We start from the raw sequence: 50,810 nt of genomic DNA on the forward strand, positions 1-50,810 counted from the left end.
GAACTGAGACACACAACACCTGGAAATCGGGTAACTCCCACCCCAATACTGCACTTTAAGCAAACGGGCACACCAGGAGATTATACCCACACCTGGCCGGAGGGTCCCACGCCCACGGAGCCTCCCTCATTGCTAACACAGCAGTCTGCCATCTAACCGCAAGGCAGCAGCGAGGCTGGGGAGGGGCGCCCGCCATTGCTGAGGCTTAAGTAGGTAAACAAAGCCGCTGGGAAGCTCGAACTGGGTGGAGCTCACAGCAGCTCAAGGAACCTGCTTGTCTCTGTAGACTCCACCTCTGGGGACAGGGCACAGCTAAACAACAACAACAAAAGCAGCAGAAACCTGTGCAGACGCAAACGACTCTGCTGACAGCTTTGAGAGAGCAGTGGATCTCCCAACATGGAGGTGAGATCTGAGAAGGGACAGACTGCCTGCTCAAGTGGGTCCCTGACCCCTGAGTAGCCTAACTGGGAGACATCCCCCACTAGGGCAGTCTGACACCCCACCCTCACAGGGTGGAGTACACCCCTGAGAGAAGCTTCCAAAGTAAGAATCAGACAGGTACACTCGCTGTTCAGCAATATTCTATCTTCTGCAACTCTGCTGCTGATACCCAGCAAACAGGGTCTGGAGTGGACCTCAAGCAATCTCCAACAGACCTACAGCTGAGGGTCCTGACTCTTAGAAGAAAACTATCAAACAGGAAGAACACCTATACCAAAACCCCATCAGTATGTCACCATCATCAAAGACCAGAGGCAGATAAAACCACAAGATGGGGAAAAGCAGGGCAGAAAAGCTGGAAATTCAAAAAATAAGAGCGCATCTCCCCCTGCAAAGGAGCGCAGCCCATCGCCATCAACGGATCAAAGCTGGTCAGAGAATGACTTTGACGAGATGAGAGAAGAAGGCTTCAGTCCATCAAACTTCTCAGAGCTAAAGGAGGAATTACGCACCCAGCGCAAAGAAACTAAAATCTTGAAAAAAGAGTGGAAGAATTGACAGCTAGACTAATAATAATGCAGAAGGTCATAAACGAAATGACAGAGATGAAAACCATGACACGAGAAATACGTGACAAATGCACAAGCTTCAGTAACCGACTCGATCAACTGGAAGAAAGAGTATCAGCGATTGAGGATCAAATGAATGAAATGAAGCGAGAAGAGACCAAAAGAAAAAGAAGAAAAAGAAATGAACAAAGCCTGCAAGAAGTATGGGATTATGTAAAAAGACCAAATCTACGTCTGATTGGGTGCCTGAAAGTGAGGGGAAAATGGAACCAAGTTGGAAAACACTCTTCAGGATATCATCCAGGAGAACTTCCCCAACCTAGTAGGGCAGGCCAACATTCAAATTCAGGAAATACAGAGAACACCACAAAGATACTCCTCGAAAAGAGCAACTCCAAGACACATAATTGCCAGATTCACCAAAGTTGAAATGAAGGAAAAAATCTTAAGGGCAGCCAGAGAGAAAGGTCGGTTACCCACAAGGGAAGCCCATCAGACTAACAGCAGACTCTCGGCAGAAACTCTACAAGCCAGAAGAGAGTGGGGGCCAATATTCAACGTTCTTAAAGAAAAGAATTTTAAACCCAGAATTTCATATCCAGCCAACTAAGTTTCATAAGTGAAGGAGAAATAAAATCCTTTACAGATAAGCAAATGCTTAGAGATTTTGTCACCACCAGGCCTGCCTTACAAGAGACCCTGAAGGAAGCCCTAAACATGGAAAGGAACAACCGGTACCAGCCATTGCAAAAACATGCCAAAATGTAAAGACCATCGAGGCTAGGAAGAAACTGCATCAACTAATGAGCAAAATAACCAGTTAATATCATAATGACAGGATCAAGGTCACACATACAATATTAACCTTAAATGTAAATGACTAAATGCTCCAATTAAAACACAGACTGGCAAACTGGATAAAGAGTCAAGACCCATCAGTCTGCTGTATTCAGGAGACCCATCTCACATGCAGAGACATACATAGGCTCAAAATAAAGGGATGGAGGAAGATCTACCAAGCAAATGGAGAACAAAAAAAGCAGGGTTGCAATCCTAGTCTCTGATAAAACAGACTTTAAACCATCAAAGATCAAAAGAGACAAAGAAGGCCTTACATAATGGTAAAGGGATCAATTCAACAGGAAGAGCTAACTATCCTAAATATATATGCACCCAATACAGGAGCACCCAGATTCATAAAGCAAGTCCTTAGAGACTTACAAAGAGACTTAGACTCCCATACAATAATAATGGGAGACTTCAACACACTCCACTGTCAACATTAGACAGATCAACGAGACAGAAAGTTAACAAGGATATCCAGGAATTGAACTCATCTCTGCACCAAGCGGACCTAATAGACATCTATAGAACTCTCCACCCCAAATCAACAGAATATACATTCTTCTCAGCACCACATCACACTTTTTCCAAAATTGACCCATAATTGGAAGTAAAGCACTCCTCAGCAAATGTAAAAGAACAGAAATTATAACAAACTGTCTCTCAGACCACAGTGCAATCAAACTAGAACTCAGGACTAAGAAACTCAATCAAACCGCTCAACTACATGGAAACTGAACAACCTGCTCCTGAATGACTACTGGGTACATAACGAAATGAAGGCAGAAATAAAGATGTTCTTTGAAACCAATGAGAACAAAGATACAACATACCAGAATCTCTGGGACACATTTAAAGCAGTGTGTAGAGGGAAATTGATAGCACTAAATGCCCACAAGAGAAAGCAGGAAAGATCTAAAATTGACACTCTAACATCACAATTAAAAGAACTAGAGAGGCAAGAGCAAACACATTCAAAAGCTAGCAGAAGGCAAGAAATACTAAGATCAGAGCAGAACTGAAGGAGATAGAGACACAAAAAACCCTCCAAAAAATCAATGAATCCAGGAGTTGGTTTTTTGAAAGATCAACAAAATTGACAGACCGCTAGCAAGACTAATAAAGAAGAAAAGAGAGAGAATCAAATAGACGCAATAAAAAATGATAAAGGGGATATCACCACCGACCCCACAGAAATACAAACTACCATCAGAGAATACTATAAACACCTCTAAGCAAATCAACTAGAAAATCTAGAAGAAATGGATAATTTCCTGGACACTTACACTCTTCCAAGACTAAACCAGAAGAAGTTGAATCCCTGAATAGACCAATAGCAGGCTCTGAAATTGAGGCAATAATTAATAGCCTACCAACCAAAAAAAGTCCAGGACCAGATGGATTCACAGCTGAATTCTACCAGAGGTACAAGGAGGAGCTGCACCATTCCTTCTGAAACTATTCCAATCAATAGAAAAAGAGGGATCCTCCCTAACTCATTTTATGAGGCCAACATCATCCTGATACCAAAGCCTGGCAGAGACACAACAAAAAAAGAGAATTTTAGACCAATATCCCTGATGAACATCGATGCAAAATCCTCAATAAAATACTGGCAAACCGGATTCAGCAGCACATCAAAAAGCTTATCCACCATGATCAAGTGGGCTTCATCCCTGGGATGCAAGGCTGGTTCAACATTCGCAAATCAATAAATGTAATCCAGCATATAAACAGAACCAAGACAAGAACCACATGATTATCTCAATAGATGCAGAAAAGCTTTTGACAAAATTCAACAGCCCTTCATGCTAAAACGCTCAATAAATTCGGTATTGATGGAACGTACCTCAAAATAATAAGAGCTATTTATGACAAACCCAGAGCTAATATCATACTGAATGGGCAAAAACTGGAAAAATTCCCTTTGAAAACTGGCACGAGACAGGGATGCCCTCTCTCACCACTCCTATTCAACATAGTGTTGGAAGTTCTGGCTAGGGCAATCAGGCAAGAGAAAGAAATCAAGGTATTCAGTTTGGAAAAGGAGAAGTCAAATTGTCCCTGTTTGCAGATGACATGATTGTATATTTAGAAAACCCCATTGTCTCGGCCCAAAATCTCCTTAAGCTGATAAGCAACTTCAGCAAAGTCTCAGGATACAAAATCAATGTGCAAAAATCACAAGCATTCTTATACACCAGTAACAGACAAGCAGAGAGCCAAATCATGAATGAACTTCCATTCACAATTGCTTCAAAGAGAATAAAATACCTAGGAATCCAACTTACAAGGGATGTCAAGGACCTCTTCAGGAGAACTACAAACCACTGCTCAGTGAAATCAAAGAGGACACAAACAATGGAAGAACATACCATGCTCATGATAGGAAGAATCAATATCGTGAAAATGGCCATACTGCCCAAGGTTATTTATAGATTCAATGCCATCCCCATCAAGCTACCAATGAGTTTCTTCACAGAATTGGAAAAAACTGCTTTAAAGTTCATATGGAACCAAAAAAGAGCCCGCATTGCCAAGACAATCCTAAGTCAAAAGGACAAAGCTGGAGGCATCACGCTACCTGACTTCAAACTATACTACAAGGCTACAGTAACCAAAACAGCATGGTACTGGTACCAAAACAGAGATATAGACCAATGGAACAGAACAGAGTCCTCAGAAATAATACCACACATCTACAGCCATCTGATCTTGGACAAACCTGAGAGAAACAAGAAATGGGGAAAGGATTCCCTATTTAATAAATGTGCTGGGAAAATTGGCTAGCCATAAGTAGAAAGCTGAAACTGGATCCTTTCCTTACTCCTTATACGAAAATTAATTCAAGATGGATTAGAGACTTAAATGTTAGACCTAATACCATAAAACCCTAGAAGAAAACTAGGTAGTACCATTCAGGACGGCATGGGCAAGGACTTCATGTCTAAAACACCAAAAGCAACGGCAGCAAAAGCCTAAATTGACAATGGGATCTCATTAAACTAAAGAGCTTCTGCACAGCAAAAGAAACTACCATCAGAGTGAACAGGCAACCTACAGAATGGAGAAAATTTTTGCAATCTACTCATCTGACAAAGGCTAATATCCAGAATCTACAAAGAACTCAAACAAATATACAAGAAAAAACAAACAACCCCATCAAAAAGTGGGGAAAGGATATGAACAGACATTTCTCAAAAGAAGACATTCATACAGCCAACAGACACATGAAAAATGCTCATCATCACTCGCCATCAGAGAAATGCAAATCAAAACCTCAATGAGATACCATGTCACACCAGTTAGAATGGCAATCATTAAGAAGTCTGGAAACAACAGGTGTTGGAGAGGATGTGGAGAAATAGGAACACTTTTACACTGTTGGTGGGATTGTAAACTAGTTCAACCATTATGGAAAACAGTATGGCAATTCCTCAAGGATCTAGAACTAAATGTACCATATGACCCAGCCATCCACTACTGGTATATACCCAAAGGATTATAAATCATTCTACTACAAGACACATGCACACGTATGTTTATTGCAGCACTATTCACAATAGCAAAGACTTGGAATCAACCCAAATGTCCATCTGTGACAGACTGGATTAAGAAAATGGGGCACATATACACCATGGAATACTATGCAGCCATAAGAAAGGATGAGTTTGCGTCCTTTGTAGGGACATGGATGCAGCTGGAAACCATCATTCTTAGCAAACTATCACAAGAAGAGAAAACCAAACACCGCATGTTCTCACTCATAGGTGGGAACTGAACAATGAGATCACTTGGACTCGGAAGGGGAACATCACACACTGGGGCCTATCATGGGGAGGGGGGAGGAGGGAGGGATTGCACTGGGGAGTTATACTGTTATAAATGATGAATTGATGGTGCTGACGAGTTGATGGGTGCAGCACACCAACATGGCAAAGTTAACATATGTAACAACCTGCACGTTATGCACATGTACCCTAGAACTTAAAGTATAATAATAAAAAAAAAAGAGATACCATCTCACACCAGTTGAATGCAATCATTCAAAGTCAGGAAACACAGCTGTTGGAGATGATGTGGAGAAATAGGAACACTTTTACACTTTGTGGGATTGTAAACATTTCAACCATTTGGAAAACGTATGGAGCTTCCTCAGGTCTAGAACTAGATGTACCATATGACCCAGCCATCCCACTACTGGGTATATACCAAAGTTATAATCATCCTGCTATAAAGACCATGCACACGTATGTTTATTGTGCCTATTCCAATAGGAAAGACTTGGAATCACCAAAATGTCCATCTGTGACAGACTGGATTAAGAAAATGTGGCACATATACACCATGGAATACTATGCAGCCATAAAAAAGATGAGTTTGCCTCCTTTGTAGGGCATGGATGCAGCTGGAACCATCATTCTTACAAAACTATCACAAGAAGAGAAAACCAAACACTGCATGTTCTCACTATAAGAGGGAACTGAACAATGAGATCACTTGGACTCGGAAGGGGAACATCACACACCGGGCCTATCATGGGGAGGGGGGAGGGGGGAGGGATTGCATTGGGAGTATACTGATATTAAATGATGATTGATGGGTGCTGACGAGTTGATGGGTGCAGCACACCAACATGGCACATCTAATATGTAACAACCTGCACGTTATGCACATGCCCCCTACCCTAGAACTTAAAGTATAGTAAAATAAAAAAAAAAAAACAGTACTAATTGTTAAAGTATAGACAACAATCTGAATGTCTGAAAGTTTCAGTGCTTTTTTTCCGCATCATGAGAGTCATCCAATCTATTTGGAACTATTGGATCCTTATAAATAGACCACATTGGGATAATCATTAATTTGATTTCAAAGTAATTCATAAATTATATAGTCCTTATTTATTATACAACTACATGAGTAGACTAATAACACAAATGAGTTTCTTTTCATGTCCTATCGTTTAACCATCAAAGAGCTACAGAGATTTTTTTCCCAGATTTAGAGGGTCTGTTTGACACAGTCTTTGAATACAGATCCATGAGATAGTGAAAATTATTAGTGTTTGCTTTTAGGACTTGTTATTGAATTATAGTTGTATATTTTTGATTGAATTTAAAATATTGCAAAGTAATGCACAAGTAAACTATAATTGGACAACTGCAGAGTATTTTATGTAAACAGAAGATCAAGAATTATATCTCCAAACATAGCAGAAGCCCAGCTCCTCAGTTATTAAGGCTTCAGAGCTAGTTAATAAACGGATTTGTTACCACACATTAGTTTTGGCTACATTTAACATGATGTAAGCTGAATTAGAACAATTTGAGTGTGCTTTTGTGTTTCATTCAACATTATTATTTGCATGATTCATCCAATTGTTATGTATGGCATCAGTATATTAATTCTCATTTCTTTCTACATTCATTGCAAGAATACCCACAACAGGCCAGGCGCGGTGACTCACGCCTGTAATCTGAGTACTTTGGGAGGCTGAGGTGGGCAGATCACCTGGGATCAGGAGTACAAGACCAAGCACCTGGCCAACACAGTGAAACCTCGTCTCTACTTAAAATACAAAAATTAGCCAGGTGTGGTGGCGGGCGCCTGTAATCCCAGCTAATGGGAGGCTGAGGCAGGAGAATTGCTTGAACATGGTAGGTGGAGGTTGCAGTGAGTTGAAATTGTGCCTTTGTATTCCAGCCTGGTGACAAGTGTGAAACTCTGTCTCAGAAAAAAAAAAAAAAAAAAATACACCACAACATATTAATGCAGCCTTAACGGCCATTGGTCTTTATTTCTCCTAATGGTTATGAGAAGCATATAGTAAGGTGGTTTATGAACAATTTCTATATATCTTTATTTTCTTAATATCTTTTTCTGTTTAATTTAACTTTTGTAGCATCTTACGTTACATATTATAGTAATGATTTTCAGCCTTTCTTCTCTTCTGTTATAGGCATTCAAGGCAAAATTGTCCTCTAATGATGAATTAACGAATTTTAAAACACTGTATTTTTTTTTTATTCAATTCAAATATTCTCTCTCCCATTGTGGTTTCTTTGCCACTTAGATTATTTTGAGGTATGCTGCTTTACTCTACTCAATGATGTGATTTTTATGTTGTTTGCCTGTTATTGATGAATAGGTTGATTCCACTGTGGATGGATATTTTCTAATTGATTACCATATTTTGTAATTTGTGAGATTTACTTTCTATGCCCTCATGCTCACACTTTTTTAAAAAGCAATAGTGGGTACACAATAGATGTATACATTTATGGCATGCATGAGATATTTTGATACAGAAATACAACATGCATAATAGCATTAGTGTAAATGGGGAATCCATTCCTTCAAGCATTTATCCTTTCCTTGTGTTAAAACAATCAATTATACTCTTTTAGTTTTAAAATGTACAGTAAGTTATTGTTGACTACAATTGCCCTGTTGTGTTCTGAAATACTAGATCTTAATCATTGTATCTAACTACCCTTTTGTGCCCATAAACCATACCCATCCTCCCAGTCCGACCAACTACCCTTCCCAGCATCTGGTATCATCCTTCTACTCTATATCCATGAGTTTCAATTGTTTTGATTTTTATATCCCACCAATAAATGAGAACATTGAAAAAAAAAAGAAAAGAGTGATGACTTAGGATATCTGGCAGAAGAAATTTCTTTTCTTTTCTTTTCTTTTTTCTTTTTTTAGACGGAGTCTTGCTCTGTCGCCAGGCTGGAGTGCAGTGATGTGATCTTGGCTCACTGCAACCTCCACCTCCTGGGTTCCGGTGATTCTCCTGCCTCTCAAGTAGCTGGGACTACAGGTGCTGGCAGAAGAAATTTCTAAGCAGTAAGGCATTCAAAAATCAGCCTGGCTGCTTCTAACAACATATGATCAGATATGGGGGCAAAGGAATGGGTTTAAAGTTGGAACTTATATTAAAACGGAAGCAGAGTGTAAAAGTTTGAAAATTTGCAGCCTAGTCATGTGGCAGACAAAGAAAAAGTTTTCTCAGTAGAGACTATAAGAGGGCTTTGGAGTAACCATTTGTTAGAGAGATTTAGCATAAAAAAAGGGGAGCCAAGTATTAATATCTAAGGCCGTGGGAAAAAGACCTTGAAGGCATTTCAGAGATCTTTGTGGCAGCCAATCCCATCACAGACCCAGAGGCCTTGAAGGAAAGGGTTTGGGGGGCCAGGCCCAGGGCCCTGCTGCCCTGTGCAGGCTTGGGATACTATTCGCTGCATACCCGCTGCTCCAGCTCCAGATCCAGCTGTGTCTCAAAGGGCCCCAAGTGCAGCTTGTGTTGCTGCTTCAAAGGGTGCAAGCCATAAGCCTTGGTGGGTTCTATATAATGTTAAGTCTGTAGGTGCGTGGAATGTGAGAGTAAGGAGGCTTGGCAGCTTCTATCTAGATTTTAAAGGATATATAAGAAAGCTTGAGGCAGAGCCCTCACAGAGAACCTCTACTAGGTCAGTGCAGAGGGGAATGTGGGTTTAGAGCCCCCTACATAAAGGCCCCCCACATAGAGTCTCCACTGGGGCACTGCCTAGTGGAGCTGTGAGAATGGGTAACTGTCATCCAGATCCCAGAATGGCAGAGCCATGGGCAGCTTGTACCCTGAGCCTGGAAAAGTTGCAGGCACTCAACTTCAACCTGTGCGAGCGGCCACAGGGACTGTATCCTGCAAAGCTATAGGGGCAGGGCTGCCCATAGCCTTGGGAGCCCACCCCTCACACCAGTGTGCCTGGATGCAGGACATAGAGTCAAAGATTATGTTGGAGATTTAAGGATTAATGACTGCCCTGCTGGGTTTTAGACTTGCTTGGGGCCTACTACCCTTTAATTTAATTTCATTTAATTTAATTTTTTAAGGCAGGATCTTACTCTGTTGTCCAGGCTGAAGTATAGTGGCACAGTCATGGCTCACTGCAGCCTCAAACTCCTGGACTCAAGCGATTCTCCTGCCTCAGCCTCCTGAGTAGCTGGGACTACAGGCATCACTACCGTGCCCAGCCCTGTTGCCCTTTTCTTTTGGCTGATTTCTCCCTTTTGGAATGGGAATGTTTACCCAATGCCCGTACCACCATTGTATCTTGGAGGTAAATAACTTGATTTTACAGTTTATAGGTGGAAGGAGTTGAGTCTCAGATGGGACTTGAGACTTGATTTAATGCTGAAACAAGTTAAGAGTTTAGGGAATTATTGCAAAGGCATAATTGTATTTTTAAGTGTGAGAAAGACATGAGATTTGGGTGGCCAGGGGCAGAATAGTATGGTTTGGATGTTTGTGCCCTCCAAATCTCATGTCAACATGTGATTCACAATGTTGGAAGTGGAGCCTGATGGGAGGTGGTTAGATAATGGGGGTGGATCCCTCATGAATGGCTTAGCAACACTCCCTTGGTGATAAGTGAGTTCTTGTTCAGCTAGTTCCCAAGATATCTGGTCATTTAAAAGTGTGTGGCACCTCGTCCCTCTCTTTCTTGCTCCCACTCTCACCATATGACATGCTGGCTCCCCGTTGCCTTCTGCCATGATTGAAAGCCTTCCTGGCTGGGCGCGGTGGCTCAAGCCTGTAATCCCAGCACTTGGGAGGCCGAGACGGGCGGATCACGAGGTCAGGAGATCGAGACCATCCTGGCTAACACGGTGAAACCCCGTCTCTACTAAAAATACAAAAACTAGCCGGGCGAGATGGCGGGCGCCTGTAGTCCCAGCTACTCGGGAGGCTGAGGCAGGAGAATGGCGTAAACCCGGGAGGCGGAGCTTGCAGTGAGCTGAGATCTGGCCACTGCACTCCAGTCCCGGCGACAGAGCGAGACTCCGCCTCAAAAAAAAAAAAGAAAGCCTTCCTGAGGCCTCACCAGAAACAGATGCCATCACAATGCTTCCTGTAACGCCTGCAGAACTGTAAGCCAATTAAACCTCTTTTCCCCAGTTTCAAGTATTTCTTTATAGCAACACAAGAATGGCTTAACACATGAGGTAGTATCTTTTTGAGTACTCTACCCAGAAGCCTGCATGTTATGAAGTTTTTCCCACTCTGGCAGGTGAGGAGATAAACTATTTCCATCCCTTTGTGAGTTCTGGGGTTGTTCCACCCACTCCTTTTCGGTGACTGTTTTTCCAGGCTTGGGTGGTTTCTTCACACACTTATGCTAATCAAAATTCAGCTGAAGACTCAACAGGACCCTTGACAGATTTCCAGAACTCTCTCTCTCTGCAGCTCTCTCCTCTCCATGTAGCTCTCTTTCTCAGGACCTCTGCTCTATGAATTCTAGCTGTCTTGGCCTCCAAGAGTAATCAGCCCTGTTTCCTCAGCTCTGAGACACTGCTGGCCTCTGTTTGGGTTCCCTTTCCCTGCACTGATGTCTGGAAACTCTCTCCAGGCGGTAAATTGGAACAATTTTAGTACTTACCTCATTTCTCCCCTTCTCTCGTGTATCAGTGCCTGCACCGCCTGTTGTACCATATCCTAAAACTGCTTCTTCCACTTTTTTAGTTATTTAGAGTGGGAAGATAAATTTAGACCCCATTACTTTATCATGGAGTAGCAAGCCACAAGTGATTCCTAGGTAAGTCTTGAATTAGGCTTGGAATGCTGTGTTCAGAGGGTTGGCAATCTTTCTCATATGATATGTATGTGTGTGACCTGTGATGAAGAGGTTGAAGGAAACTCCCCATGTTCTGTCAGTGTAAAATTTTACCAACTGTTGCTATCATGACAGTTACCATTTATGATGATGAGGATGTATCGTGTGTAAAGTACACGACATGAAGGCATCATTTAAAAAGCACCTGCTACTAGAGGCAGAATACAATGTTTTTTAGGACAGGACACCTAGCATCAGAAAGCGCAGTGTGTACATTCAGGCTTTGGTGGGATCCTGGGCAAGCTGTCTACCCCTTTGTATCTAGGTCTCCTTATTCACTGGTCTGTTAATAGAAGCAGGGGTGAATGTGGGCTGTTGCAGCCACTCGAAGGGGAGAGTGCCAGGAAGGATGTCATGAAGGGTCAGCTGGGCCCAGGGGTAGAAAGTCCCTAGAACAGATGCCGTCAGCACGCCCTGCCCAGCGGTGCAGAAAGAGATGGGTGTTGCTCAGGTCAGCTTTGGACATGATCCTGTAGGTAGCTGGGATGTCCCTTGAAGACAGAACCCATAGGATGGATTCTCCCAGCTCCCAGGACATGCACAGGGAGGAGTGACTCATTGAGACTGAGAGTACTTCAGATGTCTAGTCTTTCTTCAGCATGTTGTGAGGATAGAATTTCTTTCAGGGGTCTTTGCTCAGCTTTGGCTACCTTTATGGCCTTTATGACAGTGGCTACCACTGTCACTGATATTGCTATGGAATAAGGCACAGCCAGGCATATGGCAGGAGCTCTGGGGCCAGATAGACCTGGGCATAAGTACTAGCTTTTCTCCTCTGGCCCTGGTAAGCTTGAGTAAGTCAGCTGATGAACAGTGCCTCAGTTTACTCACCTATAAAACAGTGATTAATAATAATAACCACCACCAAGGATGTTATCAGTATTAAAGGAGTTAACTGACCATTAAAATAGAACATCTCTGGAAAAAATAATGACAAAACAGCTGGGTGCGGTGGCTTATGTCTGTAATCTCGGCATTTTGGGAGCTGAGGCTGGCAAATCACTTGAGGTCAGGAGTTCAAGGCCAGCCTGCCAACATGGTGAAACCCTGTCTCTACTAAAAAACAAAATTAGCCGGGTGTGGTGGCAGACGCCTGTGTCCAATTACTCAGGGTGGGGGTGGGGGGTGCTGAAGAAGGAGAATCTCTTGAACCCAGGAGGCAGAGGTTGCAGTGAGCCGAGATCACACCACTGCAGTCCAGCTTCAGCAATAGAGGGAGACTCCGTCTTGGAAAAAAAAAAAAAAAAAAGACAAAAACAATAATACTAGCTAATGTTTATCTCACGTTTATTCTGTGCCAGGTCTTGTGAGAACTCATGTGTGTGTGTGTGTGTGTGTGTGTGTGTGTGTGTGTGGATTTTAACCAAGGACTCACTTCACAGTCAAGATAACTCTTACTGGGATCATCTTATTTACTCTTCACTACAATCTATGAGGATTGACTCTGTTTCCACGGTGGAGAAGACTGAGACCCATAGAGGGCAAGGGAATGCCCCTAGTCACACAGCTAATAAGAGGAGGAGAAGCTGGGATCTGCACCAGCTCCAACTTCTCTGTTAGTATTCACTCCAGAAGCTGATTGGCAGGGAACATTAAAATACTCATTGCGCTGATCTTCCTTATGTTGAGATGAGCTGGGTTCTCTTATGCACATTGTCTGATCCCCGGGGCATGTAACTTTGATAGCCCTATTCCTGGACACCCTCCAGATATCCTCACACAAAACTCCTCTGTGGTATAGGATTGCTTTCATCACATGACTTTGCTTTTTTTTTTTTTTTTTTTTTTTTTTGAGACGGAGTCTTGCTTCTGTTGCCCGGCTGGAGTGCAGTGGCCAGATCTCAGCTCACTGCAAGCTCCGCCTCCCGGGTTCACGCCATTCCCTGCCTCAGCCTCCGGAGTAGCTGGGACTACAGGCGCCCGCCACCTCGCCCGGCTAGTTTTTTGTATTTTTAGTAGAGACGGGGTTTCACCGTGTTAGCCAGGATGGTCTCGATCTCCTGACCTCGTGATCCGCCCATCTCGGCCTCCCAAAGTGCTGGGATTACAGGCTTGAGCCACCACGCCCGGCCGACTTTGCTTTATAGTTACTCAAATAATACTCGAATATGGGCCTGGTGAAAAAGACTCCATTAGGCTGGGCACAGTGGCTCATACCTGTAATCCCAGAACTTTGGGAGGCCAAGGTGGGAGGATCATTTGAGCTCAGGAGTTCAAGACCAGCTTGGGCAGCATAGTGAGACCCTATCTCTACAAAAACACTAAAAAATGGCTAGGTGTGGTGGCACATGCCTGTAGCTACTTGGGAGGTTGTGGTGGGAGGATCTCTAGAACCTAGGAGATCGAGGCTGCAGTGAGCTGTGATCACATCACTGCACTCAGCCTGGGTGACACAGAGTGAGACCCTGTCTCAAAAAAAGAAGAAAAAAAGACTCCATTAGTATAGCAGTACACGGACTACATAGGCCATCCCCTTCCTCCACATTTTCTCCCTTCCCAACTTACCACTGGGCTGAGATCTGGGTGTTTCCTTGTTTTCTTGAAATAAATTTCTCTGTGTTTACACACACACACACACACACACACACACACACACACACACACACATACCCCCAGGTCCCACTATGAACTTCCCCACATTTCCCCATTAAGAGCATGCCCTGAAGAAGATTCCTTTGACCAGTATGGTCTGGTCCCCTCATTCTGTTCCATGGCCAGTGAGTACTCCCTGATATAATACAATCTCTCATTGTTCATTTACCATCCAATGATCATTGACTATTAATGGACATTTAGAGGTTTTCCCCGATTGCTTGCTACTGTCTTCCTTGTATACTAAGCTCTGTGCTATGTGTATGTTTCTTCATTATACATTCTTTTAAGTGTAATTGCTATGAAAAAGGAGTTCAGTCATTCAACAATCATGCTGTGAGTGCCTGCTGTGTGGTGGGCACTGGGGAGACTGAGGAAACTGGACAGAAAAATGCCCCTGCCCTCATGGATGTAATATTCCAAGGGCTTATATCTAAGGATTTTTCATTTTCATAGGTGCTGTTCTGATGCTATTCATCAGTGGTGCAGGAGAAGAAAAGTTTGTTGACTGGCATAGTCACACCACTCATGGGGCAGGAGCTCTGTGGCAGTGGACTGGATGCTTAGACCTTTGCTCCCTTTAGGATCTTCAGGGTCTGGTGATAAGACTTTATCTGGGTGTGTTGTTGGGGAGAGAGGGAGAAAAAGATGGGGAAGGGCTGGTCTACTAGTAATACAGTGGAGGAAGGTGGGAATAAAAGTCAGCTTAGCTGTGTGGAAGGGTGGCTGGGTACAGTTAGAATGCAGTCTTGGCTGAGTGCAGTGGCTCACACCTGTAATCCCAGCACTTTGGGAGGCTGAGGCGAGTGGATCACCTGAGGTCAGGAGTTCTAGACCAGCCTGGCCAACATGGTAAAACCCCGTCCCTACTAAAAATACTAAATATACAGAAATTAGCCAGGTGTGGTGGTGTACGCCTGTAGTCTCAGCTACTCGGGAGGCTGGGGCATGAGAATCGCTTGAACCTGGGAGGTGGAGGTTGCAGTGAGCTGAGTTCGGCCGCTGCACTGCAGCCTGGGTAACAGAGCAAGACTCTGTCTCAAAAACAAAAACACAACAAAAAGAAATGCAAAGTCTTGGGCCCCTCCTCAGACCCACTGAATCAGAAACTCTGAAAGGTGAGGCCCAGCAATCTGTTTTAACAAGCTCTCTAGGTGATTCTTGATGCACACTAAGGTTTGAGAACCATCAGAGTAATCCACAGGGCCTAAGTGTGAAAGAGCTGGCTGTTCTTGGATCTCATCTCCTGTGAGTGTGCAGAGGGGGATGAAGTGTGGAGGATGTAACATACCATTGCAGGTGCCGGAAATGAACACACCATTATGCGAGATACCACAGGGGAAGGGAGGTTCTATTTTGTAAGAATACAAACGCTGTGTGTGGAGGCACAATAAAGCCCACCCCCGCCCACCAACGAAATCAGCCCCAGCTTTTGACAGTAGGGAGGGCGCAGTGGCGAGAGCCCCAGGCGGCAATCCGTCCTCCTGGTTTCCACCCAGCCCCAAGCTGACACCCATTCTCCGACTTCTCGGAGACCCCTCTAGTCCTATTTTTGGCCATGCCCGTCTCCGTTCTACAGATCTGAATAAACTAGGAACCTGCAAAGGGGCAGTTGTTCGGTTGTGGGACGAGGAAGGCATCAAAGACCGCTCTGGGAAGCTCACCTGGAGACAGCCCGGTCTGGCTCTTAACAGGGTATAGCTGGATGCACTCGCAAAGCCGGGTCCCTGGGTGTCTGCGCTGGCATAACGGTCAGGCACAGTGGCTGATGGGCGGAAGTTCGTAAAGCGGAACCTGGGCTTTAAGGACTGGATGACCAGTGGGATCCAGTCTTTAAGACTTGGACTGCTGTTCAATATGAGGCTAAAGATGCTTCCCGAGTCAAGGCAGGGCTTAAGTGAAGCCACTGGCAAGGGGTCATCTGGCGCTCAGTGCGCGGGGCTCTAAGTTTTAGGTCATCACAGATCTGACTTGCAGTGTCCTAAGTACTTCTTCTTATATGCCATCTCATTTAATCCCCACTAGCACCCTTGGAAGAAAGCCCTGTCACCTCTGTCGCTGATGAGGACACTGAAGCGCCAAGAAGGCAGATCCCTGGCTGGGGCCCTCCAGCCAGGGTGGGGCAGAGCTGGGGCCAGATGCCAACTCCCTGAGGACCGCAGTCGGGACACTCCCAGCACTCATGCTGCCCCTGTCCCTCCCAGGGTCCCTTCTCTGTTCTCACAGACCCAGCTCTGCAGTGTCCTCCCATCTCCTGATGTGACACTCACCCCAGCGCCTCCTTCAGGAATCCCACTCCACCTCCTCCAGACCTAGGCGAATTGCTCTGGACTCTCAGTCTGGGTCTGGAGTTTCATCTGGATCTGGGAGACATTTCCAGTTCTGCCCTAACAGGGATGTTGTGACAGAACACTGTGTGGGGGCAGGAGAGATATGTGTCCTGCAAAATGGTCTGCACTTTCAGGCGGTGCAGGGAGGGTCTTGAGGGGGTCCTCTGAGGTAGGCCTAGGTGCCAGGTGAGAGGACCAAAGCGGGCGTGAGAGGGTGTAACTGAGGCCCTATGACTAGCGCTGGGGTAGGGAGGTAAGCAGGTCCGTGGTGGAAGGGGAGCCCTGGTGGCCCACAAGGTGGGGAGCTGGGGAGAGAGAGGAGGTGTGGAAGCTGTCAATTGGAGAGGAAGTTTGGGAGAAAGGACTAGGATGTTCAGAAGGGCCACAAAGGGGGTTGCCATCGACAGTGTGAAGGGAAGACCTCTACCTCTCTACAAGATCCAGTTCCCCACATGGGGTGCTGAGAGATGGCAAAGATCATGGGGTCTAGGGGTCTCCTACTGTGTTCTGGATTTACCCTGAAGCCCCCATGGGGCAAGATACAAATTCACCAGGACCAAAGTTGATGAGGGTTGGTCAGGCGATGGCCATTCCTGGGACCTAGAATATGAGGGCTTACTCTCTGAACCCCTCAGTCCCAGAGGGTTCCTTCCCTATCCCTGGTGTGAACCTGCCTTCCTCATGACAACAACGGTGGTGACTGCAGACTGTGGGGAACTATAAGATCCAAGGCCTCTCCATAACAGGGTTGGATGGTACAGAGATTCAGCATCACACAGCAGCCCTGAGCTGATTCTTTGTGGGTATGTGTACCAGGGTGTAGCCGGTAAGCTCTTTGTGGGTTGGTGTGTGAGGTCCTTGAGTTGTTGTGAGCTGTTACCTCGAGGTAGGAATTCTCTGAGCTGGTTGGGGGTCTGTGTCCTGAGGTGTGCCATCTTTGAGCTGTTTGGTGGTTGTTGTCTAGGGTGAGAGGTCTCCGAACTGCTTGTGGGCACTGTCCTAAGGCACGAGGTCTTTGAACATTTGTGGGAGGCTTTGTCCAGAGAGTTAGGTCTCCGAGCTGCTCATATATCAGGATATTTTTGTGAGGAAGGCAGGACGGTCCTTTCTCTCACAGGGGTAGAACAAGGTGCCCTGGTATCAGAGAGATGAAAACTAGGATCCTTATCCTTAGGGCGGGCAAGTCCTCAGTGTAGCATGTAGGAGCCAGTGGTACAAATCCTAATCACAATGTCTGCAGACATTAACCCCATCCTTGCTCAGGGCTGACCGCTGTGACAAACCCATGTAACCCATGTTAACTCAATCTGCCAGATTGCCAATGAGGAGGTCACCATTTGCAGATGAGGAGGCTGAAGCCGAGTGAGGGTGGGGCCTGTGCTCACGGTCCTCATGAGGAGGGAGGAACTGGCCGTAAACTTGCACTCACTGGAGGAGTCAGGGAAAGGCTCAGGCACAGCCGGGGTCAATGGCAGATGACAAGGAAGAGGGGAAAGGAGAGGTTTGCCCAGGGCCTCAAGGGCACTGGTGGGATGTTGCCTCTCTGTCTCTCTGTCGTATACCCTGCTTGGTAATGGATGTCCAGAATGCAATCCTCATGTTACCTGTGGAAGTGGTGGCGTGAGATAAAGAGTGGGGAAATGCCACAGATTCATCCATTGGCATGAGGTCCACCAGCAAATGTAGAGATTCCTACTTCTTCTTCCCCCTTGAAATAATTTTTTTCAGGCCAGGCATGGTGGCTCATGCCTGTAATTCCAGCACTTTTGGGAGGCCGAGGCAGGCAGATGGCTTGAGCTCAGGAGTTCAAAACCAGCTTGGGCAACATGGCAAAACCCTGTCTTTATAAAACATACAAAAAAATCAGGCGAGGCATGGCGGCTCATGCCTGTAATCCAAGCACTTTGAGAGGCCAAGGCAGGCAGATCACTTGAGGCCAGGAGTTTGAGACCAGCCTGGCCAACGTGGCAAAACCCTGTCTCTACTAAAAATACAAAAATTAGCTGCGCGTGGTGGTGCATGCCTGTAATCCCAGCTACTTGGGAAGCTGAGGCATGAGAATCGCTTGAGCCCAGGAGGTGGAGGTTGCAGTGAGCCGAGATCATACCACTGCACTCAGCCTGGGTGACAGAGGGAAACTCTGTCTCAAAGAAACCAAAACCAAAACCAAAACCAAAAAATCAGCTGGGCATGGTGGCATGCACCTATAGTCCCAGCTACTTGGGAGGCTGAGGTAGGAGGATTGCTTGAGCCCAGGAGGTTGAGGCTGCAGTGAGCTGTGATTGTGCCACTGTACTACAGCCTGGGTGACAGAGTGAGACCCTGTCCAAAAAAAAAAAAAAAAAAAAGAAGAAGAAGAAATTTTTTCAGCACTGAGAGTCAGCAGGAGCAGTCAAGGGCTGGAGAGGTATGGGAGATTCTGTATACAGCATGAGCCTCCCCATAACTGGAACGTGTCCTTATCCTGATGGGTAGAGGGTCCCAATGTGTGTCAAGGAAGTGGAGCGGGTCTTCCCTCATGACTGAGGCCCAGGCCAAGGGCAGCTGAGTCAGTCCCTAGACACAGTTTCTGGGGAGAGGCTTCCTTTCCTCTGTAGACACAGGCACAGCACCTAGCAGCATGCATAGGGGTCCAGAGCTCCAGATCTAATTCAGCAGGGACAGCCAGCTGCCAGAAGTAGTCTCTCTACCCTTGTCTCTCTAATACTCTCTTTATTTTCCTCTGTCTTCTCTGTGTGTGTTACTTTCTGTCTCAGACATGGGACTGGGTGTGACCTCACTCATGCTATGAGGGCCCTTGATCAGCTTCTTCTAAGGGTATCATCCTCTGACATGGATCTTTCTGGGGAGCAGTTGGGAGGATACCTTCTGAGTCTAAGGGATTGTCCAGGAAAGGCATATTCAGCTGCAGAGGGGCTGGAGGAGTCCCTGGGCAAAACCAGGAGCTCCTCCCTATACTTTGAGTGACCTGGGCCTCAGCCTCTGAAAGAAGCATAGGAGCTTCTCTGCTAAAAACTTTCCCATGGCTCACTCAGAGTAAGTCAAAGTCCTTGCCATGGCCAGAAGGTCCTGTATAATCTGGTCCTCATTACCTTTCTGAGCTCATCTCCCACCTCTTCCAGCAACACTGGACTCCTCACTGTGCCTCACACATGCTAGGCAGAGTTCCACCTCAGCACTTTTGCACTGGTTCTTACCTCTGCCCAGAATGCTTCTCCCTGATATTCATCTCCTATTGAAATGTCAATTTCACATTCTCAGAAAGCTCTTCCTTGGCCACTCTTTCTAGGTAGGATCCTCCCCTCTATTATTTCACTACCCTGACTTAATTTTCATTACAGCAATTACCACCACCTGACAAATTACTTGCTTACATTTTTGTGCCATATGATCCCAATAGAATGTAAGCTTCATGAGGGCAGGAGTTTTTGTCTCTTTCCACACAGTTGTATTCCTAACACCTATAACTTTGGACAGAATGAATAAATTAGCAAATGAATAAACCAATGCAAAATTCTGGTGAGAGATATGGCTAGACAGGTTGAGGATTCTGCTAGGGAACATACTCAGGGGTGACAGGATTTATTTGACCTACTCATTCTCCTTGGGGGCCCCTGAGAGATGGCCCTTTCCCTAACAGAGCTTGAAGGTCCTGCTGTCCCTCTCACCCATTACAGACAGTCAAGGACAGACACCCGGTCCGCATCACGCCTTCTGAGCCCAGTCAGGAGTTCCATCCCTCCTGCCACTTGGGGGACTGTGGCTGGGTTCCCAGGCCAGCAGGCCCCCCATTAGACCTATTCTGCATTACCCAGGGAGGGACAAGTGAGCACAATGCCCAACACGTGGTAAACGTTTGATGGTGGACGCTGCAGGAAGGTAATGGAAGTCTGCTGCTTAGGAACACTTTTCTTCTGTTCAAGACTGCAGTGAGTATGCAGTCAGTTTTTGTCCTGACTTTGCCCTCTCACCCTCTGGGGACGAGCGCAGAATGGTCCACGGGAATCTGCATCCACTAGCTGTTCCTTGTTGGCACCACCAAGGGGCGCGCGGGATGGAACAGTTCTGTCCTAGGACGTACCATTGAGGGGCGCAGAGGAAGGACAGTCCACTCCGCCTGTCCATTTTGGAATAATCCCTTGTGTGCGACAGCACTAAGGGTCTCTTTAAACCCACGTGTAGCATCCACCACAGTTCCCGCCCCATTAGGTCCGTCCTACTCGCACCACTCGGTTCTCCCAGCCCGTTGGAGGCATCATTTTCACTTCACCTCCACCCCTTCGTTTCTACGTAGTCAAATCCCGCGGGGACCGCAAAGGGGCAAGCGATTGGCTCCAAGATGTGAAGGGCGGGGTCGAGGGCCGTCCCGGGCGGTGATTGGTTACTGCGAGAGTAAGCTTTTCCGGGGCGCGGAGTGGCTCCGGATGGGCCGGCTAGGCCCTGCTCCCTCTTCGCGTCCCTGGTTCCATTGGCCTTCAGTTTGTGACAGCACGATGATTGCGGAGCTGGAGTTCAGGCAGCCGGAGCGAGAAGGGTGTGTGGCTTTTGACACAGCCGAGTTCTTTGGACTACTCACCAACTGACAGTCCCAAAAGGGCTGGAGATGCCACCCTGGCAAAGTTCGCCCTAAGTCATTTGCTTCACGTGAGCTCTTTCAGTCTTGTTTATCCTTAACTCGGTCACAAGCCTAGTCTGGCGCTTTTGGCACCGCACCATCATTCCTTCCGCTACACTCAATTAATGTCCAGGGAGCGGTCTCTGAGCTTGTTTGGTGTTTGCCTAGGAAGTAATGCGGCTGAGGCAGTTTTGGGGATGTGTATCTTTAGGCATGACATCTCAGATGCTGTTTGGGTATATTTGATCACTCTGGGCCGTTTGGGGTCCAGATTGTGTCTGAATGGGATATTTTATCTGAGTGGATTTTGTGTGCCACAGTATTAGGTTTCTTAGGCTTTGTGTGCCTATGTGTCTGGATATGCCTTCTGTTCTTCTTTTCTCTTGTTTGTTTTCAGAGTCTCGCTCTGTCGCCCAGGCTGGAGTGCAGTGGCTGATCATGGCTCACTGCAGCCTCATACTCCTGGGCTCAAGCGATCCTCCCGCCTCAGCCTCCCGAGTAGCTGGGACTATAGGTGCTCACCACCATGCCCGGCTAAGTTTTTTATTTTTTATTTTGTAGATACGGGGTCTTGCTATGTTGATCAGACTGTTTTGAACTCCTGGCCTCAAGTGATCCTCCCACCTCCGTCTCCCAAAGTACTGGATTACAGACATGAGCCACCACGCTGGTCTGGGTGTGCATCTTCTGAGCTTTTTGGACATTTGTGTCCCTGGGTGTGAGATCTCTATGTAGGTGTCTGCACCCCAGGATGTAAAGTCTCTGAGCTGTTTGCAATTCTGGGTCCCAAGTTGTGATGTTTCCCAGCTGGTGTTGGTGAGGACAATTTGCTTAAGATGTAAAGTATCCGAGCTGTTTAGGGGAGGGAGAGTCTCTGCCCAGAATGTAGGTTATCTGATTTGTTTGGGGACTTTATCGTAAGATTATGTGATGTTTCTGAGCTATTTGAACTTCTGTTTCTGTTTTGTATTAGGTTAGGAAGTGTCTGAGTGGTTTTGGGGAGGGGGGCTCTCTCTAGGGTGTGAGATATCTGAATGGTTTTAATTTGTTTCCTAGGAGTGAGAAATTTGGTCTGTTGTGCGTGGGGGTCTTTGTCACAGAATGTGTGGTCTCTGTTCTGTTTGGGGGTCTGTGTCAAGTTGTGGGGTCTCTGTGCAGGGATTTTGGAGTCTGTTTCAGGTTGTGAGATTAGTGAGCTGTTTTGGTGTCTTTGAGTATCTGAGCTGTTTGGGGGTCTGTGTCTCAGGAGTGAAATTTCTTACCTTTTTGGCTGTGAGGTCTCTGTCCAGGAACTGTGGGTTTTGGAGGCTGGCAGACATTATTTCAAAGCCTGGAGCCCCCAAGTCCTGATTGTGTGACATTGGGCAAGTCACTTGTCTCCTTGAATCTCAGTATGTATCATAATCAATAAAATGGGGCCAATATCCATCTTGGAGGGCATCTGTGCATCTTAGTGATGTGTGTAAGGGCCCCACTCCAGCCATCCTTCAACAAGAATTTCCTGAGCATCTGCTGTATGTCTGAGTACTGTTCTAGGTTCTGCGGATACAACAGAGACCAAAATCAACAACATCCCTGATTTCATAGAGTTGGTCAATAAATATATAGCACATCACAGGGTGGTAAGTGCTACCTAGAAAGTTAAGACAGTGGCTGGGCGCAGTGGCTCATGCCTGTAATCCCAGCACTTTTGTAGGCCGAGGCGGGCAGATCACCTGGGGTTGGGAATTCAAGACCAGCCTGGCCAACATGATGAAACCCCATCTCTACTAAAAATATAAAAATTAGCCAGGCTTGGTGGCAGGCACCTGTAATCCCAGCTACTTGGGAGGCTGAGGCATGAGAATTGCTTGAACCTGGGAGGCGGAGGTTGCATTGAGCTGAAATCGCGCCACTGCACTCCAGCCTGGGTGACGTAGTGCGATTCTGTCTCAAAAAAAAAAAAAAAAAAAAAAGAAAGAAAGAAAGAAAAAAGAAAGTTAAGACAGGGTCAGGGAAATGGGTAAGTGGGCAGGATGTTATTTTATTCAGGGTGTGTGGGGAAGGCATCCCTGCAGAGGTGATGACTGAGCAGAGACCTAGAAGCAGTGAGAAGCAGGCCTTGCGATTACCTGAGGGAAGAGCATTCCAGGCAGAAGGAACAGCAAGTGCAACAGCCCTGGAGCAGGGGAAGCACCTGGTGGGTCCGGGATCTCAAGGATGTGTGATGGTAAAGAAAGGCTCTCCCAGGTTTTCACATGTGGCACTCATTGACAGGTGCCTGGTGTCCCCATCTCTATTTCTCCCACAACCTGAGAGGGAGGTGGGGCTCTCCCATGTCACAGATGAAGGACCTGAGGCTCAGAGAAGTGCCCTGGACCTGCTCTCCTGCTCACACCTAAAATTCCTAAAAGAGGGATGAGCTTTTATTGCACCACGTGAGATACAGGGCTTGAGCCCACAGCTAGAGGGAAGGTGCCATCCACACTGAATGTCAGCCAGCCAGCCAGTAGAAATTATTAATGATAATACGGGAACCATGACCAGCATGACATTTCTACTTCCAATGGGAAGACAGGACTTTAGGAATGAGAAAGGAACTGGGGTGGAAGGGAGAGGCAGAAGGAGAAGGTGGGGGACAGTGAGGAAAAACACACTGATTGAGAAGGGACCCTGGCGACTTCCGGGATGGTGATCGACCTTGAACTATGTAGTTGTTACATGAATGTACAGCTTATTGTCATTAAAACACAGACTTATGTTTTATACACTCTCAGGCACAGACACACACAAAAACCCTCACAAGTGAAGCAGAGTGCAGTGGGAAGTGGGAGTAGCATGAGTGTCCGTGACTCCTGCACACAGGCTCGCAGCTCCCCGGCCTCATGGTGTGGACCACACAGTGTAGGCAGCCTCCTTCCTGCAGAACCTCCCCTGGGCTCTAGGTCTTGCCTTCTATCCTGGAGGCTCCAGAGGCTCCCTCAGGCCTGTTTGCGGAGATTGGTGGGAAATCCTCTATCCTGTGCTGTTGACACCAGCCATGGAGCGGGGCCTCTCAGGGAATGGACAGACCTGCCTATTTTGTCCTCAGATGTTGGGATTCATCTCCCCTCAGGCCTCATTCACACCCACAATAGCCCAGGGCACATGGCTTTGGGGCCTGACAGGCTTCATGAAAGTCTGGAACCCCAAGCCCTGATGGTGTGACCTTGGGCAAGTACATGTCCTTGACCAACCTCAGTCCCCCATTCATAAAGGAGGCTAATGCCCGCCAAGCAGGGTAGGTGCGGGTTTTGGGGAAAACGTGTGTACTACCCTCCTCCTGAGCCCATGTTAGACGGGTCTAGTAGTCGAGGCAGGGTAGGAGCAGGGGCTGGAGTGACACTGGCAGGGACTAAATTGCCCTGGGTCACACGGTGGGCAAGTGGCTTCAGTTCTCTCTGCCTCCCTTTGCTGGTCTGTCATCAGGGTACTAACTTTCCCTCCTCACAGAGTTATGTGAAGGAGAGGTGAGATGACTGGTCAGTCACCAAGAGCAGTGCCGGGCACAGGGCAAGGCTGAGTAGAGGCCCACTGTCATCCCCCTGGCTGGAATAAGTTCCAGTGATAGTGACATGGATGTGTTTGGGGGGCCACTATTCTGCCTACCACATACCCTCTTCCTTGGCAAGCCTTGATGGTAACTGTCATTGTCCCCATACTGGGGCCACAGAGGTAGACAGATGGACCTTAGTCTCCAAGAGAGTGAGTGCCCACCCTGTAGAGGAGAACAGCACGTCGCAGGCAGTTCACAGAGCGATGCCTTTTATATCACTATTGTGATTGTTAGCTTTAGGTGTCTGCTTGACGGGATTAAGAAAAACCCAAATAGCTGGCAAACCATTATCTCTGGGGGTGTCTGTGAGGGTGTTTCCGGAAGAGGCTGGCCTTTGACTCAGTGAACCAAGGGAGGAAGATTGGCATAGGTGGGCATTGTCCAATCCCTCGAGGGCACAGGTACAACCAGAAGGTGGAGGAAAGGGGAACTTGCTGTATTCTGGAGTTGGGACACCCTGTCTTCTCCAGCCTTTGGACATCAGAACTCCAGGTTTTCAAGCCTTCAGACTCCATGACTTATGCCTCTGGCTCTGCTGGTTCTCGGGCCTTTAGACTCAGACTGAATCACACCACCCACCTCCCTGGCTCTCCAGCTTTCAGACGGAGATGGCGGCACTTCCCAGCCTCTACAGTCACGTGAGCCAATTCCCATAACGAGTCCCCTCTTTGGTTCTGTTTCTTGGGAGAACCCTGACTAATACAACCATCCATACCAATACTATCAGCATTGACCTCACCGTGATTCTGTAGCAGACACGGCTGACCACCTACGTGAATCATGCTTTTCTCACCCAACTCCGCGACTGTCAACTCTACTTCTATCACCCACTCACAGGTGAGGCCTTCTGTATTCTCATCAGCCCCAGCTCCGAGCACAGTCCTTTGCAGAGGCCTTCCTGGTCCTCCTCTTCCTCCTCCTCCTTCTGACCAGGCCAGCATCTTCTTTCTTTTTTTCTTTCTTCTTTTTTTTTTTTTTTTTGAGGCGGAGTCCTCGCTCTGCCGCCCAGCTGGAGTTCAGGTGGCTGGATCTCAGCTCACTGCAAGCTCCGCCTCCTGGGTTTACGCCATTCTCCTGCCTCAGCCTCCCTAGTAGCTGGGACTACAGGCGCCCGCCACCTCGCCCGGCTAGTTTTTTTTTTTTGTATTTTTAGTAGAGACGGGTTTCACCGTGTTAGCCAGGATGGTCTTGATCTCCTGACCTCGTGATCCCCCGTCTCGGCCTCCCAAGTGCTGGGATTACAGGCTTGAGCCACCGCGCCCGGCCCTTTCTTTCTTTTTTTTATGAGATAGTCTCACTCTGTCGCCCACTCTGGAGTGCAGTGGTACGATCTTGGCTCACTGCAACCTGCATCTCCCGGTTCAGCGATTCTCCTGTCTCAGTCTCTAGAGTAGCTGGGATACAGGTGCACCCCAACATGCCTGGCTAATTTTTGTATTTTTAGTAGAGGTGGGGTTCGCCATGATGGCCGGCTGGTCTTGAATTCCTGACCTCAAGTGATCCACCCGCTTTGGCCTCCCAAAATGCTGGGATTACAGGCATGAGCCACCGCCACCATGCCTGGCCAGAGCTAGCATCTTAGTCTCACAGTGGCCCCTGCTTATACTGTCCTCAGCCCTCAGTCTTGCTGTCACCCACCCCCATCCTACAACCCCTCTACTTCCTCTTCTTGGTGTTTATTGTCCAGGTTGGGACCAAGTCCAAACCTCAGCTTCTTGCTAAGTCAAAGTGACCTTTTGCTTTCAGTCAAGGAAGTCTGACTGAAGCCTGTGGTCACACAGTGAGGTCTTGGTGTCTCCAGGCACAGTGCAGCCACGTTGCAGTGATACACATCTTTGCCAGCAGGGGGCATCTCATCTCCAAGACCGGGAAGCCTCAGAGAAGACAGAGGAACAGTCTTAAACTTCACTCCTGGTGGATCACAGGCGTCAGGGTGCATGAGCTCCAGGCTAGGTGTCCCTTGGAGCCTCCCTCTCTGCATGTGGACAGGTAGGGACAGCCAAGGGTCAGGTTTTAGTGCTGTTTGGGGTCATCTGCAGATGGCTTTTCACTCCTTCCTACTTCTTTTCCTTGTACCGAAGCTCATTTTCATGGCTAAAGGAAAATTCTCATATAATTTTATCTTCCTTTTCTTATTTAATGATTGCATTATATGCGTTATTCTACAAGATGCACTGGCTTTGAGGCAGGTCAGGCTATAGGTTGGCTAGTCCTGAGGGCACAGGCCTGGATCCTGAAGACACTGGGGGCAGGCCCCAACAGAGCCTGGGGCTCAGGAAAAGGCCACCAACCTCCCAGCCAGATCCTGGCCAGCTGCCGACTGTGCCGCCACCCAGTCCTCTCCCGGGGCCTGAACTCCAGGGCTAGAAGCTCCAGGCCTGGTGGTCTGGGGGAGACAGGGGCCAGGAGGATCCCTCAGAAGAGGAGGCAGCAGACAATCTCCGCACGGCTTGAGGGGGTGCACAGCTGTGGGGTGAGGCACAGCCCACCCAGCCCAGGCCCACTGATCTGCTGTGCAGCTGCAGGCCCAGCTGCTGCCCTCTATGGGCCTCAGTCTCCTCACCTGTGCAGTGAGCATCATCATACCCCCAACATGCAGGGGATGCTCATGAATAGAGGGGAGCTGAGGCATTGAGAAAGCAGATTTGGCCCCAGAGGAGGAGGAGGAGTGGGTCAGGATTGGTGGGGAAGGATGGATGCGGCCACTTCAGGGACAGCCAGGGGCTGTCTTCCTGGAAGTTCTCAGGACAATCAGGCAAGGGAAGTTCTGAGGCTGTGAGCAGAGCCATGGTCTGGGGAGCAGGTGAGGTTGTCTCTATAGTGTTCTGGGGTGGCCACCCACTTTGTCACTGCTCCTTCCTGTTTGTCGTCATCTCTGCCCACGGGAGCCCCAAGATGAGCCCAGTGAGCTCACTGTGAGTTACTGCGACCCACATGCAGTAATTAGAGCCGTGCGTCATCACAACAGCCACCAGGTTAGCATTTGGGTAATTTATCCAAATAATGACTCACCTGTTCTGATGTGATTTGGATGTTGTGCCATCATTTATTGTAGCCATAGTTTATTCAGTCATTCTCCTACCGGATGGTTGGTTAGTGTTTGATTTACTTTTTGACCATCCTGACCTGTGATGAGCATTCTTGTACATGCAGTGATGTTCATAGAGTAACCCTACTTGTAATAGCTAAAAACTGGAAACAACCCAACTACACACCAATAAGAAGTCACATAAATACATTCTGCCAGATTCACACTATGATTACTGCACAACTATGAGAAGGAATGACTTAGACCGTACAGAGACATAACATTAGGTGAACGAAGCCAGATACAAAAGAGGATATGCTATGTGATTCCCTTTCTACATGGCTCAAAAGCAAATAACAATAGTGTTTAGGCATACATATGTCTGTATTATAACAGTTTTACAGAAAGTGAGGATTCTAACCTGCCTGGTGGGCAAATTTTCTTAATTTTTGAAATTATACAGTAAAATGGACACGAGGTATAGTTATATGAATCTGAACACATGTATAGATTGATGTAACCACCATCACAGTCAGTATCCAGAACATATGCATCACCCCAAAGAACTTCCTGGGTTCTTTGTGCTGCCCTTGAATAGTCACTTCCTTCCCCCACCCCTAAGCTCTGGCACCCACTGATCTGTTCCCTATCACTATACTTTTGTCTTTTCCAGGGTATCATAGGAATGGAATAATACAGTCTGTAGTCTTTTGAGACTGGCTTCTTCACTCAGCATAGTGTCTTTGAGTTTCTTTCTTTTATTTTCTTTCTTTCTTTCTTTCTTTTTTTTTTTTTTTGAGACAGAGTCTTGCTCTGTTGCCCAGGCTGGAATGCAGTGGCGTGATCTCAATTCACTGCAACCTCCGTCCTCCTGGGTTCAAGCGATTCTCCTGCCTCAGCCTCCCGAGTAGCTGGGATTATAAGCGCATGCCACCATGCCTGGCTAATATTTGTATTTTTAGTAGAGATGGAGTTTCACCATCTTGGCCAGGCTTGTCTCGAACTCCTGATCCGCCCGCCTTGGCCTCCTGAAGTGCTGGGGTTACAGGCAGGCGCCACTGCACTCGGCCCCTTGAGTTTTATTCAAGTTGTTGAGTATATCAATAGTTCCTTCTTTTTTTCTGAATAATATTCCATTGTATGTGTGTAGCAGATCTTGTTTATCCATGCACCCACTGAAGGACATTTGGGTCATTTCTAATTTGGTACAATTATGAATAGAGCTGCCATAAACATTTGGGCATGGATTTTTGTGTAAACATAAATTTTCCTTCTTCTAGGATAAATATCCTGGATGTCCAATGTTTCCAACACCATTTGTTGAAAATACTGTTCTCTTTCTGTCAAACTATCCACAAAAATAAGGCAAATAGATTTTTTTTTTTCAGACAGGGTCTTACTCTGTCACCCAGGCTAGAGTGCAGTGCCACGATCACGGTTTGCTGAACCTCGGCCTCTGAGGCTCAAGCAATCCTCAGCCTCCTGAGTAGCTGGGACTACAGGTGTACACCAGCACACCCGGCTAAGTTTTCTGATTTTTTGCAGAGATGGGGTCTCACTCTTGTCACTCAGGCGGGAGTGTAGTGGCACGATCATGACTCGCTGCAGCCTCGACCTTCTGGGCTCAAGCCATCCTGCCTCGGCTTCCCAAAGTTCAAAGTTATTTTGACTGTGTAGCTCCTTTACCTTTCCACATAAATTTTAGAATCAGTCTGTATCTATAAAAGATCCTGCTGGGAATTTGATTGGAATTGCATGAAATCTGTACATCAATTTGGGGACATCATTCCTATAATGAGTCTATTAATCCATGAGTACAGTACATCCCTCTCTTTATTTAGTTGTTCCTTTATTTCTTTCATTAGCTTCTGATGGTTTTCAGCATATGACTCCTGCACATGTTTTGTTAGGTTTTGAGGGGCAGCTATTGCATTGTAAATGGTATTATATAGTTTTAAAAATGTTTGTTCCAAGCAGTTCATTGCTAGTCTATAGAAGTGCTTTGCTTTTTGTTGTTGTTGAACATATATCCTATAATGTTGCTTAACTCCCTTGTTCATTCGAGAAGTATTTTTTATAAATTTGACAAGATTTTCTATGTAGATTATAATAACATCTGTGAGTTGGAGTAGTTGTAGTCCCTCCTTTCCAATCTGTAAGCCATTTATTTCTTTTTCTTTCCTTTTTAAACTGGTTGGAACTTTCAGTACAATATTGAATAACAGGGGTGAGAGTGAGCAACCTTGTTTGGTTCCTGATGTTATGGAGAAAGCAGTTAGTCTTTCTCTGTTAAGTATAATATAAGGTGTAGGATTTTTTTTAGTTGCTCCATATCAAGTTAAGCAAGCTTCCTTCTACTTCTGGTTTGCTTTTTTTTTTTTTTTTTTTTTTTTTTAAATTATGAGTGACTGTTGAATTTTGTCAAAGGCTTCATCTGTATCAATTGTTGTTACCATGTGATTGGAATTTGCAGTTTTTTTGGATATTAATATGGTAGATTGCATTGACACATTTTTGACTATCGAACCAGCTTTGCATTCCCAAGATAAATCCCACTTGCTCTTGGTGCATTATCCTTTTTATATATTATTGGATTTAATATTAACCAAATATTTTCTTGATAAAATTTTTTTTTTTTTTTTTGAGATTGAGTCTCGCTCTGTCGCCCAGGCTGAAGTGCAGTGGCCGGATCTCAGCTCACTGCAAGCTCCGCCTCCCAGGTTTACGGCATTCTCCTGCCTCAGCCTCCCAAGTAGCTGGGACTACAGGCGCCCGCCGCCTCGCCCGGCTAGCTTTTTGTATTTTTTAGTAGAGACGGGGTTTCACGGTGTTAGCCAGGATGGTCTTGATCTCCTGACCTCGTGATCCGCCCGTCTTGGCCTCCCAAAGTGCTGGGATTACAGGTTTGAGCCACCGCGCCCGGCCTTGATAATATTTTGTTGAGAATTTTCTGAATCTATGTTCATGAGGGAGATTACACTATAGTTGGTTTTTTCTCAATGCTGTCTTTGTCTGATTTTGGTGTCAGTGTAATGCTGATCTTATAACATGATTTGGTAAATATTTCAACCATCAATTCCATCTTTTAATAGGTATACATCTATATAGATGATCGGTTTATTTTATTATTATTATTATCATTATTATTTTTTTTTTAGTAGAGATGGAGTTTTGCCATGTTGGACAGGCTGGTCTTGAACTCCTGACCTCACGTGATCCACCCACTTCGGCTTCCCAAGGTGCTGGGATTACAGGCATGAGCCACCATAGGGCCGGCGATCTACTTTTGAGTAAGTTTGGTGGTTTTTGTCCTTCAAACAATTGTTCCATTTTCATCTAAGTTGCTGAATGTATATGCATTCATATACTTTTTTTTTTTTTTTTTTGAGACGGAGTCTCGCAGTCGCCCAGGCTGGAGTGCAGTGGCCGGATCTCAGCTCACTGCAAGCTCCGCCTCCCGGGTTTACGCCATTCTCCTGCCTCAGCCTCCCGAGTAGCTGGGACTACAGGCGCCCGCCAACTCGCCCGGCTAGTTTTTTATTTTTTAGTAGAGACGGGGTTCGCCGTGTTAGCCAGGATGGTCTCGATCTCCTGACCTCGCGATCCACCCGTCTCGGCCTCCCAAAGTGCTGGGATTACAGGCTTGAGCCACCGCGCCCGGCTGCATTCATATACTTATGAATTAGTATTCATTAGTATTTATAGTATCCTTTTCATTTTTGTGGGGTCTCTAACTTGTATTAAAGTTTTCAAAGAACGAGCTTTTGGGCCATTGATTTTCTCTGTTCTTTTTTTGTTTGTTTTCAGTCTTATCGATTTCAGCTCCAATCTTTATTCTGCTTTTTCCTCATTCTGCTTACTTTGGTTATTTTATTTTCTTTTTCTAGTTTCTTAAGGTGGAAAGTTTCATAATGGATTTGGGTCTTTTATTTTTTCCAGTATGAACATGTAATGGTATAAATTTACTTCCTAGCACTGATTTAGCTGCATCCTACAAATTTTAATATGTTGTATTTTCATCTTCATTCAGTTTAAAATATTTTCAAATTTCTCTTATATTGCTCCTTGACTCGTGGATTATTTACAAGTGTATGGATGGTTTAATTTCTAAGTTTGGAGAGTTTCCTGTTTACTTTCTCTTATTCCTTGGTGTTTTTTTATTTTTCCTATTTTGGTCAGAGAACATGCTCTGTAGGATTTTAATTATTTTACATTGGTAAGATTTATTTTGTGACCCAAGGTATGGGCTATTTTGGTGAAGTGTCCATATGTACTAGAAAAGAATGTATATCCTGATGTTGTTATGTAGATGGTTCTGTAAATGTAAATACGATTCAGCGGGTAAATGGTGTCATTCAGTTCTTCTATCCTTGCTAATTTTCTTTCAACTATTTCTATATATTACTGAGAGAGTGTTGAAATCTCTAACTATAATTATAAATTGCTCATCTTTCCTCTATGTGATTTTGCTTTTGTGGTTTTTGTTTTGTTTTGTTTTTTTGTTTTTGAGACAGAGTCTCCCTCTGTCACCCAGGCTGGAGTGCAGTGATGCGGTCTCAGCTCACTGCAACTTCCGCCTCCCAGGGTCAAGCGATTCTTCTGCCGCAGCCTCCTGAGTAGCTGGGATTATAGGCGAGTGCCACCACACCGGCTAATTTTGTATTTTTTAGTACAGACAGGGTTTCACCATGTTGGCCAGGCTGGTCTTGAACTCCTGACCTCAGGTGATCCGCCTGCCTCGGCCTCCCAAAGTTCTGGGATTACAGGCGTGAACCACTGTGCCCAGCCTGCTTTTGTGTTTTGAAGGTCTGTTGTTGGGTGCTGGCAGAAAAGGTTAATAATATAGGAAGCCTGAGACTTCCCTTAGAAGGCCTGCTTACTATGTTGGCCCTTGCCTGGCATCAGGAACTTGGATTTGGGAAGGATTCCCATAATTCCCTTACTCTGCCTAAACTGTTTGTACAAAATATAGTTTATGCTGCATAGGTGCTTTCATTCTGGAAGTCTGGAATCTTGGCACATGCTAGGCAGAGGGTGCCTGTGTGACCAGCCCCCAGTAAAAGTCTTCGACACTGAATCTCTAGTGAGCTGCTCTGGTAGAAAATATGTCACATCACACATGTCACAATTGATTTCTGGAGGAATGAATTCTGTGACTTTCCTAAAAAAGGACTCATGGAAACTTGGGCTGGTTTCCTCAGGACATTGCCCCATACGTTTTTTTTGTGGGTGCTGATATTGCTGTATACTTTCATTGTTATGAATCTTCACCAACATGAGTCCAGCTATATGCTGACTGTGAGTCCTGTGAGTCCTCCCAGCAAATAATGAAAAATGGGAGTAGTCTTGGGGACCCTTGACACAGTTGTGACAGTGGTGGGATTTGCCAGAATGAGCCTGACTCACTAAAATATAGTGAAAGCCTTGTTTGAGTAAAGAAAGGATGAAGGAGTAATGGGTGATGAATCTTTTGTGCTCAGGTGATTATGGCCTCACACATGCTGTGAAACAGCAGCTAGCTGTTGTCTCTTGTGAGATGTAAATGTTACATACAGAATTTAAAAAGAACACATCCAACTCTGGGAGACTTGGATCACTGCATTCCTTGGCGTCTTTTGCCATGCCAGAGATTGGCGGGTGGGAGCACAGCCAGGTCAAGTTTTTGGTTTTTGTCCTCTCTTTCAAACAGAAGAAAGGGCCTGGGAATTCACAAAAGTAATGTTGGGGTGGACGAAAAATGTTAAAAATGTGGGCTTCTCTCTCCTCCAAGTGGGAAGGAAAAAATTAAATCAGTTCCCCGAGCTGGAGCAAAGCTTAGATAAACCAAAGGGAACAAAAAAGAAAAATTCCTTCAGCCTTTTCTTCAGCTTTGCTGCTGCTACTGCAGCCCCTCCCAGCCTTCCAGACAGAATCTCCCCTGGCAGCTATGATGTTAACCCTGTAATTGCAATGAAAGCCAAAAAAAAAGGAATTAAAAATGGCGTTTTTGTTTTATGGCTGCTGCATCTGGATGTATGATAAAATTGATGTGAAATGCTATATACTTATAATGTTGTAAATGCTAGAGGGACCATCCCCTTCTGGGAAGGCTGAAGAGGAAATATTTTTTCTCTTTTATTTTGAGACAGGGGCTCACTCTGTTGCCTAGGCTGCAGCGCAGTGGTGCGATCGTGGCTCACTGCAGCCTCGACCTTCTGGGCTCAAGCAGTCCTCCCATCTCAGCCTCACGAGTACCTGAGATCACAGGCGTGTGCCAGGATGCCAGGCTAATTTTCTTATCTTTTTGTAGAGATGGAGTTTCCCTGTGTTGTGTAGGCTGGTCTTGAATTCCTGGGCTCAATCTGCCTTATGTTAGTCATTTCCAGTGAACCTGTGAAGGGCCAAGGCCCTTGGCTCCTACACAACAAAGGACTAATAGCCTGGCTTTGCTTCCCTAACTTTTCTCCTGGTGCACACACCTTGGTAAGGCACTTTGACCATTCAGTGCAGAGCTGTCACCAGCAAAGCGTTGAACTTTTCCAGCCTGCTTGCTAAATAAATGTTAGAGACAAAAGGGATAAGAAGTTATGCAAACATATTAAATTTGTTTTTAAATCTGGAATTTCATCCTGATCAGTTTCTGAACATGATGTGTATTATTGGTTGATTTATTAAAATTTTTTCTCTGAAAATTCTTTTTTCCCTCTTGCATATGACCATTTCAGAGAAAAGAGCTAGAGGACGGTAGATGATAATTAAATAAATGGAAAGGTCTTTTTTTTTAAAGAGATCCTTGGTTTTATTTAAAGTATATATCGAATTTCATTGAGTGTCTTTATAATACCTATTGAGATTATTATTTTTCCTTTAACTGATTAATAAATCATTACTTACATTAATTGACTTTCTTTTTTAAAAATTATTTATTTATTTTTGAGATAGAGTCTCACTCTATCACCCAGGCTGGAGTGCAGTGGCTTGATCTTGGCTCACTATAACCTCTGCCTCCCAGACTCAAGTGATTCTCCCACCTCAGCCTCTCGAGCAGCTGGGATTACAGGTGCCCACCACCATGCCCAGCTAATTTTTGTATTTTTAGTAGAGATGGGGTTTCACCAGTTGGCCAGGCTGGTCTCGAACTCCTGACATCAAGTGATCCACCCACCTCGGCCTTCCAAAGTGCTGAGATTACAGGCATGAGCCACCATGCCCAGCCTTTTAAAAAATATATTTATAAGTTTTTAAAATTTTTATTTATTTATTTTTTGAGATGGGGTCTTGCTATGTTGGCCAGGTTGGTCTTGAACTCTTGGCCTCAAGCAATCCTCCTGCCTAGGCCTCCCAAAGTGCTAGGATTACAGGCATGATCCACTGAGATGATATCTCATTGTGGTTTTGATTTGCAAGAAGTGGAAAGTTTTGATTTCAGATTAGTACACACTGGTTTTCTAACAATGAGGAAAACACAAAACCTGAGACCTGGAAAGAGTCAAGCTAGAGAGAGGGAACATTAGTGATCTCTGGTTTTCAAATGGTTCATGAAAACCTTCCCCTTTTCCTGAAAAAAATGCTCCCCATTCAGCCTTCCCAAATTCCTGTGAGTATGTTGAAATCATACTGACTGTTGAGTGCACAACTGCACCTGACAGAGCTGCAACTAGGGGACAGTAGGGCAACCCAGCTCCTGAGCATCCCATGCAGAACATCTACAGATGTCATCCATGCTTGTGAAGAGGAGGAACTGGTGTCAATGGTTAACAGAACCTGGACTGACTGCCTTCTGTCAGTCCCTCAGAAACCAAGGACACAAATGAGTTGTTCGGACTGGATGAGGAACCCTAGAGGGAAAGGTCCCACAGTGGGAGGCCACACTGGGGGCCTTGGCCAGCTCCTGCCTAATGTGTGTCCTGCTGGGAGTGCCCTAACAAGGGTAAAGTCTTGGTGTCCAGGGGTACCACGTGTGCCTTCTGGGATTGTACTTGCATGTGGCCCTGACTATTCCGTCACTGCTTCATCCCTGGAAGGCATTCATGTCAGCTTTAGCTTCCTGGCCAGATTGGTGCTGAGCCTGAAATGGAGACTTGGGCTGGACAAAAAAAGGTTCATACACAGTCTTAGTTAGGAAGTCAGCTGCCTTTCTAAGACAGACCTTCATGGTTACTGGGATTTGTATTAGTCGGCTGTGATGGTAAACTTGATGTGTCAACTTGGCTCAGCCACAATACACAGGTATTTGTTCAAACACCAGACTAGGTGTCTCTGTGAAGGTGTTTTATAAGATGAGACTAACATTAAAATTAGTAGACTTTGAGTAATGCAAATTATACACTATGATGTGGCTGGGCCTCATTCAATTACTTGAAAGACTTAAAGAAAAAAAAATAAAAGACTGGGATCCCCCCATGAAGAAAAAATTCTGCCTCCAGACTCCCCTTGGATTCGAGCTACATCACCTCTTCCCTGGGTCTCCAGTCTGACATTCTGCTCTGCACAATCTAGACTTGCCAGCCCCCACAGCCTGCCCCCCCGCTCCCCCGCCCCCCCCCCCACACGAGCCCTAATGGTCATCCAACCATGTAGAGATCACTAAATGTTCCCTGCCCTCCTTCTGCCTGTGAGGTCCTCTATCCCATCCTGAGAACATAGGGATCTACTGGGTATGTTTCCAACCTTCCAGGAGAGATCACGGAGCCTGGTGAGGGAGATACACCTGCAAAGAGAACTTCAGTGCAGTAACAGCAACGGGCATAGCCAGTGTGTCACCAACTCATGAGAGATCACACTATCAACATCGCCCGCTTGATTTTCCCCATCAACGAACAGCTTATCCTGGAAACAATGTTTTAGTAGGTAAGTTGGATTCCCTTCATTGTTTCCCCCAGGCATGCAGCACTACAAAGCAAATTGATATTGGTATGTTGTGCCAGAGTGGAATCCAAGAATGGAATGCCCTGCAGTGATGTGATTTCTAAAGCAGTCAATAAGTCTTTGTAAGTTTCCAGGTGAAGCAACATATAAGCTCCCCCCGCCGCCGCCACCCAGTTTACAGAGAAGTGATATATATGGAAAAAAAATCCAGTTTATTTAAGACTCTGGAAAAAGTTGTTTGCCTCCCTATAACCTTCACCCCACAAATGCCAGTAGCCACTTCCAATCATTTGAACACCCAAAGCTGCTCTTGGAAATTTCCAAAATGCCCCAAAATGGGCGATGATATTCTGACTATAAACCACAAGTTTAGGATTTAAAAGAAGAATCCTAGAACTTCTTAATAACATCAAAAGTATAGGAATGTTGCAGTCGGTACCTAGGAAACAGCACGGTAACATGGAGAAGGACACAATGTTCCCCGGGAGGGGTTGCGGGAACCTTGTTCCTCTGTGTTACCTTCTTGTGATAAGAAAGTGTTTCAAGGCCAGCTGGGGTGTGTGGTGAAGCTTCATTTCAAAGGTCAACCGCTGCCATGGGACATTGATGCTCAGGATGGTTCTGTGGTAGTCATGGCTCTGGGATCCTGGGACTGGTATCCTTCTCCTCAGTGAGGGCAGCCCTCTCCAGGCTGTGACATAGGAGGAACAGGCCAGGCTGGGTCGTCAGGCTGCCAGGGACAGGTGTGTGTTGTGGGAGAAGGAGAAGGACAGCTGAAGGGAGGAGAGGGGAGACGAACTCCTTAGGTGAGGGGCAGGTGTCTGTTGGTGAAGGGAAGACATTGGCCCTAAGTCCTGACATTGCTCTAGGCTCCCGTGGAAGGAGATGATGGTGCAAGAAGGAAATCAAGGCTGGTGGGAGGGGGACAATAGCTTGCATCTCCTCCCATCCTATTTGTTCAGTGGTCCCTGAGAGGAGCCCAAGCCATTTTGGTATCTAAAATGTCATTTCCTGGCACCCCTTCATTCACTGCCCACGGAGAGAAGGGATTTGAGATAAACTGAGGCCTTCAAGGAGAAAGGCCAGTAGGAGTTGTGAGGCCTTCTCAAAGTCTTTCTGCCCTACCCTCGTGAATCTCACCCTGCGCTCATCTTGTCCTGTGTTACTCTTTGCTCTGAGGTTGCTCTTCTCAACCTCATGCCTGTCCTGGAATATTTTTCTGGGTATATTGCAGACAGTCTTGCTACCAAAGGGATTTAATAAGGTTCTGAAAGTTCCCTAGGCTGGGCAGCAAATTTCCAGATCCTAGGACACAACTGTGGCCACACTACATGGGACTCACTGGGTGTGATTCCTGGAATCTGCACTTTTAAAAGATCCTAGGTTCTAACTTTCATGGAAACATGTCTGAGCAACACTAGAGCAGGGGAATAATCTCCTTTCCCAGTGACACAGCTTCTTTTTTCTTTGTGAAGGTATAGAAAGGATAGGTTTGGTGTGTTCTCTGATGCAGAAACCCAAGACCTTCAGGTGAGGAGACCGACACTGACATGCTGCCTGGTATGGTAATGACATACTCAGGGCACCGTTTCCAAATGATACCCAGACCAATCCTTTCAAGTCTCCATCTCTTAAAGATTTCTGAAGGAATCAAATGTCTATTGCCTGTGCAGTCTCATGCTATAAAATTCTAAATATTTTGCAGTAGCCTTTGGATCTTACTCTTGATTGCACTAATATGCAGCACAGCAGAGTTTTCGCGATGCCTGTGGCTCTTGGCTCCACCAATCACTGCTGGGTGACACTGAGAAAGTTCCTTAACATCTCTGTGCTTCCTTTCGCCATTAGTACCATGGAAATACTACTAGTAACGTCATCTACTTCTTGGGGCAGTTTAGAGCTCTGACTGTGTGAAGGCATGTACAGTTATCTGGACAGTCCCTGGCATATGGTCAGTTTCCAGTCAATTCTAAGCTGTTGCTTTCCGCATTTCCCTGGGACATATTCTGGAGAGACAGATGTCAAGTCTACCTTTGACCCCTGGATGATGTTTAGATTATCTCTTCAGCTCTTCAGGTACTCAAGGTCTGAGTCTGTGGGACAGGGGGAGGGCATATTTTATTAGCATAATGAATATTCAGCTCTCCTTAGAGGGTATCGTGGAGCCTAAATGCAATACTGGAGTTTCATCATCATGAGTTTGTATGGAAAATTTGAATGGAAATTTCTCTAGGAAATTAGAACTCTAGTGGCCTCTTCATGTAACTTGTATAATGCTTGGACAAGTAAGTGGTCACTGGATAATGATAGCACAAAAGCATGTAAACTTTTATAAATATTTTAAAGGTAAAATTTAAAGGCCAAAAATTATTATCATATGGATTATTCTATTGCTATTAGTTTTATTAAGTCCAACTCTCCTCCATCAAATTGTGAAGATTTGAATCTGATGGAGATACGAAGCTGTTAGCAGTTGAATTTTCATTAGTGGCATTTTATTTTTTGTATAGAATTCACCTTGTCTGTTGTATCTTGTGTTGATTACTTCTACCATTACTGTTTATTGTTGGCTAGGCATGATGGCTCACGCCTATAATCCCAGAATCTTGGGAGGCCGAGGCAGGAGGATTGCTTGGGCCCAGGAGTTCGAGATCATCCTGAGCAATATGGTGAGACCTTGTCTCTACAAGAATAAAAAAATAAGCTGGGCATGGTGGCTCATGCCTGTATTCCCAGCTGCTCAGGGGTCTGAGGTGGGAGGATTACTTGAGCCCAGGAAGTCAAGGCTGCAGTGAGCTATGATCACACCACTACACTCTGACCTGGGCAATGGGAGTGAGACCCTGTCTCAAAAAGGTAAATTCATTTTTGATCTAATGAAAGACTGATGGTACTAATATTTTCTGAGCTAAATCATGAGAAGATGTTGTCAATTTATTCAGATCCAGAGTCAGAGGAAATGGGAAATGGGAAAAGAGAGTGCAGTGTGGAGGGGAAGTGAAGGTGTGCGGGGCAGGGAGAGAGGTCTGGGGCAGACAGGGGCGAGGAATAATGGGGAAGAGCAGAAAGCAGAAGTTCAGAGATGTGAGAATAAAAACTCATACTTGTGGATACTTTCTCTGGGCAGATGTTTTTAGTGCACTCTCTCTCTCTCTTTATATATATATACATATCATATATACATATACATATATGTATACACATATATGTACGATATACATATATGTACAATATATCGTGTATATATATACATATATACATATGTGTATATATATATACATATATACATATGTGTGTATATATATACACATAGTGCCACAGGCATTGGGAAAAACTCTACTGTCCCTGCTCTTGCAGGCAGGGTGACTTGGGCAAGTTTCTTAGTCTCTTAACCTATGTGTCTCAGTTTCCTATTCTGTAATAAGGGACGATAACATTAACACACTAAGTGACTGTATTATATACATATATTTATATAATTTAAAAATATAGTCATATTTTGATAATACAGGGTGATGAGTCAATACCAGGAAAGCACAAAGATGGCCTCTGTTCCATATCAAGCTTTCTGTATGTGTTTGCTACCATGGGTGTTAGCAAAAACATCCTTGTCACTGTCATTATGGGAAATAGCTTTGGTATAATATTAAATAAAACAACAGATGCAGTATTATAAACACACTACTTGTTCTCCAATCTCATAATTTTAAAAAACATGCATAGAAAAAAGCCTGTAAGGGAATGTACCACGTATGAAGTGTTGTTCTCTAAGTGGGAAACTTGATCATTTTGAAGTAACATTCCTTTCACTGTTTTACTTGCGTTTTCTTCCTTATTATCACTCAGCCACTGTTTCTCTAATAATTTTTTTTTGAGATGGAGTCTTGATCTGCCGCCTAGGCCGGAGTGCAGTGGCACGATCTTGGCTCACTGTAACCTCTGCTTCCTGGGTTCAAGCAGTTTTCCTGCCTCAGCCTCCCGAGTAGCTGGCATTACAGGTATGTGCCACTATGCCTGGCTAATTTTTGTATTTTTAGTGGAAACTGGGTTTCACCACATTGGCCAGGCTGGTCTCGAACTCCTGACCTTGTGATCCGCCCGACTCGGCCTCCCAAAGTGTTGGGATTACAGGCGTGAGCCACCGTGCCTGGCCAATAATTTTTAACATAGATGTTCTGAAGACTTATTTTTTTAGGTATCTTGAGGATTGGGGTAAAAGGTGTTTTTTATCCTTATCAGGAGGAAAACCAGTCATGACCCTCGAGGGCAGCATTTAAAACAGAAGGAAGTTTGGGGTAGGGTAGAGAGGGGCAGTGGGGGAGCAGGGTGGTGTGGATGGAAGGTTAGCTGAAGACCCCAGGCATCCTGGAAAATGCCACAGTCAGTACATGTTGAAAGAAACCAAAACACCCGCATGTCTGTAGAGGAGGCTGCTGTGCTATCGAGATGGAGATCTTTATGACGTCTCCTTAGACCTTTCCTCTCCTTTGGCTCCAGCAACACAATTGGGTGGCACTTGGCCCTGGCAAGGCGCTGCTGCTGGTGAGCTGTACTGAGGTCAAGGCCTGGCCCATCTGCAGCATTATCACTTCAGAGAGTGGCCTGGGGCATCTGTCTTGGTATCCGGAAGCCCACAGATTCAGATCAGGGAAACGGAGAAAACACATAGTGCAATAGTTAGACTCAACGCTCCCCCAATGATGCCATCAGTGCAAAGCGAGGGGCACGTATAGGTTGTTATGATTATTAGTTTGGGATGAGCAGGGCTAGGTTGGGTCATTCCCTGAAAGAATTGCGGGAGTGAATGCCAATGTGATCTATTACATTACTACTGCATAAGTGGCTAAGCTTCTATTTCCTAGGTTTGTTATTCTGCTAAGATGATGGTGTGCTCCATTACTGTGGTGAGAAGCCTTCCGGGCCTGAGGTGTTTGCGGGAATGACTGCACCTACGATGAGCATTCTGAAGATTCGCCAAAAGCTGTGACAAGGGGGCACTTCCCGCATAAAGCTATGAAGGCCCTGGCTCTTACAACCCACAGACCCAGAAAGCTCTTCAGCCTAGCTGTGCGTCATGCTGTGGCACCTTCAGGAAGCTTTGAGGCCACCCTCGAGCTAAAGTTCCGATGCCTTTCAGCCTCCTAATGCAGGTCAGGGTGTCTGCCCAGAAGCTGCCCACTGATCTGAATCAGTGCCAAGGGAACGTGTGTGTGTGTGTGTGTGTGTGTGTGTGTGTGTTTAGCAGACAGGAAGGGTGCACCTGAAACAGTGAGAGAAATTGACCAGGGCTTGCTCTGTCTTGCTTCTGACCTGAGAAGCTAACTGCCTTTGCTCATTCCCCCACGTAACTGCCTTTGCTCATTCCCCCACGTAACTGCCTTTGCTCATTCCCGCACGTAGGCCAAGCTAGCTATGGGAGGAATTTAGTGTAGGGTTTAACTTCAAAGCAAGGATAATAGTCCCTTTCAGAATCTAGCCCTGAGGAGATAAGAAGGGTGTACACGCAAGCGGCAATGTTGTGTGAAAGGTTTATGGGAGCACTGTGACCTGACCAAGGACAAAGATGTTTTGCAACCTCCCCGGTCTCCCGTTGACACCTAGATGTCTGTGGTCACCATTCTCCTGACCTCATGCTTTCCTGATTCTCCCTTGCCCAATGTAAAAAGAAGCCTGAAATTCATGCCCCTTAAGATGGCTCCACAGGACATTAGTCCATCATCGTCTCGGCTTGCTGGCTCTCTGAAATAAAGTCGCTTTCCTCTGCCCAGGAGGTGGAGTTTGCAGTGAGCCATGATCAGGCACTGCACTCCAGCCTGGGCCATATAGTGAGACCCTGTCTCAAAAAAAAAAAAAAAAAAAAGAATTTGTTGAACAGTCATTTACCAAACCCAACTATGTTCTAGGTACTGTGCTGAGTGTCTGGGGCATACGATAAAAAAAGACACATCCCTGCCCTCGTGGAGTTTATGTCAGATTGTAGGATAATGGTCAATCTACTGATCCCACACATAAAATGCAAAAATTCCTGCCAGACTTCAAGTAATATCCTACCACTTCATGTACACTGTAAGACTCTTAACAGCTGTATGCTTCCATTCCCTTTCTCTCCAGCTTTCTGCTATTGTTGTCTTACATTATATTTCTACCTGTGTCAGAACCCCACAATACATTGTTACTATCTGACAGCCAATTTTCTTTTAAAGAGATTAGCTACAAGAAAAAAATCTTGACTGAGCATGGTGGCTCATGGCTGTAATCCTGGCACTCTGGGAGGCTGAGGCAGGAGGATTGCTTGAGCCCAGAGGTTTGAGAGAAGCCTGGGCAACATAGGGAGACCTTTTTTCTAAATAAGAAAATTAAAAAAATTTTTTAAAAAATCGGCCACTTGCGCCTATAATCCCAGCACTTTGGGAGGCCAAGGCAGGTGGATTGCCTGAGCTAAGGAGTTCATGACCAGGCTGGGTTACATAGTGAAACCCCATCTCTACTAAAATACAAAAAAATTAGCCAGGCTTGGTGGCGTGTGCCTGTAGTCAACAGCTACTCAGCAGGCTGAGGCAGGAGAATCCCTTGAACCTGGAAGGCAGAGGTTGCAGTGAGCCGAGATCGTGCCACTGCACTCTGGCCTAGGCGACAGAGGGAAACTCCATCTCCAAAAAAAAAAAAAAAAACCTCGTACTTTCCCACAATTGTTCCATGTCCAGCACTGTGAAGTTCTGTGTTTAGATCCAGATTTCCTTCTATTTTCCTTCTGACCAAGAACTTCCTTTAACATGTTTTGTAGGACAAATCTGTTGACAATGACTTTTCTCCCCACTTTTGTTGTTTACCTGTTTGTGTAAACATGTTTATGTCACCTTCATTTAAAAAAATTGTTTGTGCTGGTTAGAAAGTTCTGGTTGCACAGATTCAATGAGAAGTCTGATGGATGACTTTAAATTTGTTCCTCTGTATGTAGTGTGTCTTCTTTTCTTTTTCTGCCAGGGCATTGGTGTTGGGGTTTGAATCAATCTTTTCAGTAGCTGAACTGGCCTTCAGTTGTGTTGTTGCTGTAGTTCTTTTCAATATAACACAATACTTCAGATTCAGGGTACAAGATACCAGTATGCAAAAATCAATTGTATTTCTTCTTTGTTTTTGTTTTATAAATTGGCATAATAATTGTACATATATATACACATATATATAGTGATATTTTCATACATATAATGTATAGTGATCAAGAAGAGTAATTAGCATATGGATTGTCTCAAACGTTCATCATTTCTTTGTGTTGGGATATTCAATGTCCTCCTAGCTATTTGAAACTATACAATATGTTATTTGTTTAACTTTTCTAGACAGAGTCTTGCTCTGTCACCAGGTTGGAGTGCAGTGGCGCAATCTCAGTTCACTGCAACCTCCACTTCCCAGGCTCTAGCGATTCTCCTGTCTCAGACTCCTGAGTAGCTGGGATCACAGGCAACCGCCACCACGCCTGGCTAATTTTTGTATTTTTAGTAGAGACGGTGTTTCGCCATGTTGACCAGGCTGGTCTCAAACTCCTGACCTCAGATGATCCGCCCACCTCAGTCTCCCAAGTGCTGGGATTACAGGTGTGAGCCACCACGCCCAGCCTATATATATATATATATTTTTTAATTGTTTTAATTACAGTCATCCTACAATGCTGTGGAACACTGTAACTACTTCTCCTATCAAGCTGTAATTTTGTATCCTTTAACAAATCTCTCCCTATCCCCACCACCCCTTACCCTTTCCAGCCTCTAGTCTCCTGTTCTACTTTTTATTGCTATGAGATTAGCATTTTTTAGCTTCCACATATGAGTGACAGCATGTGGTGTTAAGATCCTCTGAAAGGGAGTGAAGCAGAGGCAGCTAAATTGGAGGCTGAAGCAGCTGGCCGTGCTGTGCTGAGGCTCCGTGGCAGAGACCAAGAGCTGACGCTCAGGTCTGTTCCTGCTTATTTCACTTAGCATAAAGTCCTGGCTTTTCACTTAACATAAAGTCCTCCACTTCTACCCAGGATTGCTGAGAATGACGGAATTTCATTCTTTTTTAGGCTGAAAAGTATTGCATTGTGTACGTGTACCACATTTTCTTCATCCATTCATCTAGACTGATTCCATAGTGTGGCTATTGTGCATAGTGCTGTAATCAATGTGGGAGCGCAGATGTCTCTTTGATATGCTGATTTCCTTTCCCTTGAATAAATGCCCAGTAGTGGGATTGCTGGATCATATGGTGGTTCTATTGTAGTTTTTGGAGGAACCTCCCTTTTGTTCTCCATGGTGTCTCGACTAGTTTAAATTCTCACCAATAGGGTATGACAGTTACTTTTTCTCTGCATCCTTGCCAGTGTTTGTTATTTTTTGTCTTTTTGAGAATAGGCATTCTAGCTGGGTGAGATTGCCAGCATTTGTTTGTCTGTTTGTTTTGTCTTTTTGATAACAGGTATTGTAACTGTGAGATGATAACTTGTTGTGGTTTTACTATTATTTCTTTTCTTTTCTGGAGACAGGATCTCACTGTGTCGCCCAGGCTGGTCTTGAACTCCTGGCCTCAACTGATCCTTCCACTTCAGCCTTCGAGAAGCTGGGATTACAGGAGTAAGCCATTGTGCCCAGCCTAAATATGGGATTTTAGGCATTAAGCAGGGACAGGTGTTTGGGTGAGCGTAGCTAAGGAGCTGGGTTCTTCAGTCAGAGAGCATCCCACCAGGCACTGATTAAACCTGGACTGTGTTCAGAGCGCTGGAGGAAATGCTGGAGATGCGACACTGGAGTCCTGTGGTCCCGGCGGGAGTGCACACTCTGAGGTCTCCTAGGTGTTTGTTTCAGGGAACATTGTGCCCAAGGCCTCTGTGTTCCCTGTCCTGGTCCCCTCAACTGTTTCTGTGTCCACATCTCAGGGTGTGTGCACTATGGTTTTGTGGGCTTCTGGGTCCGGGGTGTGAGGTTCTAAAGTTGCTCACATGCACGTGGGTCTGAATTTTAGAATCTGACGTCTCTGAGTAGGTTGAGCGTCTGTGTCCTCCTTCACTGAGTTCTCGGAGGGGTCTGAGTTCTGCTAACTGTTCAGCGTTGTGTGTCCAGGGTTGAGGTCTCTGAGCTGCTCGTTCCTGGGTTGTTATCTGGGTTTTCTATGTCGTTGGGGTCTCTTGGGCTTTGTGACCCACCCTGTGAGGTCCCTGGGTATCTGAGAGTGTGTGTCCAGGGTAGGACGTTTTAGAGCTGGTAGGAGATGTATGTTTTGGAGGGAGGCCTGGTCTGTCTTTGGTTCCGTGTTCCAGGTATTGAAACGTCTAAGCTGTTTGGGAGATCGTCTCCAGCATGAGAGACACTGTCACACAACAAAGTTCAGACATGAGATGTTTGTGACCTTCTCCTGATGTTTGGGTCTCACCCTGTACAGTCAGTGAGAGGTTGTCTCGAGTTGACTTTCCCAGACTCGTCCACTCCAGCTGCCACAGCCAGGCTTACTTATCTAGACCCCTGAGTTTACATGGCCAGCTTCCTTCACAGCCACACGTGGGGTTGAAGTCATGCGACTGCTTTGAGAGTCACAGGTCCCCGTCAGCACCACTTGTGGAGATCTCACTGTGGGGAGGAGTTTCTTCTGTGTCTCTGACAAAAGACACAGAGCAGGGACCCTCTCTCTTGGGGATGAACAGGACCTGCCCATGTGTTCCTGGGTCATGTGGTCTGTCTCCTGCTAGATGTCACTGACACCCAGAAAATAACCTGGACACAATGTCCCTCTTGCAGCTCTCCAGAACACATGCGTCAAACCTGAGATCCGCTGTGCCCTGGTGGGATTGCAAGAGCCTCTAGCTGTTTGGATCTTTTTCCCAGAGCTTACTTCACCTTTACATGATGAGGATCTACAAAGTGGCATATCAGCCCTTTCCTGCAAACACACAGAGCTTCTGAATGCAGAATTCAGGGCTAGGGAAGGGAGGGGACACAGGTAGAGGCCATCTGTGGCCAGGAGGAGGCGTGGCCTGAGACCGTCTCGGCTGGAATGTAGGAGTAAAGGCCACAGACCATTCAAGAGAAATGTGTGTTGTGCTGAAGAAAGTAGAAACTACCCCCAGAATGTCCCCTCTGTCTCTAAGACATGCATGGTTTTTCTGTTATTTTGTAAGGCTCTTTGCACCATGATGCAAGGATGCATAGAGGGCTCCGTCACACGGGGGACGAGACCCTGAATGGTCTCACAGTCTAGTGGGGGAGGCAGATGTGCTCCTTCAGGCAACAAATATGTAAGAAGGTCTTCTACGTGCCAGGCACTTCTTGAGGTGTGGGGATACCTCAGGGAATCAAATCAACAGAAATCCCTGCCCTGGATCTGACATTCCCCAAAGAGGACATGGTAGGTGGCAGACAGCAAACCCTCCACAAGGGAATCTAGGAAATGTTAGAAGTTATGAACCAAAACGTACCCAAGACAAGTCTCAATCAATTAGAAGTTTATTTTGCTAAGGTTAAGGACGTGCCGCTGACGCAACCTCAGGAGGTCCTGACGAAACATCCCCAAGGTCGTCAGGGTACAGCTTTGGTTTATACACTTTAGGGAGACATAAGACATCAATCAATGCATGTGCGATGTACACTGGTTCATTCTGAAAAGGCAGGACAACTACAAGTTGGTGGTGTTGGGGGGTGGGGTCTTACAGGTCATAAGTGGATTCAAAGATTTTCTGATTGGCAATTGCTTAAGTTTATCTAAAGACTTCCAATCCATAGGAGGGAGTGTCTGGGTTAAGATTAGGGGTTTTGGAGACCAAGGTTCTTATTATGCCAATGAAGTCCTGAGGTAGCAGGCTTCAGAGGGAATAGACTGTAAATGTTTCTTATCAGACCTTAAAAGTTGCTGGACTCTTAGCTTATTCTCTCCTAGACCAGGAAAAAGACCTGGAAAGGGAAAGGGATTCTCTACAGAATGCAGACTTCCTCACAAGAGATGGCTTTGTAGGTCTATTTCAAAATGTGTCAAAGAAATACATTGTTGGTGAAATACTTTGACTTCTTTTAGGGCCTATTTGTCATGTGATGCTATATTAGTCAGGCTGGAACTTGGTGTCTTATTGCCACAGTCTTAAGATCTCTGCCTTAACATAAATGCTGGTCAGCTGTGCCTGAATTCCATAGGGAGAAGCATGTAATGACGCATGTCTCACCCACCTTCCCATCATGGCCTGCACTACTTTTTCAGGCTAACTTTGGAGTAGCCTTGGCCGAGAGGAAGGGTCCATTCAGATGATTGGGGAGTGGGGCTTAGAATTTTATTTTTAGTTTACAAAAGTGATGGGGGCTGTGTTAAAAGGAAAAAAATATACAGATCATGGTACAGGGACTGGGAATAGGGGAAGGAACTGGGTGGGCTGTAGGTTAATTATAACACAGAGTGACCAGGGTAGGCTGGGTTGAGAAGGTGACAGTTGACAAAGATGTGAAGGGGGAGGAGTCAGTCAAGTAGATATCTGTGGTGAAGGCCTTCCAGACAGAAGGAACAGTTGGAAAAAAGTCAGAGGCTGAGTCGGTCTGACACGGCACAGACGCCACAAGGACACCTGCGCACTGGCAGGAAGCTGAACAGAAGGCCGGAGGTGCCACGGTGACAGGGATTTGATCCTGTTGGGCCAGGTATGCTTCTGCTCTGCCAGTGACACGGAAAGGGACAACGAAGGGCCACAGATGCCAAAAGCATGTCTGTGCAGCCTGTAGAGTTCAGGCAACAGAGGGACCTGGGCAGGAGCAGTCAGAACCAGGATGACTTGGGCAATGGCTAGGACAGGCAAGGGGGCTGGCGCAGCCCACCCTGACTTGACGTGCTAATCTGGGTGTTCATGTCCTTGTTGCTGTGGACATCTGTGTTGTGGCAACAGAACCACATCCTCGATTAGGAGGCTTGAACCCAGTCAACAGTCCTCTTTCCCTACAGACCCTGGGGGAGGCCCACATGCACTTGCTCTAGGGTACTCTAAGAGTTTGGTAAACCCATCGCTGCTGTCCCATTGGGAGGCCACAACTGAGCCTGATGGAGTAACATACTGGCCGAGACATATTTAAAAATTCTGGCAGGGTGCAGTGGCTCACGCCTGCAATCCCAGCAGTTTGGGAGGGTGAGGCAGGCAGATCACTTGAGGTCAGGAGTTCGAGAACAGCCTGACCAACATGGTGAAACACTGTCTCTACAAAAAATACAAAAAAATTTTCCGGGTGCAGTGGCATGCTCCTGTAATCCCAGCTACTTGGGTGGCTGAGGCAGGAGAATCGCTTGAACCCAGGAGGTGGAGATTGCAGTGAGCTGAGATTGTGCCACTGCACTCCAGCCTGGGCGACAGAGTGAGTCTCTGTCTCAAATAAATAAATAAATAAATAATTTTGTAGCCTCTTTTATTAGGAGTTCTGGAATTAGGGAAGAGAGGAAAGTTACAACCCTCCTCCCTGACTCCAGGGGAAGAGAATCTCATTGCACAGATGTCCTCTGTTCACTCGATTCTCCTGGAGCATTTCTAATGCACACAGAGCTGCTACAATCATAACCATTACTGACCAAGTATTCTGGGTGAAATTCCTTTATTAACCGAATAAACTTGTTCTGAGTGCTGACCGGACGGACACTCTGGGGACAGGGGGATGCTTTCGACTGTATCCTTGCTGGCAGATGACCCCCACACTGGGGTGGGGATGGTAAGGAGAGTCATGGCAGAATTCAACCCACAGTCTCCTAGGAGCACACCTGCGTGCTACCCTCACCTGAGGGATGTGTGTGTGCAAGGGTTGGGTCAGGACAGACTCTTCAGAAGAGGGGAGGTTTTGCGGCAGGCACTTTGATTCTGCACAGCTTACAGTCCAGAGAGCCGAAGAACAGGAGGAACCAGATTCCCATTCTCAGTCTGTTGATTTCCACACCACATTTGGAGTCTGATCAACTCCACAGCTGTGCTGCAGCCGCTAACGCTGCCTCTGCTCTGTTTGCCTCTAGATTCTTCTTATCTCTTAAAGTGAGGCTGATGGAGACGTAATTTAGGGCAGGGGTGGATTGCAAGTGTCTCTGTGATAGGGCAAAGCGCCTCCTGGGGGAGGCCTAGAAGCTAAACTCGACTGGTAGCTGTGAGGCAAGGGACTCCAAGGCAGCTCCTGTGGACTGTGTTAGAACTTTTCAGGGTGGCTTTGCCCTGCCAGGGGCCTGGATCTCACAGGTGGACATGGTGTTGGGACCAGGCTGACCGTCCCATCACGGAATAATATCTGCAGCTGAGCAAGGGGAGCATAAGCAAAGTACGTTGTCGTGAGTTTAAAGAGGCCTGGATTTGGAGTCTGACAGAGCCCGCATGTGAGTCCCAGATCCAGCCTTTTCTGCCTCAGTGCCCTGACCTCTTTCAGCTTGGTTCCTTATCTGTAGATTGGAGTTTGATACTTACCTCTCTGGGTCTTTGGGAAATCAACACTGTACATGAGTGGCACACAGTAGGTCCTCAACAGCCAGGCTCCAGGAAGAGCCATTCACACTGTGCCATGTTATGGGTACATCAGTGTGCAGGCCAGCATGCTGGGACAGTGGGAGTCCAGTCTACCCTCCAGCCAGGCTTGGGGCTTGGGCTGATGGTGGCAGGACCAGGGCCATTTCCATCTTTTCTCTTTCATTGTCCACATGTCCAAAGCAGACACTCCTGTTCATAATCAGGTATGCCCATGCTGGGAGTCGAAATAACATGCTGTAGTGAACAAAGTTAATCCTCACATGCCACCCTGTGGCAAGAAGAACCAGATGCGAGGCAGGTCCTCAGCCTGCATCCCTTCATACCAAACCTGGGGCCACAATTCCAACTTCCATATTCACACACAACGATGAGTCCATAGAAATAAAGGGGAGATCTATGTTGTGTATCTTTAATTTTTTTTTGTTTTATTGTATATATTTGAAGTATAAAACATGCTGCTATACACACACAGTGAAGGTTGCTGTAGTCAGGCAAATGAACCTATCACCTTCCTCAGTTACCTTCCTGCATCCTATTTTTGCAAGTAAATTTTTCCCAAAAACTCTACTCTCATGTGACATTCCGGTTGGTTGGCCCATTGGGGGAATTTTCATGAATCCCCATCATGTACCATTTAGTAAAAATATCGAACCCACTAAGCGTGCCTTTTCATCCAGTTGCTCCTAGGTAAAGTAGAATTTGCTCTCCTTCACTTGAGAGCTGAGGGCAAGGAGGAATCAGGCAGAGGGGGAGGGAGCAAGTGCAGGCCAGACAGAGGGAAGGGCGGGTGTGAGGCGGTGGACAGAGAGAGCAA

The 50,810-nt window shown here is 45.9% G+C and overlaps 1 long non-coding RNA gene across 4 annotated transcripts; it reads left to right on the top strand.

Moving 5' to 3' along the window:
- Positions 1–20,926: 20,926 nt before the first annotated feature.
- Positions 20,927–42,816, top strand: LOC117077642. Of its 4 annotated transcripts, XR_004434822.1 has the most exons (5): positions 20,927–21,084; positions 30,816–30,947; positions 36,314–36,486; positions 38,658–38,789; positions 41,367–42,816. It is a non-coding gene; the product is annotated as an uncharacterized LOC117077642 (long non-coding RNA). The 4 variants fall into 4 exon arrangements; XR_004434819.1 differs by lacking the exon at positions 38,658–38,789; XR_004434821.1 differs by lacking the exon at positions 41,367–42,816 and having other exon boundaries at positions 38,646–39,166.
- Positions 42,817–50,810: the final 7,994 nt, after the last annotated feature.

The sequence above is a fragment of the Trachypithecus francoisi genome, unplaced genomic scaffold, assembly GCF_009764315.1.
Source record: "Trachypithecus francoisi isolate TF-2019V2 unplaced genomic scaffold, Tfra_2.0 Lachesis_group6, whole genome shotgun sequence".
NCBI classification, from domain to species: Eukaryota; Metazoa; Chordata; class Mammalia; order Primates; family Cercopithecidae; genus Trachypithecus; species Trachypithecus francoisi.